This window comes from Sus scrofa, unplaced genomic scaffold (genome assembly GCF_000003025.6).
Source record: "Sus scrofa isolate TJ Tabasco breed Duroc unplaced genomic scaffold, Sscrofa11.1 Contig2407, whole genome shotgun sequence".
NCBI classification, from domain to species: domain Eukaryota; kingdom Metazoa; phylum Chordata; class Mammalia; order Artiodactyla; family Suidae; genus Sus; species Sus scrofa.
In genome coordinates, this window is record NW_018085084.1 from 742 (window position 1) to 72,830 (window position 72,089).

The 72,089-nt window shown below is 41.5% G+C and overlaps 1 protein-coding gene across 1 annotated transcript; it reads left to right on the forward strand.

Moving 5' to 3' along the window:
* Positions 1 to 2,054: 2,054 nt before the first annotated feature.
* LOC110258568 (multidrug resistance-associated protein 4-like) lies at positions 2,055 to 57,013 on the forward strand. The gene is made up of 6 exons (XM_021081816.1): positions 2,055 to 2,228; positions 22,585 to 22,674; positions 38,350 to 38,522; positions 38,949 to 39,054; positions 46,490 to 46,624; positions 56,270 to 57,013. Exons 1-6 carry the CDS (start codon positions 2,211 to 2,213, stop codon positions 56,279 to 56,281), a joined length of 534 nt encoding a protein of 177 aa, XP_020937475.1. The 5' UTR covers positions 2,055 to 2,210; the 3' UTR covers positions 56,282 to 57,013.
* The last annotated feature ends 15,076 nt before the right edge of the window (positions 57,014 to 72,089 follow it).

Here is a 72,089-nt window from a genome sequence, read left to right on the forward strand (position 1 = left end):
GAGTGGCCCATCTGTATTACATCAATTAGAGTTAAACTTAACAATACAAAGTAGCTATAAAGATAATAAAGTTAGCTAGGACCCACTTTTTACATTTAATCTGTATGAAGACAAAATTCTTTAATTTTTTGGAAATGCCATGATTGGTTTTATAGACCTGGAGATTATTTTATAGACTGAATAACTTCACAGTATCACCACCCTGGGTGATGTCGTGGAGGATATATCAAGCTGTGGCCGATCAGACTGAAGGATTTAGGTCTCTATTCTCCTGTTTAAAGCCATGAGTTTTTTAAATTTACGGGATTAATTTACAAATGATTGAAATATGTCCTGACCCCCCACGGATTCAGATCCTAAATAGAGATGAATTTCTCTCTGGGAAGATCCCACCAGGGAATTATGCAGTTGGGCGACTCATTGATAAGACAGGCCAGTTTCTCTACACACGTTGAATGCACACAGCTAAAAGCCAGTATTACAGTATAGGTTTTATTCCTCACCAGCATTTACCTTGCATTATATCGATTCTTTAATCTTATTATTAATGCACTTAATTCTCTCTGCTTGGGTTTTAATAACTAACTGATATTTGACATGTATCTTCCAAGATACAATTGTTAACTATTAATTGGTTTATAAAATGCCTTTGAACTGCTCTGATGAAGGTCTCCTATAAATAGGAATTCTTTGTGTATTCTTTTTCTTTTTTTTTTTTTTTTTTTTGTCTTTTTTTTTCTTGCCGCTCCCAGGCATATGGAGGATCTCCCAGGCTTAGGGGGTCAGAATCGGAGCTTTAGCCCACCCAGCCCTTACACCCAGAGCCACAGCAATGCGGCGCTATCCGAGCTGCGTCTGCAACCTACACCACAGCTCAAGGCAATGCCGGATCCTTAACCCACTGAGCAAGGGCAGGGACCGAACCCGCAACCTCATGGTTCTAGTCGGATTTGTTAACCACTGCGCCACAACGGAACTCCTGTGTAGTTGTTCTTGACCTTATTATGTGTTTTGTGTCTACTGGCTACTGACTTTTAAGGGACTGAAACCTTTGCTTTATAATTTCAAGATTTTTCCTTTCAAGATAGAATATCATAAAGATATTTAATATCAGGAAGTGATTTATTTTCGCTACCAAAGAATAATCCCTCTTAAATAATAGATGCCTGAGAAGGTATTATTTACGTACAAAACTTCTGACTTGTTGATCTCTGTAAAATTGCCCACATAATTCTCAAGGTCAAAGTGCCCAGACAGTAGGACTAAAGCTAATTCAATGAATTGTATCTAATGGAATGATTATTTATATCTAAAAGGTATAGACTTATTGTAAAATCTAGAAAAATGCCAAGACTGGACTTAAATATATAAAAAAGATAGGAATCTGAAAAATAAATAAAAGTTGACTTCCTATGAACCACCTAGGAGACTGCTGGCATTTCACTGGCACTAGATTGATTTTACTATTTTGTTATTTTTAATTTTTTTTGTCTTTTTGTCTTTTCAGGGCTGCACCCTCAGTATATGGAGGTTCCCAGGCTAGGGGTCTAATCGGAGCTGTAGCCACTGGCCTACGCCATAGCCATAGCAACGCCAGATCTGAGCCTCGTCTGTGACCTACACCACCGCTCGTTGCAATGCCGGATCCTTAACCCACTGAGCGAGGCCAGGGATCAAATCCGCAACCTCATGGTTCCTAGTCAGATTTGTTTCCACTGCGCCACGACAGGAACTCCTGATTTTGTTATTTTTAACTCTTTGGAGACTAGTTGTTCTCAACCAAGGACATTTGTCAATGTTTGACATTTTGGTTGCCACAGTTGTGGGGTGCTTCTGGTATCTAATGGGTAGAGTCCAGGGATCCTGCTGAACATCCTGCAGGACACAGGACTGGCCTCCAGTGCCCCCCCTACCCCGCAAAAAAAAGGAATTATCTGACCCATAATGTCAACAGTGCCATGGCTGAGAATCCTATAGACAGATCTCTATATAGAACTTTTAAACTTTATCTTCAGTAATCAAAGTTTTGCTGCCTACTGTTAATTGTTAATCCCTCCTGGATCTCTTTACAGGTTGGCATTGTGGGAAGAACAGGAGCTGGAAAAAGTTCTCTCGTCTCGGCCCTTTTCAGATTGTCGGAACCCAATGGTATAATTCGGATTGATGGGATCTGGACACACAACATTGGACTTCACGATTTAAGGAAGAAAATGACAGTCGTACCTCAGGTGTGCATCACAGAGCATTCTCTCGTGGTCTTTTCATAAGGCACCTAAGTTTAATTGCTTTTAATTTGATTGTTGTTTTTTCAAATTGCATGAAGCTGTTGATCTTTTCCCTCCCAATAGAGCACGTTTTTAGCAGCAGATATTTTCAACAGTTATTTCATCCAATATAAAGTTTTGTTTGTTCATTCATTTGTATGTGATTTGTTTGATAACTTACCCAGATGGATATCTGGACTCTTCCACTGATAGCCGTATCATTCTGAGGAAAAAAAATATAAATGGTTCGTTTAGCACTGGAGAGGTTCCTACAGGGAAACACGAATTTTAAGTGTCTTAATGATGAATCTTTGCTATAGGAACTAAAGCCACCCTTTCAAAAGTGATCATCTCCCAGGAGGCTTTCTGTGCTCCTGTGGGGCTCTGAGAATTAGAGAGTGTGTGGGTGCTTTGGGGAGACATTGAGAATTCAGCCATTCATCAGCGAGTAGAACCAGGGAGGCCGTAGAGAAGAGTGAGGAGGAGCACGGGACTCGGATCCCATCTCTGTGCTCCTCAGGCTTCTCCCCCTCACAGGGCAGCTCGCAGTGCCACCCCCTGGAGCTGTTGTGAGGACTGAACAGGTCCGTGCGTGTGGAGAGCTTCCTGCAGACCCCATGCCTGGTTGCTGTGACGGTGGAGCCTTGACGTGACCTTCCTGGGCTCTGGTTCTGTTTTCTTTTCTTCTGCTTCTTTAAAAAATATGATGTGCAGGGAGTGTTTGGAGATTGGATTATATGCACAGCAGACACTCCTATCATTCCTTTTGGTTCATCCACCCAAATAATTCAGAGAATACTGATTGAGCAATTACTAGTCTCTCATAAAATAGTCAAGGGCAACATAGGCTCTATGCCCACATCTTCCATCCTGCCCTCTGCTTTAACAGACTTGCTGTTTTTCTTTAATTTTTTTATTTTGAGGATATATCTATATCTATAGATATAGATATTGTTGTTCTTCTAACCTCTTGAGATGAGAAACACAGGAAAGAGTCAAGACAAAAGGCTCAGACAGATGTGCTTCCTGGAGTGCAGGTACAGTGAGCTCTGAAATGCCTGTTTAGTAGGAAGCATGTAGAACGTGGCACCAAAGGAAGGAGAACGTGGACGTGTGTCCTGTGACAGCACAGCTACTGCCACCCTCCCCTGACCTCTGAAATACCTAGAAGTGGTATGAGTACTTTTGAAAACAGGATATTTCTTTTAGACCACAGTGAGACGCCACCTCACACCCCTTATGATGTCCACTATCAAGAAAATAAAATGAGTGTTGGTGAGCATGTCAGCAAATTGGAATCCTGGGAGTTTCCGTCATGGTGTAGAGGAAACAAATCGGGCTAGTATCCATGAGGATGCGGGTTTGATCCATCCCTGTCCTCGCCTAGTGGGTCGGGGATCTGGTATGGCTGTGAGCTGTGGTTTAGGTTGCAGACGGATCTCAGATCCCAAGTTGCTGTGGCTGTGGTGTAGGCTGGCAGCTGTAGCTCAGATTCAGCCCCAAGCCTCGGAACCTCCATATGCTGTGAGTGTGGCCCTTTAAAAAAAAAAGAAGAAGAAAAGAAAAAAAAGGAATTGGAATTCTTTTGCCTTGCTGGTAGGAATTAAAATGGTGCAGCCACTGTAGAAAACAAGATGGAGTTTCCTCAAAAAAGTTAAAAATAGAATTATTCTATAATCCAGCAGTTCTGCTTTGGGGTATAGATTCAAAAGAATTGAGGAGTTCCCGTCGTGGCGCAGGGGTTAACGAATCCGACTAGGAAGCGGGTTCGGAACTAGGAACTAGGTTGCGGGTTCGGTCCCTGCCCTTGCTCAGTGGGTTAAGGATCCGGCGTTGCCGTGAGCTGTGGTGTAGGTTGCAGACGCAGCTCAGATCCCGCATTGCTGTGGCTCTGGTGTAGGCTGGTGGCTACAGCTCCGATTCGACCCCTAGCCTGGGAACCTCCATATGCCGCAGGAGCGGCCCAAGAAATAGCAAAAAGACAAAAAAAAAAAAAAAAAAAATTGAAAGCAGGGTTTTTAAGAGATACCTGCATATGCAGGTTCATAGCAGCATTATTCAGTGTAGCAAAAAGGTGAAGACAGAATGTGGTGCAGGAGTTCCCTAGTAGGATTTCCTGTTGTGGCTCAGTGGTTAACAAAGCCGAAAGGCATCTGTGAGCATGGGTTTGATCCCTGGCCTCGCTCGGTTAAGGATCTGGTGTTGCTGTGGCTGTGGTGTAGGCCAGCGGCTACAGCTCCAATTCGAACTCTAGCCTGGGCACCTCCAAATGCCACGGGTGTGGCCCAAAAAAGGACAAAAAAAAAAAAAAATAGAGTTCCCTGGTGCCTAGCGATTAAGGATTCAGCACAGCCACTGCTGCAGCTTGCGTTTGACCCCTGGCCTGGGAATTTCTTTCTTTCTTTCTTTCCTTCTTTTTTTCTTTCTTTCTTTCTTTCTTTCTTTTCTTTTCTTTTCTTTCTTTCTTTTCTTTCTTTCTTTTTTCTGCCACAGCAACGCGGGATCCAAGCCGCGTCTGCAACCTACACCACAGCTCACGGCAACACTGGATCGTTAACCCACTGAGCAAGGGCAGGGATCGAACCGCAACCTCATGGTTCCTAATCGGATTCGTTAACCACTGCGCCACGACGGGAACACCTGGCCTGGGAATTTCTGCATGCTATGGGTACAGCCAGAAAAAAAAAGTAGAAGAAAAAAAAATAAATATGGTGCATGTACAAACAATGAAATAGTTATCATCCCTATAAAGGATGGAATTCTGACACATGTTCTAATACAGAGAAACCTTGAGGGTGTTATGCTAAGTGAAATAACCAGTCACATGAGACAGATACTGCATGATTCTACTAATGACAGGTACCTAGAGTAGTCAGTTCAGGGAGACAGGAAGTAGGATGGTGGCTGCTAGGAGGTGGGGGAAGGAGAGTAGGGCGTTCTTGTTAAATGGTACAGAGTTTGAGTTTCGCAAGTTGAAAGGAGTTCTGTGGCTGGATGCTGGTGTTGGCTGTACAGCAGTGAGAATGTGTTTAATACTACTGATCTGTACATCTAAAAATGGTTAAGGTAGTAAATTTTCTGTGTATTTTAATCACAGTAAAACATTTTTAAAGATATCGCTTATGGGAGAAATAGAAATAAATTTTAGCACATAAAGTCTCTCTGTTAAAAGATTCCCTCTGTTATTTGATTTCACAACTTAGTGATTAACGAAAACAGATGAGTTTGCATTCTCAGGTTTTATGTTTTGATTGTACCCACTTCTGACATGGGCCAGCTGAAACTAGGTAGCAGAAATGATGAGTGTGCCTGAAAGTCCTTTTATGTCCTTGGATGAAAGGATTGAGAAATGTGCCCCTGTGTTTTTAATGCTTCTTAATAAGAAAAGTTTTATGCTTGTGTACAGAAAAGAATTCTGTAAACAAAGAAATAATGTTGGTTCTGTTCCTAATGTTTGGAAGCACATCTGAGCAAAGGCTCTACAGACCTTGGCATGAGCAGGTTTCGGTTCTATTGGTTTCTACCCTACTTTGGAGCATGCTCTACACACACACTCTGCATGCTTATGAAACCCTGCTAAGCTTTGTATCCACACAGATAAGGCTCACCAAGCATTGTAAACACAGAACCTTTATTATTCCACTTTTATTTTGGGAGCTGCTGCCTCACAGATTTGTTGTGAGGATGCCGCTGGGTGAGAAAGCGTTTGTTGTTGGGGATGCTCAGTCAGCAGCAACTATTATTATCCTTAAGGATCAAGGCACTGACCTTTTAGGTATTTTTCTTAAGTAAAGAAAGTAACAGAGGATGGGATTAAGATGGCGGAATAGAAGGACTGGATCGCAACTTCTCCCCTAAAAACAACAAAATTCACAACTAAAGACTGAGCACACTTCACCAAAATGGACCGGAAACCTTAAAAAAGATACCCTACTCCAGAAAAAAAAAGAGGAGGCCACATCAAGAGGTAGGAGGGGTGATTTCGTGATATAAACAACCCCATACCTCCTGGGTGGGAAGCTCCACAGACTGGAAACTAACTGGTTCACAGAGACTCATCTACAGGAGTGAGAGTTCTGAGCCACACATCAAACTCTCACATGTGGGGATCTGGCACTGGAGAAAGAGCCCCAGAGCATCTGGCATTGAAGGCCAGTGGGGCTTGTGCTGTGCGCAAGAGCTCCACCAGACTGGGGGAAACGGAGACCCCATTCTTAAAAGGCGCACACAGACTTTCACGTGCACTGAGTCCCAGGCCAAGCAACATCTCCATAGGAATCTGGGTCAAACCTGACCGCAGTTCTTGGAGGACATCCTGGGAAAACAGGGGTGAATGTGTCTTGTTGTGAGGGAAGGACATTGAAAGCAAAGCTTTCGGGAATATTCAGCAGCAGTGCCTTTCTCTGGAGGTGGCCATTTTGGGAAAATCTGGCCCCACCCGTCAGCCAGCTGCTGAGAAGCCCCAGGGCAAACAACAACCCAGGTGGGATCACAGCCCTGTCCCTCAGTAAATAGGCTACCTAAAGACCCTCAGGCACACAGCTGCCTCTAATCCAGCCAGAGACTAAGCCCCACCACCAGAGGGATTAGAATCGGCTCCTCCTACCAGGGGGCAGGCATCAGCCCCTCCCATCAGGAAGCCTACACCAAGCCTCCATACTGACTTCAGCCACAGGGGGCAGACATCAGAAGTAAGAGAGGCTACAACTCTATTATCTGTAAGAAGGTCACCACACCAAAAACCTATAAAAACGAAAAGACAGAGAACTGTAACTCAGATGAGGGAGAAAGAAAAAACCCCAGAAAAACAGCTAAGCCCTGAGGAGATTCTCAGCCTCCAGGAAAAAAACTTTAGACTGTTGATGCTGAAGATGATGCAAGACATTGGAAATAAACTGGAGGCAAAGATGGATAACTTACAGGAAACACTGACCAAAGAGATACAAGATATAAAACTGAAACAAGAAGAGATGCAAAATACAATAACTGAAATAAAAAATTCACTAGAAGCAGCTAACAGCAGAATACAGGAGGCAGAAGAACGAATAAGCGAGGTGGAGGACAGATTAGTGGAAATTATGGATGCAGAAGAGAAAAGAGAAAAAAGATTGAAAACAAATGAAGAGAGTCTCAGAGAACTCTGGGACAACGTGAAACGCACCAACATCCATATTATAGGGGTGCCAGAAGGAGAAGAGAGAGAGAAAGAGACAGAAAAAATATCCCAAGAGATAATAGCCAAAAACTTCCCTAACATGGGAAAGGAACCACTCACTCAAATCCAGGAAGCACAACGAGTACCATACAAAATAAACCTAAGGAGGAACACCCCGAGACACATAATAATCAAACTGACCAAACTTAAAGACAAAGAGAAAATCTTGAAAGCAGCTAGGGAAAAGAAACAAACAACATACAAAGGAACCCTGATAAGGCTATCAGCATATTTTTCAACAGAAACTCTGCAGGCCAGAAGGGAGTGGCATGATATACTCAACATGATGAAAGGAAAAAACCTCCAACCAAGATTACTCTACCCAGCAAGGCTCTCGTTCAGATTTGAAGGAGAAATCAAAACCTTCACAGATAAGCAAAAGCTGAGAGAATTCAGCACCACTAAACCAGCCTTACAACAAATACTAAAGGAACTTCTCTAGGCAGAAAAGAACAGAAGAAGAAGGAAAGGAAAAAGAGCAGCAAAAACAAATCCAAAGTAATTAATAAAATGTCAATAAGAACATACATATCAATAATTACCTTAAATGTGAATGGACTAAATGCCCCAACCAAAAGACATAGACTGGCTGAATGGATACAAAAACAAGACCCATATGTATGCTGTCTTCAAGAGACCCACTTCACTTCTAGGGACACATACAAATTGAAAGTGAGAGGATGGCTGAAAATATTTCATGCAAACGGGGATCAAAAGAAAGTTGGAATAGTAATACTCATATCAGACAAAATAGACTTTAAGATGAAGAATATTTTAAGGGACAAAGAAGGACATTACATAATGATCAAAGGATCAATCCAAGAAGATAATATAACAATTTTAAATATCTACGCACCCAACACAGGTTCACCACAATATATAAGGCAACTGCTAACATCCTTAAAAGGACAAATCGACAATAACACAATCATAGTGGGGGACTTTAACACCCCACTTACAGCAATGGACAGATCATCCAGACAGAGAATCAATAAGGAAACACAGGCCCTGAATGAAGCATTAAACCCGATGGACTTAATAGATATTTATAGGACATTTCATCCAAAAGCAGCAGAATACACATTCTTCTCAAGTGCAGAATATTCTTCTCATGGAATATTCTCTAAGATTGATCATATCCTGGGCTGCAAATCCTACCTCAGTAACTTTAAGAAAATTGAAATTATATCAAGCATCTTTTCCGACCACAATGCTGTATGACTGGACATCAACAACAAGAAGAAAACTGCAAAAAACACAAACACGTGGAGACTCAACAACATGCTACTAAACAACCAATGGATCACTGAAGAAATCAAAGAGCAAATTAAAAAATACCTAGCAGCAAATGACAATGAAGATACAACAAAAGCAGTTCTAAGAGGGCAGTTTATAGCAATACAAGCCCACATCAGGAAACAAGAAAAAGCCCAAATAAACAAGCTAACTTTACATCTAAAGCAGCTTGAGAGAGAACAGACAAGACCTAAAGTTAGTAGAAGGAAAGAAACCATCAAGATCAGAGCAGAAATCAATGAAATAGAAGCAAAGAAAACCATAGAAAAGATCAATGAAACGAAAAGCTGGTTCTTTGAAAAGATCAACAAAATTGATAAACCTTTAGCCAGACTTCTCAAGCAAAAAAGAGAGAGGACTCAAATCAATAAAATTAGAAATGAAAAAGGAGAAGTAACAACGGACACCACAGAAACACAAAGTATCATAAGAGACTACTATATGCAACTATATGCCAATAAAATGGAAAACCTAGAAGAAATGGACAAATTCTTAGAAAAGTACAAGCTTCCAAGACTAAACCAAGATGAAATGGAAGAGATGAATGGACCCATCACAAGTACTGAAATTGAAACTGTGATTTAAAAACTTCCAACAAATAAAAGTCCAGGACCAGATGGCTTCACAGGCAAATTCTATCAAACATTTAGAGAAGAGCTAACACCTCTCCTTCGGAAACTATTTCAAAAAATTGCAGAGGAAGGGATGCTCCCAAACACATTCTATGAGACCACTGTCACCCTGGTACCAAAACCAGACAAAGAATCCACCAAAAAAGAAAACTACAGGCCAATATCACTGATGAACATCGAAGCAAAAATCCTCAATAAAATACTAGCAAACCACATCAAACAATACATTAAAAGGATTATATATCATGATCCCTGGATTTAGCCCAGGGATGCAAGGGTTCTTCAATATCCGCAAATCCATCAGTGTGATACACCACATGAACAAACTGAAGAATAAAAACCATATGATCCTCTCAATAGACACGGAAAAAGCCTTTGAAAAAATCCAACACCCATTTCTGATAAAAACCCTTCAGAAAGTGGGCATAGAGGGAACCTACCTCAACATGATAAAGGCCATATTCGACAAACCCACAGCGAACATCATTCTCAGTGGTGAAAAGCTGAAAGAATTCCCACTGAGATCAGGAACAAGACAAGGACGTCTGCTCTCGCCACTCCTCTTCAACATAGTTCTGAAAGTCCTAGCCACAGCAATCAGAGAAGTAAAAGAAATAAAAGGAATCCAAATTGGAAAGGAAGAAGTAAAACTATCCCTATTTGCAGATGACATGGTACTCTACCTAGAGAATCCTAAAGACTCTACCAGAAAACTGTTAGAGCTCATCCACGAATTTGGCAAAGTCGCAGGATACAAAATCAATACACAGAAATGGACAGCATTTCTATACACTAACAATGAAAGAGCAGAAAAAGAAATTAGGGAAGCAATCCCATTTACCATTGCATCCAAAAGAATAAAATACCTAGGAGTAAACCTACCTAAAGAGACAAAAGACCTGTACTCTGAAAACTATAAGCCACTGATGAAAGAAATCAAAGATGACACAAATAGATGGAAAAATATACCATGTTCGTGGATTGGAAGAGTTCATATTATCAAAATGACTATACTACCCAAGGCAATCTACAGATTCAGTGCAATCCCTATCAAATTACCAAGGACATTTTTCACAGAACTTGAACAAAATATTCTAAAGTTTGTTTGGAAGCACAAAAGACCCAGAATAGCCAAAGCCATCCTGAAAAAGAAAAATGGAGCTGGAAGAATCAGGCTTTCTGACTTCAAACTATACTACAAAGCAACAGTCGTCAAAACTGCATGGTACTGGCACAAAGACAGAAATATAAATCAGTGGAACAGGATAGAAAGCCCAGAATTAAACCCACGCACCTACAGCCAACTCATCTATGACAAAGGAGGCAAGAATATACAATGGAGAAAGGACAGCTTGTCCAATAAGTGGTGCTGGGAAAACTGGACAGCCACATGGAAAAGAATGAAATGAGAACACTCCCTAACACCATACACAAAAATAAACTCCAAATGGATTAGAGACCTAGATATAAGACCAGACACTATCAAACTCTTAGAGGAAAACATAGGCCAAACACTCTCTGACATAAGCGACAGCAACATCTTCTCAGATCCACCTATCAGAGTATTGACAATAAAAAGAAAAATAAACAAATGAGATCTACTCAAACTGAAAAGTTTCTGCACAGCAAAGGAAACCCTAAACAACACAAAAAGACAACCCACAGAATGGGAGAAAACCTTTGCAAGTGAATCAACTGACAAGGGATTAATCTCCAAAATTTATACACACCTCCTGCAGCTCCATACCAAAAAAACAAACAACCCCATCCAAAAATGGGCAGAAGATCTAAACGGACGGTTCTCCAAAGAAGACATACAGATGGCCGAGAAACACATGAAAAGATGTTCAGCGTCACTCATTGTTAGAGAAATGCAAATCAAAACCACGATGAGGTACCACCTTACACCAGCCAGAATGGCCATCATCCAAAAGTCTACCAACAATAAGTGCTGGAGAGGGTGTAGAGAAAAAGGAACCCTAGTACACTGTTGGTGGGATTGTAAATTGGTGCACCCACTGTGCAAAGCAGTATGGAGACTCCTCAGAAAACTAAACATAGATCTCCCATTTGATCCAGCAATCCCACCCCTGGGCATCTATCCAGAGAAAACCACGACTCGCAAAGACACATGTACTCCGATGTTCATCGCAGCACTCTTTACAATAGCCAAGACATGGAAACAACCTCAATGTCCATCGACAGAGGAGTGGATCCAGAAGAAGTGGTACATATACACAATGGAATATTACTCAGCCATTAAAAAGAACGAAATACTGGCATTTTTAGCAACATGGATGGACCTAGAAATTATCATGCTAAGTGAGGTCAGCCATACAATGAGACACTGACATCAAATGCTTTCAGTGACATATGGAATCTGAAAAAAGGACAGACGGAACTTCTTTGCAGAACAGATGCTGACTCACAGACATTGAAAAACTTATGGTCTCCAGAAGAGACAGTTTGGGGGTGGGGGGATGTGCTTGGGCTGTGGGATGGAAATCCTGTGAAATCAGATTGTTATGATCATTATGCAACTACAGATGTGATAAATTCATTTGAGTAATAAAAAAAAAGGAAGTAACATTCTGGAATGACTTGGCTCATTAATTTCTGTTTGTTTTTGTAGTCCGTGATTTTTTTAATATTTATTCCTTATAATATAAACCAAATTATTTCTACAAATTTAAAGAGTAAAGGACACAGACAAAAACACACATAATCAGTAGAAGTTTTGGGGAAAAGCATAGCAGATAAATGTCTAATCTTTTTCTTTTCTGGCTCCCCTCCCTCCAGGCTCTTTCCTGATCACCACTCTGTGCTCACTCAGACTTCCCAGTCTCCCATGAAGACCTCTGGCATTTTTCTCAGCCCTCCCCCCATGCTCCACATTTTCTTCGTATGAGGCTCTAGAGGGCCTTTGTCTCTCATTTCTGTTGCTTTAGTGCTTGTTGAGGCCCTGACAAGTTACAAGCATGAATAATAATTCCTAACATTTGTGGAATCCTCAACATGTTTTAGCTTCTTTTCCTACCATCTTTCACTTAATCCTCCCAATTCTGTTATCCTTACCTGACAGGTGAAAAAGCTGAGGTACTGTGAGCTACCCCACTACCAACTAAGGGGAAGGGCCAGGATTCAAATTTTGTGTGTCTCTGTTTTTTCTTAGTTTGAAGTATAGTTGATTTATATGTTTCAGGTGCACAGTAAAATGATTCAATTATACATATATCCATATACATGTTTTTCAATTGATTTTCCATTATAGCTTATTGCAAGATTTTGAATATAGTTCCCTGTGCTATACAGTAGGTCCTTGTTTATCTATTCTGTATATAGTAGTCCATATATTTTAATCTCAAATTCCTAATTTATCCCTCCCCCACATCCCCCTTTTGTAAACATTAGTTTCTTTTCCATGTCTATGAGTCCATCTGTTTTGTAATTAAGTTCATTTGTATCATTATTTTAGACTCCACATATAAATGATATCATATGATAATTATTCTCTGACTTACTTCATTGTATGATACACTCTAGGACCATTCCGTGTTGCTGCAAATGGCATTATTTCATTCTTTTTTATGGCTGAGTAATATTCCCTTACATTCCATATATATATATATATATATATATATATATATATATATATATATATATATATATACACCACATCACCTCAATCCATTCTATCAAATGGCATTTAGGTAGCTTCCATGTCTCTGCTGTTTTAAGTAGTGCTGCTGTAAACATTGGGGTACATGTGTCTTTTTGAATTAGCATTTTCAGTTTTTCTACATATATGCCCAGAAGTGGAACTGCTATACTACTTGGTAACTCTTTTTTTCAGTTTTTAAAGAAACCTCCATACTGTTTTCCATAGTGGTTGTACTAGTTAACAGTGTAGGCAGGTCCCCTTTTCTCCAAAATCTGCCTAGTATTTGTTTTTTGTAGACTTATAAATAATGACCCTTCTGACTGGTATGAGGTGATACCTCATTATAGTTTTCATTTGCATTTTGCTAATAATCGGTGCTGTTGAGTATCTTTTCATGTGCCTGCTGGCCATCTGTATGTCTTCTTTGGAGAAATGTCTTTATCTGTTTAGGTCTTCTGCCCATTTTTTGATTGGGTTGTTTGATTTCTTTTGCTGTTGTTGTTTTGTTTTGCTTTTTAGGGTTGCACCTGTGGTATGTGGAAATTCCCAGGTTAGGGGTTGAATCGGAGCTGCCGGCCTACACCATGGCCACAGCAACGCCAGATCCAAGCTCTGCCTTTGACCTACACCAGTTCATGGCAATTCTGGGTTCTTAACAAGCCCAGGACTGAACCTGCATCCCCATGGATACTAGTTGTTTTTGCTACTGCTGAGCCACAACGGGAACTCCCTGTTTTGTTTTGTTTTGTTTTGAAATTGAGCTGTTCCATACATAGAAATCTGTTGCTTGTTCTGTATACTAATAACAACATAGCAGAAGGAGAAATTAAGGAAAAAATTCCATTTATCATCACATCAGAAAAAAAAAACCCCAAGGAGGCAAAAGACCTATACCCCAAAATCTATAGGATATTGATGAAAGAAATTGAAGATATCACAAACAGATGGAAACATATGCCATGTTCTTGAATTGGAAGAATCAATATTGTTAAAATGACTAAAGCAACCTACAGATTCAGTGCAGTCTCTGTCACATTACCAATGGCATTTTTCACACACCTAGAACAAAACATTTTATTCTTTTTTTTTTTTGGTCTTTTCGCTATTTCTTTGGGCACACCACAGCTCACGGCAACGCCGGATCGTTAACCCACTGAGCAAGGGCAGGGACCGAACCCGCAACCTCATGGTTCCTAGTCGGATTCATTAACCACTGCGTAGAACAAAACATTTTAAAATGTGTATGGGAAAAGAAAAAGATCTCTAATAGCCAAAACAATCTTGAGAAAGAAGTACAGAGCTGGAGGAATCATGTTCCCTGACTTCAGACCATACTACAAAGCTACAATAATGAAAACAGTACAGTATTGGCAAAAACATCAGATACATAATCAGTGACACAGGATAGAAAGCCCAGAAATAAACCCATGCACTTATGGTCAGTTTGTCTTAAGACGAAGGATGGAAGGATATACAGTGGAGAAGACAGTCTCATTAATAAGTGGTGCTGGGACATCTGGAACAGCTCTATGTAAGAGGATGAAATGAGAACATTCTCTAACACCATATACACAAATAAATTCAAAATGAATTAAAGACCTAAATGTAAGAGGAGATACCATAAAACTCCTAGAGGAAAATATAGGAAGAACACTCTTTGACATGAATCACAGCAATATTTTCTTGGATCCATCTCCTAGACTAATGGTGAAAAAAAAGCAAAAATAAATCAATGGGGCCTAATTAAGCTTCAACGCTTTTTCACGGCAAAGGAAAATATAAACAAAGCAAAAAGAACTCTTAGGAAATGGGAGAAAATATATGCAAATTATGCAACTGACAAAGGGTCAATTTCCAAATAGAGACAGGATTCAAATTTAATTTAAGGAGAATTCCAACTCCATAGCCTGAGCAGATAACCACTCTGCTAGTGACCTCAAAATCCTCTTGATTGCAGTCCATGGTGGAACTGCTTCATATCATGATTTTATGTGAGCGTGGGGCACACACATAAGACACACACAGGAACAAAACCTTCACAAAATAATATTACTCTTGCTCTGTGCTCTGATCTTTTCTATCAGTTCTAGTTCATATTAGAGACAATGATGGTCGTGTGGCACATTTATTTCCTGATCCTTTGGTTGCACCTGCATTTTGACAAACACTGTCCCTCCCTATCCCCCTGTTGGGCTGGTCCTGGTCCATGTGAGCCTCATACCAGGGGCTTAATTGTTCCAGATTCTCCCGGCAGCCCTGCAAGGTTAGCGCCATCTTCCAGAGAGGGGACTGATGCTTGGGAAGGGTAAGAGCTCACTGTGAGTCTACTAGCTGATAAGTAGTAGAATCAGACCTTAGAACTGTCCTTTTTTTAAAAAAAAAACTAAATGTTTGTTGAAGTGAATGATATTCTCATCAGATATTTTTTCCACTTTTTCCTATCACCCCACTCAAAAGGATTCCCCAAACCATAACAAAAGTGAACAACTACAAAGCAAAGCTGGAAGGTATTTCTCCTAGTGTTGTACCCCTAATTTGAAGGACAATATCAGTTTAGAAATAGGCTTATTCACTTATATGCCACGGGCTAATAAGTGTCAAGATATTCAATTATCTTACCCTCTCCAGCACAGAGCCATTTTTCTTCACAATGTCAAGCTGGCTATGGAGGTGGAGAAAATCTATTGTTTTGGTTACCTGAAGTTACCTATTTAAGTGCAGAAAGCTTATATCCTTCTTCCCCCAAACAAATAGGAAGCAGTGTTGCTTGTGTCTGAACACCCTGATGGAGGGACCCTAGGAAGCTGAGAGCAGACCCTGAGCAGGGTCTGCTTCTTGAGTGCTGTTTCTTGAGTTGTCTGCTTAGGTGAGCTGGGCCCACATCAGCCTCCCTGACTCCCTGCTCCCTGTGATCCTGGGAGCAGTGGGAGCTTCTGGGGTGCTCTCTCCCCGTCCCAGGCTCATCCCTGTCACTGCTGACCCCATCATGAGCAGATCAGAACTAAGAAGATGTGGTCTTAGCAAGGACCTGCACAGGAACCAGAGACAGAGGAGTGGGGACTTAGTCAGTCCTGGAGTCCTGGGGGACCTTTCAAAAACAGTTATGGAGGCATAGACAGTGCTTCTCCATTTGTGTTCTGACTTTCAGGAAGAAGCAATAATTGAAAGCATTTCAAATACTTTCCATTGACAATGGTCAGCCACAGTGTATGTGTTCTTTGTGTTCCAGACTGAAGTGTGTTCCCCAGAAAGAACAGCAACTGTGATGATATTAAGGGAACAGAAGCAAAGTTGCTTCTCTGAAAGAATCTGGAAAACAGATTTCAAAACTTCATTGGATGTTTCTTCATACCTAGGGATCTTTATCCTTTTGGCACAAAGATAATATTTTCAGTTGAAGAGGGATCCCATGTAAACTGAGTATTTATGCTTGTAACTCAAAGTTTGGCACTGAACAGCGTCTGTCATCTTTATCATGATTAAACAGATTCATTTTTGATATTTAAGAGGTTTTTTTTAAAAAACAAAACAAAACAAAACAAAAGGTGAATATTTTTTAAACAGCCCACGCTGCTCATTTGATATTTCCATTCCTGCGTTTTCTTCAGTAGTTCGAAGAAACTGAACCAGAGCTGTCTTTTTAAGACTCCTCCCTGATTACCTAGGTTTCTTTCCCTTTTTTTCTTATTAATAACAAAACTCAAAGAGGAGGTGGATGTAGTGTTACTAGTAAAGAAAGACAACTGGATTCTAGCCTAACGCAGGCGGCACTTTGTTTCTGACACTGAAATCTTTGTAAAATCCCATGAAACTGTTCCTTGGAGTCGCTGCAAGAGGACTTTATGGGACTTAAGTTCTCTTTGCTTTGTTGGTAAACAGTGTTCTTCTGATTATGAATGGTGATTAGTTGATTCAGAGGCTACAGGATTTAAAAAGAAAAGAAGGAAGCCAAGATGTACAGTGACTTCAGTGACTTCTGCTGTAGCTGCCAACCTACACCAGAGCCACAGCAACACAGGATCCGAGCCACGTCTGCAGTGAAACAGGGGCACTGGCTGCCCCTTAAGTCAGGTCCTCAGATTAGAAATGAGAAGGTAGCCCTTAGGAAACAGCAGCAATAGCTACTCTTGAGGATGTATTTTAGTGGAGGGCGGTTTTCTGGTTTGGGACTGAAACAATTTGGGCAAACTGTTGTGCTTAATCCGTGTAATTTGTCACCAGTTGTATGGTTTTTGCCTTGATCCCAGGTCTTTAAACCTGGGTAGGGTTTCTTTTTAAGATAATGAGGGTCTTGTCTTCCAGCAGCGCAGACACAAGGGCCAGTAAGACTGCAGTTCTCAGTCTTGCAGCTGTGTTGAGGGATTATCCACTTACTACACTAAGTGCTCTGATTCAGAGTGGCCGTTTTTGGGTAACACAGCTAATATGAACTTGTGTTCTCTTAGTTAAAGTACAAAAAATTACTACTGAATGTGGCAGAAAGAATTAAATTTGGTTTTGGTTTGTTTTTAGTAATTTCATTGAAGTATAGGTGACTCCCAATGTTTGTTAGTTTCAGGTGTACAGCAAAATGAATCAGCCATACACACACACACATATACATATATCCATTCTTTTCCAGATTCTATCCCCATATAAGCTATCACAGGGTATTTAATAGTTTTCCTTGAGATACCGAGTAGGTCCTGGTTACCAATCGACTTAGTATATAGTAGTGTGTGTATGCCAGTCTCAACCTCCCAATCCATACAAAGGATTAAATTTTAAAGGCATAAATTTTAAACCATGATGAATACAATTTGCGGGTGGGGAGCTGCACCCGAAGTTCCCAGGCCAGGGATCAAACCTTCACAGCAGTGGCAGCCTGCCGTGGCAATGCTGGATCCTTAACCTGCTGTACCACAAGGGACGTTCCAAAACAATTTGGAAACGAATGTCCCACTTACTGTTTTACATTGAACAAGTGTATTGGTTTCCCTGACTCTGCTGTGCCAGCTAACTCTTAGTAAATGCAGTTTAATTGTGCACCTTCAGAAAAAAAAAGATGTGGGCCGATAAATTTTGTGGGTATTTACGTGAAGGTTGTGTGTCCTACTATAAATGTCTACAATGAGTGTTTTGCCTGCAGATGTTGATAAAATTAATTTATTAACTTCATTGCTTAGAGGTAATTAAATATTATCTGTCGGAAATGATCATTAGTTTGACCCTTACCTGCCCTTGCAGTGTATGTCTGTGAGCATTTTGATTACTTTGGAAGATAACAGTGGTTTCTTATTGGCAAGGGATGAACGTAAAAACCAAAGCGAACACTGTGCCTAAAAGGCATTGACATTTTCAAACAGACATTGTTCACGAGTTGCTGCTTTAAAGAAAAATGCAACTTCAGTCAGTGTTTTAATCAATCCTTCTTTTCCTTCAACTTTTTGTTGAAATTTTACTGATTTTGAAACATTTGGCACTAACAGAGAAATATTTATTAAACTATGTTCTTTCATCTAATACTGCTAAGTAAATACTAGTAATGCCCAGTATGTTCTTTTAAACTGTTACTACAGATTTAAATGTGGGCCCTTATTGCTGTCGGAGATCTTAACCTTATTATTATTTTTTTTCTTTTTACGACAACCAGCAATGGTTTGGTGCTAATGGGCAGAACCTCCTTAAGGCCTGCCGTGTGTCTGAGGGCTCTGACCACAGCTCAGCCTGAAGCAGCTGCAGGTGTCTGGCAGGGGCTCAGGAGGAAGGACTCCTCTTTCTGCAAAGAATCTCACTCTAGTCTCCAGTCTTTGCAGAGCCTCATCCCCTTCAAGGAGTTTCCTGAAGAGAAGAAGGTGAGGGAGGTGACAGTAGAGACAGGCCCCGATTATGAAGCAGGTGATTGAACTTTAAATGGGGTCCCTGTGTCTGTTCTCCTGAACCAGCAAAATTGCTGTCAGTAACCTGCTAATACTGTGAGCCTTTTCTTTGTGAATTGAAGGAAGAGATTAAAAACAAAGTTATTAAAAAGATTTTTTTTTTTTTTTTTTAGCCTAGGTAACGCCTGTCTAGAGTATATGTTGAAAACCTGGTGGATGCTTCAAACCTTAGAGCCCTTACAAGACGTGAACTTGCTCTGTGAGAGGAACCTGGAGGGAAAAACTGTTCAGGTCACACAAGCTGTGATGGGCAAAGAGACATTCTTGTCCTTATTATGAGCACAGAGACCCTTCTCCCTTCTCCCAGTTGGGCTCAAAGCTGGTTCATTAACCATCATCATCTCCTCAAACACGAGTCCTTGAAGGGTCCCGCATCTGGGCCCCGGAGTAGAATCCGGCCCCTGGTTTAGAGCCTTGAGGGAAGGTGGGGAGAGTCAGAGGGGAGGGGGGAATAGTGGGCACCAGCCTCCCCTCGCCTGCTCACGTCGTTTGTGTAAACCTCGTGGAAAAGCCGAAGGAAGCGCCATTGCCTGGCCTGTGGAAACAGAGTTGCTCATTCCAGAGAGTGAGAAGTTTTTCCAAAATGTAAAGTAGGTGATGGTGATTTCCCTGACAGGGAACTCTTACCATTGCCTAAGTGGTTGTTTAGTCTTTGAACCTAAATTTGAGAGTTTTAAGGGGACCTTGCATTTGGGTCTCAGGATTTTTCAGCTCAGTTCAGTATTCCTTTTGTAATGTCATGTGACCAGTGATTTTCAGTGCTTTGGAGGTATGTTGGCCGCTTAAACAGCTTTGTGCAAAGAGAGCTCCCTTCATAATTTTTTGAAAAATTTTATTTATATGTAGTTAATTGACAAGGTTGGGATAATTTCTGCTGTACAACTAAGTGACCCAGTCATGTGTATACACATATCCATTTCTCTCAGATTCTTTCCCCACATAGATTATCACCGGACACCGGGTAGAGTTCTCTGTGCTGTACAGCAGGTCCCCAGTGGCCAGTCCTTCCATACACCTCAGTGTGCATATGCCAATCCCAAACCCCCGGTCCATCCCTCGCTTCCCCCCACCTGTCCCCTTTGGCAACTGTATGTTTTTCAATGTCTGTGTATCTGTTTCCGTCCTGTAAATAAGTTCATTTGTGTCCTTTCTTTTTAGATTCCACATGTAGGTGATATCAGATGATGCTGGTCTTTCACTGTCTAATTTCACTTAGTATGATAATCTCTAGTTCCATCCATGTTGCTGCTGATGGCATTGTTTCATGCTTTCTATGGCTAAGTAATAGTCCACTGTGTATCTATATACCACATCTTTTTTTTTTTTTTTGTCTTTTTGCTATTTCTTGGGCCACTCACGAGGCATATGGAGGTTCCCAGGCTAGGGGTCAAATTGGAGCTGTAGCCGCCTGCCTACGCCAGAACCACAGCAACGTAGGATCCAAGCCGCATCTGCAACCAACACCACAGCTCACGGCAATGTCGGATTGTTAACCCACTGAGCAAGGCCAAGGATGGAACCTGCAACCTCATGGTTCCTAGTTGGATTCGTTAACCACTGTGCCACAACAGGAACTCCATATATACCACATCTTCTTTATCCATTCTCTGTCACTTGACATGGAGGTTGCTTGCCAGTCTTAGCTGTTATAAGTAGTGTTGCAGGGAACACTGGGGTGCATGTATGTTTTCGAATTATAATTTTTTCTGGATAGATGCCCATAAGTGGGATGGCAAGATCATATGGTAGTTCTATATTTAATTTTTTGAGATACCTCCATACTGTTTTCCATAGTGGTTGCACCAATTTACATCCCCACCAACAGTGTAGGAGGATTCCCTTTTCTCTACACCCTCTCCAACATTTATTATTTGTAGACTTTTTGGCGATGGGCATTCTGGATGGTATAAGATGGTACCTCATAGTAGTTTTGATTTGCATTTCTTTAATAATTAGAGACGTTGAGCATCTTTTCATGGGTTTTTTGGCTATCCGTATGTGTTCTTTGGAGAAATGTCAAGTTAGTTCTTCTGCCCATTTTTTTTTCTTTTATGCTGTTTGTTTTTTTGCTATTGAACTGCAGGAGGTGGTTGTATATTTTGGAGATTGATCCCTGTCAGTTGCTTCTTAGGCAACTATTTTCTCCCATTCTGTAGGTTGTCTTTTTGGTCTGTTTATGGTTTCCTTTGCTGTGCAAAAGCTTTTAATTAGGTCCCATTTGTTTATTTTTGTTTTTATTTTCTTTAGGAGGTATATCTGAGAAGATATTGCTGCAGTTTACATCAGAGAGTGACCTATGTTTTCCTCTAAGAGTTATCCAGTATCTGGTCTTACATTTCGGAAAGTCTTTTTAATTTTGGATTTTGCTTAGAGTTGTGTCTTTTTTTGGTGGCACAGCGTGTGTCTTCTGCACCCATTTCTCTCTCACCAGACTTCAAAGTAAGACAATAGGAAAAGAAGGTACGGGAGGCTCTCCGAGTGTCCTCCTTCTTCTTGGCTACGGAAGGAAATGTCTTCATCTTTGTTCTCGGGCTTTTGTGAGTGAGGAGGAACAAACAGTCCAGCCCAAGTCCAGGCGGGAGGATTTAAGGCTGGCGATTCCTTGCAACAGTTCCTGGGCCCTTGTGGAACAGTCAGGTCTCCTTTGTTTCCACATCCATGCATCCCATTCTCCTGCCCCTTCACTGAAAAGAGCCAGTTGGGCTCTTCTCTGCTGCCTGTGTTCTTGTGGTTTAGGTTACTAGAGCTTTCCAGAAGAAAACGTAAATGGCCTATGTGAGTTTATGTGCAAGTTCCTGTCTTGAAACCCAGAAGGAAGCTTGTGTTTCCAGAATGATTTACTTGTGTCTCTTTCAGAAGCAGATGAATAGGAACAATAGGTTTTTTTTGTGGTGCTCGTCACAGTGGGTTTCAGGTCACCCTGGCCCTGCAGTTAATAGTGAGGTTTTGTGAGGCTCATTCTCCTGATGCACCGCAATGTGTCCACTCCACAGGTGAGACTTCAGTTTGCCATTCAAAGGAGTCCGGCTTTTAGCACCACGCCAAAGGCTGTTCCTTTCTCTTCTTCAGTTTTTTTCTTAAGATCACACATTTCAGGAGTTCCCGTCGTGGCACAGTGGTTAACGAATCCGACTAGGAACCATGAGGTTGCGGGTTCCATCCCTGGCCTTGCTCAGTGGGTTAACAATCCGGCGTTGCCGTGAGCTGTGGTGTAGGTTGCAGACGTGGCTTGGATCCTGTGTTGCTGTGGCTGTGGTGTAGGCCGGCGGCTACAGCTCCGATTTGACCCCTAGCCTGGGAACCTCCATTGGCACAGGAGCGGCCCAAGAAATAGCAAAAAAGACCAGGGGAAAAAAAAAAAAGATCACACATTTCAGCACTTTATTTTTTTAGTGTTCAGTTGTCTGCAAGATATTTTAGAGCATACTTTGTACAGTGGAAAAATAATCGAGAGATACTGTTTTGTAAATAAACATTTGCAACCTTATTTTTAATGATTATGGTAAATTTTGGTTTTCTATGTTTTAATTCTGTTCTATAATCAGTCTAGCATGATAAAAAGTTAATTTAATAACATTCACAATTTTGGGGTATTTAGGAACCTGTTTTATTCACTGGAACAATGAGGAAAAATCTGGATCCCTTTCGTGATCATACAGATGAGGAACTGTGGAATGCCTTAGACGAGGTAATTTATTAAATGTAATTAACTTGTTAGTATAAGTGTGTGTACATTGGTAGCATTGCAGGTAATTAAGGGGAGCTTATGAGTTTAACTGACTTTGTTTACCTCCCAGGAGACCATTGATGACAAGGGTACATCTATAAATGAAAATATGTGTATTGATGGTGATGAAAACTAAGATGATGCCTTATGTTTTCATTTAGCTTTACTCCTAGAACCCAATGTAACCAGAGACATTATCTTGTCCTTAGCAAAGCACCAAACTAGAAGATATAATTATGGGTTCAAATTCTACCAAGTGACCCAATAAATTAATTACCTTAAATACCCTGCAATATTCACTTTATTCCTCAGGTCTTAGGGAGCATCTACTAAGTGGAGACAATAGTAGTTTTTTCACTATTACCTCAAAGATAAATGAGATCATACCAATAAAAAGCTGTTAAGTTTTGTAAGTGTTTCTAAAGGTAAGTTATGTAGTTGGGAGGTGATGTTAACTGTTTTTTGACAATCATGTCATTTTGATGCTGCAGCATGAATGCGGATAACAGAACCTGGGTCTTTTGCTCAGTTTTTATATGCAAAGGTTTATTTCTAGATAATTTTCTGTTTAATTGTGTGTGTTTCCCTTTACATGAATTTTTGAATTTCCTTACCTTTGCATGAAAAGGATTTTGACTTCTTAAAAAAATTTTTAGTTATATATATATCCATTCTTTTTCTCATATAGGTTATTTCAGAATATTGAGTAGACCTTTCTGTGGTTTATATATTTTGATACAGATTATTTTGTGTATTCACCCAAGTTTTGTAAATTGATTCTATGATGGCTGAAGCTCTGTCTAGACTTGTGAACTGTAGACTGGGTTGTGTTTTCCCAGAGGACCTAGCTCAGTTTTTTGCTTTTAAAAAGAAGCACTTAATAAAAAGGTTCTAGGAGTTCCCGTTGTGGCTCAACTGAAATGAATCTGACTAGCATCCATGAGGACATGTGTTTATTCCCCGGCCTCACTCAGTGTGTTAATGATCTGGCTTTGTCGTGAGCTGTGGTATAGATCACAGACGTGTCTTGGATCCTGCACTACTGTGGCTGTGGTGTAGGCTGGCAGCTACAACTCGTATTTGAACCCATCCTGGGAACCTACATATGCCACAGGTGCAGCCCTAAAAAGACTAATAGTAATAATAATAATAGTAGTGGTAGTAGTAGTAATAGTAGTACTAATAATAAATTAAAAAATAAGAAGTTACTAAATATTTAGCGATCTCATTATTTCAGAGAAATGTGGCTTGCTTCTTCTTCTTTTTTTTTTTTTTTTTGCTTTTTAGGGCCACACCCATGGCATATGGAGATTGGCAGGCTAGGGGTCTAATTAGAGCTGTAGCCACCGGGATACACCTCTGCTCATGGCAATGCCAGATCCTTAACCCACTGAGCAAGGCCAGGGATCAAACCTGCAACGTCATGGTTCCTAGTTGGATTCATTTCCACTGCGCCACAATGGGAACTCCCAAGTGTGGCTTATTTCTTAAAACATGTTTTTAAAATACAAATCCATGTGACTGTTCACATTCTTATTTTGATCTGGTGCATTTGGCATTTAGTGTCACCCTTCTAGGGATAGTTCTGAAGTCTGTGGATGGATTTGGAGGCCTGACAATTTCCTGCCAGTGATTCTGGTTCCTTAGGGAATGTCAGCACTCATTCTTTACACACTCACTCTGCATTCAAGCAACTGGTGGGCTTTTATTCTCCTAAATCAAGCCGATTACTCCACCTTCTCTGACTTGAAAAGCATTGCACCTCTCATATTTCATTTAAGTTTATTAATCTTTCTACATTTAAATTCTGGAAGAGAAAGGTAGGGAGAGAAGTTAACCATCACATATAAAGAAAAATAGGATGATCCACTGATTTGAAATCACAAGGTAGATTTAATGGTGAAATTGTGATATCTTAAAAAACTCTAGAGACATGATTAAGATGGTTGAAAAGAAGGACTGGAGCTCAACTTTGCTCCTAAAAACAACAAAATTAGAACCAAATGCTGAACAGCCTTCAACCAACTGGACTGGAAATTTTCAAAAAGATATCCTGCTTCAGAAGACAAAGAGGAGGCCACATCAAGTGGTTGAAGGGGTGATTATGTGATATAAGCACCCCTAAACCTCCCGGGTGGGAAGTCCACAGTTTGGAAAGTATCTGTATCACAGAGACTCACCTACAGGAGTGAGAGTTCTGAGCCCCACATCAAGTGCCCATGCCTGGGGATCTGGCATTGGGAGAAAGAGCCCCTGAAACATCTGGCATTGAAGACCACTAGGGCTTATGCACAAGAGCTCCACATGACTGGGGCAAACAGAGACCACATTCTTGAAAGGCACACACAGGCTTTCATGTGCCCTGGGTCCCAGGGCAAATCAGAGGCTCAAAGGAATCTGGGCCAGACCTGACTGCAGCCTTGGAAAATTCCCTGGGAAAACAGGGGTGAATGTGGCTTGTTGTGGGGGAAGGACATTGGAAACAAAGCTCCTGGGAATATTGATCAGCATGCCTTTCTCTGGAGGTGGCCATTTTGGGAAAATCTGGCCCCACCCATCGGGCACTGAGGTGCCCCAGGCCAAACAACAGTCCAGGCTGGATCACAGCCCTGCCCATCAATAAATAGGCTGCCTAAAGACCCCCAGGCATACAGTTGCCTCTAATCTCATCCAGAGACAAAGCCCCACCCACCAGAGGGATAGGAATCACCTCCACCTACCAATGGGCAGGCACCAGTCCCTCCCATCAGGAAGCCTGCAGCAAGCCCCCATACCAATTTCAGCCACAAGGGGGCATACACCAGAAGTAAGAGAGGCTACAATTTTATTTTCTGTTAAAACGTCACCACACCCAAAGCCTGTAAAAATGAAAAGACAGAGAACTATAACTGAGATAAGAGAGAAAGAAAAATCCTAGAAAAACAGCTAAGTGATCTGGAGATTCTCAGCCTCCAAGAAAAAGACTTTAGACTGATGATGCTGAAGATGATGCAAGACATTCAAAATAAACCAGAGGCAAAGATAGATAATTTAGAGCAAACATTGAGCAATGAAATACAAGATTTAAAACTTAAGCAAGAAGAGATGCAAAATACAATAACTGAAATGAAAAATTCACTAGAAGCAACCAACAGCAGAATACAGGAGGCAGAAGAATGAATAAGCAAGGTGGAGGACAGACCAGTGGAAATCACTGATGTGGAATAGAAAGGAGAAAAACAATTGAAAAGAAATGAGAGTCTCAGAGAACTCTGGGACAACATTAAATGCATCAACATCCATATGATGGGGTGCCAGAAGAAGAGTGAGAGAAAGGAACAGAAAAAATATTTGAAGAGATAATAAATTAAAACTTTCCTAACATGGGAAGGGAACCACTCAGTCAAATCTAAGAGGTGCAACGAATACCGTATAAAATAAACCCAAGGAGGAATACACCGAGACACATATTAATCAAACTGACCAAAATTAAAGACAAAGAGAAAATCTTGAAAGCAGCTAGGGAAAAGAAACAAGTAACATACAAGGGAACTCAGATAAGGTTATTGGCAGATTTTTCAGCAGAAACTCTGCAGGCCAGAAGAGAGTGGCATGATATACTTAAGGTGATGAAAGGGAAAAACCTACAACCAAGATTACTTTACCCAACAAGGCTCTCATTTGGATTTGAAGGAGAAATCAAAAGCTTCACAGATAAGCAAAAGCTAAGAGAATTCAGCACCACTAAACCAGCTTTACAACAAATACTAAAGGAACTTCTCTAGGCAGAAAAGAAAAGGCTGTGACCAGAAACAAAAATGCCACAAATGACAAGGCTTTCCAGTAAAGGCATATATACAGTAAAGATAGGAAATTATCCATTGACAATTATACTACCAATATCAGAAATTGTCAGAAGAGGAGCCTACAAATGCAGGACACTGGGGATGCACTTGTAATTAAGAGACCAACAACTTAAAACAATTGCCTATTTATATTGAGTCCTATACCAAAACTTCAGGGCAGCTGCAAACCAAAAATCTGCAATTGATACACAAACAAATAAGAAAAATCAATTCAAATACAATGCTAAAGATAGTCATCAAACCAGAAGAGGAGAGAACAAGAGAAGAAGGGAAGAAAAAGAGCAACAAAAACAAATCCAAAGCAATTCATAAAATGGCAATAAGAACATACATACCAATAATTACCTTAAATGTAAATGGACTAAATGCCCCAAGCATAAGACATGGACTGGCTGAATGGACACAAAAACAAGACCCATATGTATGCTGTCTTCAAGAGACCCATTTCACTTCTAGGGACACATACAAATTGAAAGTGAGAGGATGGAGTTCCCGTCGTGGCGCAGTGGTTAACGAATCTGACTAGGAACCATGAGGTTGAGGGTTTGGTCCCTGCCCTTGCTCAGTGGGTTAATGATCCGGCATTGCCGTGAGCTGTAGTGTAGGTTGCAGACGTGGCTTGGATCCCGCATTGCTGTGGCTCTGGCGTAGGCCAGTGGCTGCAGCTCCAATTCGACCCCTATCCTGGGAACCTCCATATGCTGCAAAAGCGGCCCAAAGAAATAGCAAAAAAAAAAAAAAAAAAAAAAAAAAAAAGACAAAAAAAGAAAGTGAGAGGATGGCTGAAAATATTTCATGCAAACAGGAATCAAAAGAAAGCTGAGTAGCAATACTCATATCAGACAAAATAGACCTTAAAATGAAGAATATTTTGGAGACAAGGAAGGACATTACCTAATGATCAAAGGATCAATCCAAGAAGCAGATATAACAGTTGTAAATATATATGCACCCTACATAGGATCACCTCACTAGATAAAGCAACTGCTAACAACCTTAAAAGGAGAAATCGACAGTAACACAATCATACTGGGGGACTTTAACACCCCACTTACAGCAATGGACAGATCATCTAGACAGAAAACCATCATGGAAACAGAGGCCCTAAATGAAGCATTAGACCATTTGGACTTAGTAGATATTTATAAGACATTCCATCCAAAAGCAGGAGAATACACATTTTTCTCAAGTGCATACAGAACATTCTGTAGGATTGATCACATTCTGTGCCAAAAATCAAGCCTTGGTAACTTTAAGAAAACTGAAATCCTATCAAGCATCTTTTTCTACCACAATGCTATATGACTGGAAATCAACAACAAAAAAAAGTGCAAAAAACACAGGCACATGCAGACTAAACAACCAATGGATCAGTGAAGATATCAGAGAGGAAATTAAAAAATACCTAGAAGCAAATGAGAACAAAGATACAACACTCTCAAACCTATGGGAAGCAGAAAAAGCAGTTATAAGAGGGAAGTTTATGGCAATACAAGCCAACCTCAGGAAACAAGAAAAAGCTCAAATAAACAACCTAAAATTGGAGTTCCCATTGTGGCACAGTGGTTAACGAACTTGACTAGGAACCATGAGGTTGCAGGTTTGATCCCTGGCCTTGCTCAGTGGGTTAAGGATCCAGCGTTGCCATGAGCTGTGGTGTAGGTTGCAGACTGGCTTGGATCCTGAGTTGCTGTGGCTCTGGCGTAGGCTGGCGGCTACAGCTCTGATTAGACACCTAGCCTGGGAACCTCCATGTGCCACAGGAGCAGCCCTAGAAAAGGCAAAAAGACCAAAAAACCCCAAAAACAAAAAACAAAAAACCTAACATTACATCTAAAGCAGCTAGAGACAGAACAGACAAGACTAAAAGTTAGCAGAAGAAACCATAAAGATCAGAGCAGAAATTAATGAATTAGAAATGAAGAAAAGCATAGAAAAGATCAATGAAACTAAAAGTTCTTAGAAAAGATCAACAAAATTGATAAACCTTTAGCCAGACTTATCATGAAAAAAAGAGGACTCAAATCAATAAAATTAGAAATGAAAAGGGAACAAAAAGTCCTAAAGTCAGCAGAAGGAAGGAAATTATAAAGATCAAAGAAGAAATCAATAAAATAGAGACTCAAAAAGCAATGGAGAAAATTAATAAAACCAAGAGCTGGTTCTTTGAAAAGGTGAACAAAATTGACAAACCCCTGGCCAGACTCACTAAAAAGAGGAGAGAAAGAACCCAAATCACCAAAATTATAAATGAAAAAGGAGAAATCACAACGGATACAGCAGAAATACAAAAAACCATAAGAGAATACTATGAACAACTATACGGCAACAAGTTTGACAATCTGGAAGAAATGGACAATTTTCTAGAATCTTACAGCCTGCCAAAACTGAATCAAGCAGAAACAGACCAACTGAACAGACCGATCACTAGAAATGAAATTGAAGAGGTCATAAAATCACTCCCTACAAATAAAAGTCCAGGACCAGATGGCTTCACAGGTGAATTCTATCAAACATATAAAGAGGAATTGGTGCCCATCCTCCTTAAACTCTTTCAAAAGGTTGAAGAAGAAGGAATACTCCCAAAGACATTCTATGAGGCCACCATCACCCTCATTCCAAAACCAGGCAGAGATACCACCAAAAAAGAAAACTATCGCCCAATATCATTGATGAATATAGATGCAAAAATTCTCAACAAAATCTTAGCCAACCGAATCCAACAACATACCAAAAAAATTATACACCATGACCAGGTAGGGTTCATCCCAGGTTCACAAGGATGGTTCAACATACGCAAATCAATCAGCATCATACACCACATTAACAAAAAAAAAGTCAAAAATCATATGATCATCTCAATAGACACAGAAAAAGTATTTGACAAAGTCCAACATCTATTCATGATCAAGACCCTTGCCAAAGTGGGTATAGAGGGAACATTCCTGAATATAATCAAAGCCATTTATGAGAAACCTACAGCAAATATAATACTCAATGGGGAAAAACTGAAAGCCTTCTCACTCAAATCTGGAACAAGACAGGGATGCCCACTCTCACCACTGCTCTTCAACATAGTTTTGGAAGTCCTGGCCACAGCAATTAGACAAACCAAAGAAATAAAAGGCATCCATATAGGAAGAGAAGAGATAAAACTGTTACTGTATGCAGATGACATGATACTATACATAGAAAACCCTAAGGACTCAACCCCAAAACTACTTGAACTGATTAATAAATTCAGCAAAGTAGCAGGCTATAAGATTAACATTCAGAAGTCAGTTGCATTTCTGTATACCAGCAATGAAACATTAGAAAAGGAATACAAAAATACGATACCTTTTAAAATTGCACCTCACAAAATCAAATACCTCGGAATACACCTGACCAAGGAGGTAAAGGACCTATATGCCGAGAACTATGAAACTTTAATCAAAGAAATCAAAGAAGATGTAAAGAAATGGAAAGATATTCCATGTTCCTGGATTGGGAAAATCAATATTGTGAAAATGGCCATACTACCCAAAGCAATCTACATATTCAATGCAATCCCTATCAAATTACCCATGACATTTTTCATAGAACTAGAACAAACAATCCAAACATTTATATGGAACACAAAAGACCCAGAATCGCCAAAGCAATCCTGAGAAGCAAAAACCAAGCAGGAGGCATAAGTCTCCCAGACTTCAAGAAATACTACAAAGCCACAGTCATCAAAACTGTGTGGTACTGGTATCAAAACAGACAGACAGACCCATGGAACAGAATAGAGAACCCGGAAATAAGCCCTGACACCTATGGTCAATTAATCTTTGACAAGGGAGGCAAGAACATAAAATGGGAAAAAGAAAGTCTATTCAGCAAGCATTGCTGGGAAACCTGGACAGCTGCATGCAAAGCAATGAAACTAGAACACACCCTCACACCATGCACAAAAATAAACTCAAAATGGCTGAAAGACCTAAATATACGACAGGACACCATCAAACTCCTAGAAGAAAACATAGGCAGAACACTCTCTGACATCAACATCTTGAATATTTTCTCAGGTCAGTCTCCCAAAGCAATAGAAATTAGAGCAAAAATAAACCCATGGGACCTCATCAAACTGAAAAGCTTTTGCACAGCAAAGGAAACCAAAAAGAAAACAAAAAGACAACTTACAGAATGGGAGAAAACAGTTTCAAATGATGCAACTGACAAGGGCTTAATCTCTAGAATATATAAACAACTTATACAACCCAACAGCAAAAAAGCCAATCAATCAATGGAAAAATGGGCAAAAGACCTGAATAGACATTTCTCCAAAGAAGATATACAGATGGCCAACAAACACATGAAAAAATGCTCAACATCGCTGACTATAAGAGAAATGCAAATCAAAACTACCATGAGATATCACCTCACACCAGTCAGAATGGCCATCATTAATAAATCCACAAATAACAAGTGCTGGATGGGGTGTGGAGAAAAGGGAACTCTCCTGCACTGTTGGTGGGAATGTAAACTGGTACAGCCACTATGGAGAACAGTCTGGAGATACCTTAGAAATCTATCCATAGAACTTCCATATGACCCCGCAATCCCACTCTTGGGCATCTATCCGGACAAAACTCTACTTAAAAGAGGCACATGCACCCGCATGTTCATTGCAGCACTATTCACAATAGCCAGGACATGGAAACAACCCAAATGTCCATCGACAGCTGATTGGATTTGGAAGATGTGGTATATATACACAATGGAATACTATTCAGCCATAAAAAGTAATGACATCATGCCATTTGCAGCAACATGGATGGAACTAGAGAATCTCATACTGAGTGAAATGAGCCAGAGAGACAAAGACAAATACCATATGATATCACTTATAACTGGAATCTAATATTCAGCACAAATGAACATCTCCTCAGAAAAGAAAATCATGGACTTGGAGAAGAGACTTGTGGCTGCCTGATGGGAGGGGGAGGGAGTGGGAGGGATCAGGAGCTTGGGCTTATCAGACACAACTTAGAATAGATTTACAAGGAGATCCTGCTGAATAGCATTGAGAACTTTGTCTAGATACTCATGTTGCAACAGAAGAAAGGGTGGGGGAAAAATGTAATTGTAATGTATACATGTAAGGATAACCTGACCCCCTTGCTGTACAGTGGGAAAAAAAAAAGAAATGAAAAGGGAGAGGTAACCATGGACATCACAGAAATACAAAGGATCATAAGAGACTACTACATGCCACTATATGCCAATAAAATGGGAAACCTAGAAGAAATGGACAAATTCTTAGAAAAGTATCATCGTCCATGACTAAACCAAGATGAAATAGAAAAGATGAACAGACCAATCACAAGTACTGAAATTGAGATTTAAAAACTTCCAACAAACCAAAGTCCAGATGGCTTCACAAGCGAGTTCAATGTAACATTTAGAGAAGAGCTAACACCTATCCTTTTGAAACTATTGCAAAAACTCACAGAGGCAGGAACACTCCCAAACTCATTCTGTGAGGCCACCATTACCCTGATACCAAAACCACACAAAGATACCATAAAAAAAGAAAATTACAGGCCAATTTCACTGATGAACATAGATGCAAAAATCCTCAACAAAATACTAGAAAACCTAATTCAACAATACATAGAAAGGATTGCACAAAATGATCAAGTGGGATTTATCCCAGGGATGCAAGGATTCTTCAGTATCTGCAAATAAATCAGTGTTATACACCACATTAACAAACTGAGAATAAAAACCATGTGATCCTGTGGTGTTCCCGTCGTGGCTCAGTGGTTACCAAATCCAACTAGGAACCATGCAGTTGTGGATACTATCCCTGGCCTTCCTCAGTGGGTGAAGGATCCAGCGTTGCTGTGAGCTGTGGTGTAGGTCACAGACATGGCTCAGATCCCAGCATTGCTGTGGCTCTGGCGTAGGCTGGCGGCTATAGCTCTGATTAGACCTCTAGCCTGAGCACCTCCATATGCCTCGGGTGTGGCCCTAGAAAAGGCAAAAAGACACACACACACACATAATATGATCCTCTCAATAGATGCAGAAATCTTTAACAAAATCCAATACCCATTTCTGATAAAAACCTTTTAGAAAGTGGGCATAGAGGGTACCTACCTCAACATAATAAAGGCCATATATGACAAACCCACAGCTAACATCATTCTCAATGGTGAAAAGCTGAAAGAATTCCTACTAAGACCAGGAACAAGACAAGGATGTCCACTCTCGCCACTACTATTCAACATAGTTTTGGAAGTCCTAGCCACTGCAATCAGAGAAGTAAAAGAAATAAAAGGAATCCAAATTGGAAAGGAAGAAGTAAAACTATGACTATTTGCAGATGATATGTTACTAAGAGAATCCTAAAGACTCTACCAAAAAATTAGAGCTCATAATTGAATTTGGCAAAGTCACAGGATATAAAATTAATACACAGAAATGGACTGCATTTCCATATACTAACAACAAAAGATTAGAAAGAGAAATTAGGGAAATAATCCCACTTACCATCCCATCAAAAAGAATAAAATACTTAGGAATAAAGCTACCTAAAAGCAACAAAGGATCTCTACTCTGAAAACTATAAGATGCTTATGAAAGACATCAAAGATGACAAAAACAGATGGAAAGACATACCATGCTCTTGGATTGGAAGAGTCAATATCATCAAAATGACTCTACTACCCAAGGCAATCTACAGATTCAATGCAATCCCTATCAAAGTACCAAGGACATTTTTCACAGAACTTGAACAAAATATTTTAAAGTTTGTTTGGAAGCACAAAAGACCCAGAAGAGCCAAAGCCATCCTGAAAAAGAAAAATGGAGCTGGAGGAATCAGGCACCCTTCCTTCAGATTATACTTCACAGCTGTAGTCATCAAAACTGTATGGTACTGGCACAAAGACAAAAATATAGATCAGTGGAACAGGATAGAAAGCCCAGAATTAAACCCATGCACCTACAGTCAACTAATCTATGACAAAGGAGGCAAGAATATACAAGGGAGAAAAGACAGCACCTTCGGAGACGGGATTAAGATGGTGGAATAGAAGGACTGGAGCTCAACTTCTCTCCTAAAAACAACAAAATTCACAACTAAAGACTGAGCACACTTCACCAAAATGGACGGGAAACCTTAAAAAAGGTACCCTACTCCAGGAAAAAAAGAGGAGGCCACATCAAGAGGTAGGAGGGGCGATTTCACGATATAAACAACCCCATACCTCCTGGGTGGAAAGCTCCACAGACTGGAAACTAACTGGTTCACAGAGACTCACCTACAGGAGTGAGAGTTCTGAGCCACACATCAAACTCTCACATGTGGGGATCTGGCACTGGGAGAAAGAGCCCCAGAGCATCTGGCATTGAAGGCCAGTGGGGCTTGTGCGCAAGAGCTCCACCAGACTAGGGGAAACGGAGACCCCATTCTTAAAAGGCGCACACAGACTTTCACATGCACTGAGTCCCAGGGCAAAGCAACATCTCCATAGGAATCTGGGTCAAACCTGACCGCAGTTCTTGGAGAACATCCTGGGAAAACAGGGGTGAATGTGTCTTGTTGTGAGGGAAGGACATTGAAAGCAAAGCTCTCGGGAATATTCAGCAGCAGTGCCTTTCTCTGGAGGTGGCCATTTTGGGAAAATCTGGCCCCACCCATCAGCCAGCTGCTGAGAAGCCCCAGGGCAAACAACAACCCAGGTGGGATCACAGCCCTGTCCCTCAGTAAATAGGCTACCTAAAGACCCCTCAGGCACACAGCTGCCTCTAATCCCAGCCAGAGACTAAGCCCCACCCACCAGAGGGATTAGAATCGGCTCCTCCTACCAGGGGGCAGGCATCAGCCCCTCCCATCAGGAAGCCTACACCAAGCCTCCATACTGACTTCAGCCACAGGGGGCAGACATCAGAAGTAAGAGAGGCTACAACTCTATTATCTGTAAGAAGGTCACCACACCAAAAACCTATAAAAACGAAAAGACAGAGAACTGTAACTCAGATGAGGGAGAAAGAAAAAACCCCAGAAAAACAGCTAAGCCCTGAGGAGATTCTCAGCCTCCAGGAAAAAAACTTTAGACTGTTGATGCTGAAGATGATGCAAGACATTGGAAATAAACTGGAGGCAAAGATGGATAACTTACAGGAAACACTGACCAAAGAGATACAAGATATAAAACTGAAACAAGAAGAGATGCAAAATACAATAACTGAAATAAAAAATTCACTAGAAGCAGCTAACAGCAGAATACAGGAGGCAGAAGAACGAATAAGCGAGGTGGAGGACAGATTAGTGGAAATTATGGATGCAGAACAGAAAAGAGAAAAAAGATTGAAAACAAATGAAGAGAGTCTCAGAGAACTCTGGGACAACGTGAAACGCACCTACATCCATATTATAGGGGTGCCAGAAGGAGAAGAGAGAGAGAAAGAGACAGAAAAAATATCCCAAGAGATAATAGCCAAAAACTTCCCTAACATGGGGAAGGAACCACTCACTCAAATCTAGGAAGCACAACGAGTACCATACAAAGTAAACCCAAGGAGGAACACCCTGAGACACATACTAATCAAACTGACCAAAATTAAAGACAAAGAGAAAATCTTGAAAGCAGCTAGGGAAAAGAAACAAATAACATACAAGGAACCCGATAAGGCTATCAGCAGATTTTTCAGCAGAAACTCTGCAGGCCAGAAGGGAGTGGCATGATATCCTCAACGTGATGAAAGGAAAAAACCTCCAACCAAGATTACTCTACCCAGCAAGGCTCTCATTCAGATTTGAAGGAGAAATCAAAACCTTCTCAGATAAGCAAAAGCTGAGAGAATTCAGCACCACTAAACCAGCCTTACAACAAATACTAAAGGAACTTCTCTAGGCAGAAAAGAACAAGAGAAGAAGGAAAGGAAAAAGAGCAGCAAAAACAAATCCAAAGTAATTAATAAAATGGCAATAAGAACATACATATCAATAATTACCTTAAATGTGAATGGACTAAACGCCCCAACCAAAAGACATAGACTGGCTGAATGGATACAAAAACAAGACCCATATGTATGCTGTCTTCAAGAGACCCACTTCACTTCTAGGGACACATACAAATTGAAAGTGAGAGGATGGCTGAAAATATTTCATGCAAACGGGGATCAAAAGAAAGCTGGAGTAGCAATACTCATATCAGAAAAGACAGCCCTTCAATAAGTGATGCTGGGAAAACTGGACAGCCACATGTAAAAGAATGAAATTAGAACACTCCCTATCACCATACACAAAAATAAACTCAAAATGGATTAAAGACCTAAATATAAGACCAGATACTATAGAACTCTCAGGGGAAAACATAGGCCAAACATTCTCCAACATAAACCACAGCAATATCTTCTCAGATCCACCTCCTAGAGTAATGACAATAAAAACAAAAATAAACAAATGGGATCTAATTTAAAAGTTTCTGCACAGCAAAGGAAACCTCAAACCAAACAAAAAGACAACCCACAGAATGGGAGAAAATCTTTGCAAATGACAAGGGATTAATCTCCAAAATTTATAAATGCCTCCTACCGCTCAATACCAAAAAAAAAAAAAAAAAAAAACAACCCCATCAAAAAATGGGCGGAAGATCTAAACTAACAGTTCTCCAAAGAAGACAAACAGATTGCCAAAACACATGAAAAGATGTTCAATATCACCTATTATTAGAGAAATACAAATCAAAACCCCTATGAGGTACCTCCTTACACCAGCCAGGATGGCCACCATCAAAAAGTCTACAAATAATAAGTGCTGGAGAAGGTGTGGAGAAAAAGGAACCCTAGTACACTGTTGGTGGGATCGTAAATTGGTGCAACCACGTGGAAAACAGTATGGAGATTCCTAAGAAAACTAAGAATAGAATTTGATCCAGCAATCCCACTCCAGGGCACTATCCAGAAAAAAACCATGACTCAAAAAGGCACACGTAGTCCAATGTTCATTGCAGCACGATATACAATAGCCAAGACATGGAAACAACCTAAATGTCCATCCACAGAAGAGTGGATGAAGAATATGTGGCATATATACACATGGAATGTTACTCAGCCATTAAAAGGAAAGGAAAATAACGGCATTTGCAGCAACATGGATGCACCTAGAAATTACCATGCTCAGTGAAGTCAGCCAGATGAGTGAGACTCCAACATCAAATGCTATCAATTACATGTGGAAAATAAAAAAAGGATACAATGATCTTCCTTGCAGAACAGATACTGAGTCACAGACTTTGAAAAACTTATGGTTTCCCAATGAGACAGGGTGGGGGTGGGGGATGGGCTGGGAGTTTGGGAAGGAAATGCTCTAAAATGGGGTTGTGATGATCACTGTACAACTATAAATGTAATAAAATTCATTGAGTAATTAAGAATAAATAATGTGATGAATAAATAAAATTTAAAAAGAGAGAAGGTACAATATCTTTTACAATCCTATCTTGATAGATAGATCCATTATCTATTTTTTACAAATACACAGAGATTTTTTTCCCCTCATGTGACTCTGAAGGCTGCAGATGCTTTAGAGAATGGTTGTAAAATATTTCATAGGCTCGGAATTTGAGGATGGAAGTGTATGTACACACAGACACACAAACATATAAAAAAACTGAAAATACTGGTAAATCACTTTTCTTTTTTTGGGGGGGGTGCCCCTCCCAGATCATGTGGCATTTCCCAGGCCAGGGCTTAAATCTGAACTATAGCTGCCAGCTTACACCACAGCCACAGCAATGCCAGATCCTAGCCACCTCTGCAACCTACACCACAGCTCAGGCAACGTCTTATCTTTAACCCACTGGGCAGGGCCAGGGATTGAACCCGAATCCTAATGGATACTAGTCGGATTCATTACCTGCTGAGCCACAGCGGGAACTCCTAGTAAATCATTTTTCTGTTTGTCTCCCAGCTTGAGATTTCTCTTCTCAGATTCTTAGGTAGTAAAATTACTCTAGAGTTTTATAATATAGTTTTCCGCGGACAGAGAGGTTATGTTAATTAGGAGACAAATCCTGTTAAAAACTGTCTTGGAGTTCCCGTTGTGGCTCAGCAGGTTACAAACTGGACATTGTCTCTGTGAGGATGGAGGTTCCATCCCTGGCCTCACTCAGTTGGTTAAGGATCTGGCATTGACACAAGCTGCAGCAAAGGTCACAGATGCAGCTCAGCTATGATGTTGCTGTGGCTGTGGTGTAGACCCCCAGCTGTACTTCTGATTCGGCCCCAGCCTAAGAACTTCTATTTCCTGTAGGTGCTATACTAAAAAGGAAAAAAAAAAAAACTACCATAGAAATTGGCCTAAACTTATAATTAACTCATCTGTTGCAGCCAAAATTACATTTAGTATCCTCTGAATTCTAATAATGATGAGGTCGTGGAAGTGGTAGAGGATAATACTGCCTTTTTAAACTGCATTTGAAACTTTATGATAATAAAAATAAACATGGGTTTATTTCACAAAGTGTGTGGTTTCTATGTATGCTTCTGGAATTGACCCTATCACTTTAGTGATGTCTTTTCAAATGAGAAATCACTCCATCATTGTGTTTCTCTAGGATTTCTTTCTGTCCTATATTGACTCTAGCATCTTTCTCAGTGATCGCTCACTGGCAGGAGCTCCCCCCATCACCTGGCTGCACATGTAAGATACGTAGGAAGTCCTGAGGCCCTCAGAGCGTGAATGTCTAAGAGGCTTGTCTACTTCAGTAGCAGTTTGTTGAGGAAAATGTCATTCTTTCTGTATCCACAGGTTCAGCTTAAAGAAGCCATTGAAGGTCTCCCTGGGAAACTGAATACTGAATTAGCAGAATCTGGATCGAACTTGAGTGCTGGACAGAGACAACTGGTGTCCTTTGCCAGGGCTATTCTCAGGAAAAATCAGATATTGATTATTGACAAAGCCACATCCAATGTAGATCCAAGGTAGGAGCTGGGATCCATGAAACCTGGAATCCAAACATTAAATGTAGTAAATGGGAAATATTTTGTGATGCTGAGAAATGTTTCTAATTCTCTCCACCCAAAAGGTAGCTCTTGTTATCATTTATCCTAGAAAACAGAAGAAGACACCAAAATGTGTTATGTATTATTCATGTTGTTATGAAGTATCCTAGGAGAGCTAGATTTCTAAATTTCGCTCCTGAGCATTTCAAGTAATTTCAAGGGAAGACTATTTCCCACTGTTTGATGAAAAATAATAAATTTCTAAGGAAAGTTTTAATAGTTTTTCAGGAACAAGATTGTCTTACAGTATTAATTTTTTAAACACAGTATGAAAATATCATATGATTTTTAAACTCTGTCTGCTTTTCATATCTTTACTGAACTAAATCACCTTCTTTCATTCAGAACCGATGAGGTAATTAAGAAGAAAGTCCGTGAGAAATTTGCCCAGTGCACTGTGTTAACCATCACAAACAGGTTGAGCACCGTTATTGACAGCGAACAGGTGATGGTAAGAGCCTCGTCTGTGGAATTTCAGTTGTTTCCGTTTATGTTCAATTTTTTAACTCATCCTTCCTTGTAAACCTTGATAGAAACCTCCAAATAATTTAATTTTCTCTTAATTTCTCCTCTGATTCCTGACATTAACTCAGGTACTTAACTCTGCTTTCTGAAGGTGCTTTTGAATAATTTCATATTAAAAATTTATTTGCATTGTCATTTTTGAAAGATGGTTAACCATGAAAATATTCAAAATCCATGTTTGGCTTCATATTTCAGATGGTGGGACATAGTCACTGTCACTGTGTCACAGCTGTTTCAGCTTTTTTGGATTTCCTTGATCCAGAAAATTAGCCTCTCATTGAGACTGCCCCGAGGAGGTTGGCTAGGGTTCCAGAATTTCTCAGCTGTTGCTGTCAGAGGGGAGTCCATGAGAAGAAATGGCCTAGTGAGAAAAACAAAGTAGTTCAACAGAAGGGATTTAATATAGGAAATTTGTTACATAGGACTTTGAGGGATAGAAAAATGAAAGGAAACACTGGGATAAGAATTTTAGGAACCAACTCCCATGTCCTAGGACAGACGTCCAGACCTAAGAACCGAGAGGAGAGGCTCTAAAGAGTCGGCGCTCAATCCTCCAAGTCACCGTCCAGCTGCTGGTCATGTCTGTGAGGGAGCCCGAGGAGGCAGGTTCTCCATGTGCTGAGAGAGCTGGGAGCTGGGAGCAGTCATCACTGCTGGGGTGATGCTGCAGGAGGAGCAGAGACCAGGTAGACCATTAGCTCTGAGTCCCACCCTCAGTCTCCCTCTAGTGCCCCCTAGTGGCAGAACCTCCCAAAGGGGAGCAGGTCACAGAGCCTCTGAAATGAGATTTGAGAGACCCAGCCTCTGCATCACAGGTGAGAGGGTAGAAAGAAGGGAGATGGGGAGCTGAGAGCCTGTAGAGAAACACCCAGCAAGTGTCTTACACAGCAGATCTGGACTCTGCACACACAGCAGGCTCCAGGCTTGGTCTGTGGGTGTCTGTCTAGTGTCTTTCTTCCTGTTGTGATTGGCGCTTTGTTCTTTAGTGATTTAACATTTCCTTCCTTAGCTCTATTTCCTTCCTTCCTCCCTTTATTCCTTTACTCTTTCTTTTTTAATCTTCTCTCTTTCTTTGTTCTTTCCCTCTGTTTTTGCTGAGTTTCAATATATGTTAGGGTGTGGCTTTATAAAATGATAAGGAAATCATCCCTGAAAGGAAAAACCTTTGGCTGCATATAATCCCACAGGAATGCAAAGTATTTTAAGGTTAACCCCTAGCCTGTGACAATGAGTTGATTTCAGTGATCTTATTAATGCTAAGTAACCACTGTCAGGAGACACCACAGGATCCAGTGATGCTTGCAGGAGACTCCGATGATGGCTACCATTTTTTAGCAATAAATTATTTTTACGTTAAAGTCTACACATTGTTTTTTTAAGAAACAATGCTAGTGCACACTTGATAGGCTACGGTAGAGTGTAAACATAACTTCTCTGTGCCCTGGGACACCAGAGAATCATGTGACTCACTTTATTACGATGGTCCCTTCATTGTGGTGTTCTGGAACTGAACCTGCAATGTCTCCGAGCGATGCCTGTACCTGTTTCCTTTCCAGAAAGCAGGTGATTGTCTGTTCTGAAAGGTTTAAGGACATAAAGACAAGTCCATCAGCTGCAAAGCTTAATGCTTCAGAGGGCAGGCAGCCAGCCTCTGGGTTGGGAGAGTGGCTGGGGAGTGATGGACACTGATGAAGGGCATAACCATCAGTGCTGTCACCTTAAAGTCCAGTCACTGCAAGTGCTTAAGCTGTAATTATTACATTTTGCTGCACTGGTGACTATTCTGCATGAAGATGGGTGATGTGCTTTTGTTTACTGTAAGTCAGTCAAACAGAAGTCTGGCTGGTAAACAACTGTGACCTGGTAGGTAGCTTTATGTGTTGGCTCTCCAAAGGGATTCATTCAGTTTTGCTTCATGACACACCATGAGTGGGTGAGACTTAGAATTCTGTTCTACAAAGATGTTCTCTCAATTTCAACTTTATTAAACATGGTGTAGTCATAATGACACATAATTTAATCTTCCTTATTTACCCCGTTATCACTAAACAGGAGAACAAGACAAATTAGAAATCCTCTCTTTCCTAAGAGTTACCACTGTACCTACATTGAAGGCTGCTTCTTGTGGTTTTTAGGACCACCTGGTCGCTTGTGGCCTGTTCTCTCTTCAGCCGGTGGCACAGCTTTCCTCCGATCCCTGCACACTCCTGTCTTCATAAGCACCCCCCACACCCCCAGATTCTCCCTGGTAGTGTGAGCACAGGAAGCAGGTAAAAATCTGCTGTTGCTCCAACTCTGGTGTTGCCTGTGTTCAGCATTTTCACCACCAGCAGTTCGAGGATTCTTTGGAAACGAAGGACCCGAACCAGGGCCAGGAAGCTCTTCTGTCCACAGGCAGTCTTGTGGTTTTATGTCCTTTTCCTTCTTCCTCAATGCAAGCCTCTTCTTGGAAGTTTTTCCCAGTGAAATGAAAACCAGAAACTGTTGTAACATAACCACCTGAAAAGCACAACAATGGCCCACACCTAACTAGAGTGTTACTGAAATTCTATATTTCACCTTCATGGAATGTTTCTTTCATAAGCCTACATGGCCGCAGTTAAAACATTTCAAGGAGAAAAGCTCTTTCAAAGACATACTAAAAGGAGGAGTTCCCATCATGGCGTAGTGGTTAAGGAATCTGACTAGTAACCATGAGGATGTGGGTTCGATCCCTGGCCTTGCCCAGTAGGTTAAGGATCCGGTGTTGCCATGAGCTGTGGGGTAGTTCACAGACTCAGCTCTGATTCAGCGTTGCCGTGGCTCTGGCGTAGGCCAGTGGCTACAGCTCTGATTCGACTCCTAGCCTGGGAACCTTCATATGCCAATGGAAGAGGCCCTAGAAAAGGCAAAAAGACAACCCCCTCCCCCCCCAAAAAAAAACATACCAAGAGATGTCATTCCAGTTTCCAGAGGGAAGATAGAAGCACAATCTGGGAGAGGAAATCCCTTATGGGGGGGGGGGCTTCCATGTAAAAGCAGCAGCTCTAAGAGAGCAGCGTGGAGTCACCATGGCCTTGCCGGCCTCATTCCCCAGCTGAGAAGAGGGGTTTCGTTGTTCAGGACCTCAGAACAGTCTTACGTTAATACTTGCTACATTGTCCAGTCACTGAGAAAGTCACAGGCACCCACTTTACCAGTGACGGACCCACCATCCAAGGTTGGATAACTGCCCCCATGTCACCTGGCAGCCAGAGATAGAGGCCTGACATGAATAACTTCCCCTCCCCCTCTCTACTTGTCACTAAGTGGGGTCTCCCTTCCTGGGTGTCCTCATATTGAAAGCTGTTCCCAGCATCTCTTTCCTATCGTTGGCTTTTCCTCCACCCTGTCCTGCCCCCACCTCTCCCTGCAGCCACCCCATTGTCACTGCTGGCATCCTGCCAGTGACATGGAGCAAACTAGTTTGCAGTGGGTCCCTTAGATGTTTATGTCTGGGACAGTTACCTGGAATATCTGCAGATACACAGGCCTGATAAACACTCTTCACTGAGCTTCTGTAACTGCCTGACTCATCTCATATACTGTATTTTCCTTAACCTTCCAGAGGGTGGTGAGCAATTCAAGGTTGGCGTTCCTGGAGAGAGCCTGGGGTTTGAGGGGTTGTTATCGCACCCCCTTGAATGTGTGGTTAGTTTATAGTTTAACTTGGGTTACAAGAAGAGTGGGGACACAGCGGGAGATTACAGGAGCCTTTTCTTATAGATATAAAAGGATATTAAACTAAAAATTCAAGTTTATACTAATTTTTCTGTACATAAAGAAAGTTTAGAGTTACTTTCTGTTTATTTCTTCTGAAATATCTAGAATCTTTGATCAAACCGGTAAATGTAAAGGCCACGTGGGTAAAATTCTATTCTAGGCCTTTTATCAGTCTGGGCCCCATCGCAGCTCCTGGAGCCCCTGACCTGAGCCTTGGGGCGCTGCCCTCCTGCTCCTTGCAGCTCCCCCTCCCCTCGGACTGCACCTTCTCTTCTCTCTCTTTTCCAGTATTTGACTACCAGTGAGTTTCAAGCCTCCATCCTCAACCCTGGTTTTTCTCTCCCTCATTTTCCTCTCTCTCTCCCTCTGGCCCGTGGCCATCAACCTGTGGTCCTCCCCGTCCACATCCCTCGTCCTGGAACCCCTGCATCCCACTGCCTGAACTGTCTCCCAGGCCAGCTGGACTGGTTTCCTCCTTGGTCTCACTCTACAGTCTTGCCAGGCGGCACCATTGGGAGGTCAGCCAGTCATGCCCTGAACTTCATTTCCTTTGTATTTGCCTTTCAGGCGGCCTGTACTCTGTGCCTCTTACCTGTCATGTACAATGTCAGGGCCCCTAGATGCAACAGAGAACAAGGAAAACCACACAACCCTGCCCTTAAAAAGCTTCAAGGCTCACCTCCAGCCCTCCTGGCTCATGTGGTTCCCTGTGTCTGGAAAGACCACTGTCCACCCACCCGTCCTGTGTCTGCAAGTCCACGTCTGTCCATTCGTCAAGGCCCAGTTCCCTGCCCTCTGTCCTCCTTGAAGGTTGTCCTCTGAACCTGTGACCCGAAGTCACCTCTTCTACTATGAACCTGCTCCTTGTCATGCTTTTTTTCTTGCATCATAAACACTTGAGGGTTTTCTCCTCTCTCTCCTTTCAGTACAGGCTCTCTGAAGGCAGGTGCTGTGTCTGCTGCTTCCACAACTTCTGGCATAATGCCATCAATGCAGTTAAATATGCAGTAAATGTGTGCTGAATCAATACAGAATTAGTGAAAATTTCCTTGCTTTCCTCAGATGTGTTTTAGCCACATGGTATTTACTGTTTTTTAAAAATTGAAGTACAGTTGATTTACAGTATTGTGTTAGTTTCAGGTATACAACAAAGTGATTAAGTTATATATATATTTTCAGAATATTTTCCATTATAGGTTATTATAGGATATTGGATATAGCTCCCTGTGTTATATAGGAAATCCTTTTTGCTAATTTTTATGTGTAGTAGTTTGTGTCTGTTGATCCTATCGTCCTGGTTTATAACCCTCTTCCTTTCCCTTTTGGTAACCTCAGTTTGGTTTCTGTGTCTGTGAGTCTGTTTCTATTTTGATTATAGATTCATTTGTACTTTATTATTTTTTTTAGATTCCATATGTAAGTGATGCCATATTTGTCTTTCTCTGTCAGACTTACTTTATTTAATATGATATTCTCTAAGTTCATCTACATTGGTGCCAAAGGCACTATTTTATCCTTTTTTATGGGTGAGAAATATCCGTTGTATATATGTATGCCCTTCTTCTTAAACCGGTCATTCGTTGATGGGCGCTTGGGTTGTTTCCAACTCTTGGCTTTTGTAAACAGCGTTGCTATGAACTTTGGTGTGCGTGTATCTTTTTGAAATAGGGTGTTCATGTTTTCTGGATGTATGTCCTCGAGTGAGATAGCTAGATCATATGGTAGCTCTATTTTCAACTTTTTTTTTTCTTTCTTAGGGCCACACCCACAGCATATGGAGGTTCCCAGGCTAGGGGTCTATTCAGAGCTGTAGCCACCGGCATACGCCACAGCCACAGCAAAGCCAGATCCAAGCCATGTCTGCGACCTACACTACAGCTCATGGCAATGCCAGATCCTTAACCTACTGAGCTAGACCAGGGATTGAACCTGCACCCTCGTGGGTACTAGTCAGATTCTTTTCTGCTGAGCCAGGATGGAAACTCCTATTTTCAACTTTTTAAGGAAAATATTCCTTTTCATATTGTTTTCCAAAATGACAGCACTAGTTTACATTCCCACGAACAGTGTAGGAGGGTTCCCTTTTCTCCATACCTTCCCCAGCATTTATCACTTGTAGACTTTGGTGATGGCCATTCTGACAGTGTGAGGTGCCACCTCATTATTGTTTCGATCAGCATATCTCTAATGGGTAGCAGTGTTGAGCATCTTTTCATGTGCCTGTTGGCCATCTTTATGTCTTCTCTGGAGAAATGTCTGTTTAGGACTTCTGCCCATTTTTCGATTGGGTTGTTTTGTTTTGTTTGATAGTCAGCTGTATGAGTTGTCTGTACATTTTGGATAGTAACCCCATGTTGGTCACATCATTGGAAATATTTTATCACGTCCCTTAGGTTGTCTTTTCATTTTATTGGCCATTTCCTTTGCTACGCAGAAGTTTTTAAGCTTGATTATGTCATATTTGTTTATTTTTACTTTTATTTCTTTTGCCTTGGGAGACTGAGCTAAGAAAATATGTCAACTATTTATGTCCAAGAATATTTTGCCTTTGTTTTCTTCTAGGAATTTTATGGTATCATGTGTTATAGTTAAGTCTTTACACCATCTGAGTTAATTTTTGTATATGATGTGAAGGTGTGTTCTAATTTCCTTGATTTCCATGTAGCTGTTCAGCTCTCCCAGTGCCACTTGCTGAAGAGACTGTCTTTTCTCCATTATCTAGTCTTGCCTGCTCTCTCATAGATTAATTGACCAAAGAGGTGTGGAGACCTGTGTTTTAAAATTGCATCTTTTGGGAGTTCCTATCATGGCTCAGTGGTTAATGAATCCGCCTAGAAGCCATGAGATTGAGGGTTCGATCCCTGGCCTTGCTTGGTGGGTTAAGGACCCGGCATTGCCATGAGCTGTGCTGTAGGCCAGCAGCTGCAGCTCCAATGAGACCCCTAGCCTGGGAACCTCCATATGCCATGGGTGTGGCCCTAAAAAAAGGCCAAAAAAATGCATTTTTTTCCTTCTTTTTCAACATTAGGAGGAGTAGTTATATTCTGTCATACTGTGATTAAGTTAAATTACACATTCAGGGGATCCAAATTGGTATTCTAGGTTAGAGGACATTTAAATTATTATTTGGTTATGACAAATTCAGTTATTCTTGAATTTTTTTGAGCAAGCTGCCTTAGCAGTGCTTCCCAGTGATAAGCAAAAGATTAACAGGACGGTGGCCTTTAAGAGATCTAATAAATGCCTCTAGTTAAATACCGTGGGGCAGAATTAACTGCAGTCCTTAGCTATGGAAAAACAACCTGTGTCCTGTTCAGAGTTTCAGCACCTTCTCTTAAAATACATTTAGTCTAAGAATGACCTAAATGAAGAACTCAGTACCCCTTAACATCAGAACTATGTCTATAGCTGTATCATTTGGGCCAACTGTTTCAGACTTTCTTCTCTCCAGCACCCTTAAGCAAAGCCACTAGTTAGTGGAAAGCAGAGTAAGAGCCCCTTCCTCTTTCTTTTAAGTTTCAATTAGTGAACACATCCATGTGCAATAAAATATTGTCTGAGTTATACTATGTTACTGGGAAACATTGTCTGATAATAGGTTTCTTTCTCCTGATTATCAGGTTTTGGATTCAGGAAGACAAATAGAATACAGTTCGCCATATAAGTTGTTGCAAAATAAGAACAGCCTATTTTACAAGATGGTGCAACACCTGGGGGAGGCCGAGGCCACTGCCCTCACTGAGACAGCAACACAGGTGAGCTCCAAGCAGAGAATTGTAATTAAAGTTCATTTCCCTGGTTCACTCTTCAGGATCTCCATGAGGGGTCTGGTAACAAGCGCTCTGTGCCCTTTGCAATTATGAGCCTCCAGAGATGAAGCTTCATGGTGGGCCTTAACAACAAGGTGCAGGTTGAAGGCAGGTCTGCCGAGAATATGCAGAAGAGGTGGGGGTGGGGCAGGATGTGTGTGTGCTCATGTGTGCACGCACATGTGCATAAGAGAGAGATTGTAGGTTAGACTTTCCACAGGTTTGGACTCTGTGGGTTCAGATTCCCACACAGCACAGATCACTCTCATTCTGCAGACCCTTTGCATTTTATCCTGATTGGTCCTCAGCCCATTTGCGATGCAAGTGCTGTCAGGGAACATCCGGGAAATTTGAGAGTTTGAGGGGAAAATCTGGACTATTTTGGGTCTAAAGATCTACCAGGGAAAGGTGTAGGTTGTTTTTGTTTCTAATTTGTAAAGAAAACTCCAACATGATACTATGTCCCCCTAATTCTTTGCTGTTTAGAATTAGGTTGCCTCCCTAAGCTTCCTCTACCTTCTAGAAGGTACAGTTGTCATTAGGACAGATCAGGAATTCACACAGCCTTAACACTGTAGTCTGAATGGGGCTTGGGGGTTTAACAAAGCCTTTGCACAGAGCTGGGGGGTGTGGGAGCTCTAAGCGCTGTAGGCGATGTGAGGAAGGTGCTCCACAAGTAACACTCAGGCCACGTGGTGTCGCTCCAACAGAGGGGAGGTGGTGGTATCTTGTCCTACAGATGTGTTAACTCAGGTCTGGCTTCAGAGACTTAGCCATTGCCATGCAGCTGCCTGTAGTTCTCTCTGAAGCCAGGTGAGAGTGGGGTTGATGGAAGGTGTCTTTGCCCCTTGAGATGCGTGGCTCAGGTAGGAGGAGGTTCCAACTGGATGTGACGGGGCTTCTCATCCAAACGTTATCTCTGGGCTTTAAATGATGGGAGCATTTTTCCTTCTCCATACTTTTCTGCATTTCCCAGATTTTCACTTGTAAGCAGAATAAAATTACTTGTGTAATATTTAAAATATCTCTTAAAGATATGGCCCAGTGTCCACAGTACTTTTGTATGAATGACTTATCTAAAATGTACCTGAGTTCTCTCTGTCCTGGTTTCACCTCATTCCTCCCCCTTAGAAATGAAGACATGATGAGCAGTGCCTTCCACTGTTCATAGGCTAGGAGATTGCCCAGGGTCACAGAGCTGGCTGAGGAGTTGACAGAGTTCACTGGTTCAAGCCTCGGGTTAGGGACAGTGGAGACTTTCCACAAATACTCACACTGTATGCACATGCAGAGAAGCTGCACTTGGAGCCCGATATTCATTTGTGCCTGAAATGGACAGAGTGCTTTCGTCTCCCAGTCTAAGCTTCCTGTCTGAGACCTGATAATCCTTTAGGAGATTCCCTGTATAACCCAACACAGAACAGCCTGGAATCTCCCAAACCCTTTTATTCATTCACCCTTAGTTATTTCACCTCAAAGAGATGTGCCCCTACCTCTGTGTCCAAGTCTTTGTTTAAAAAGTGTGTTATCATTATCTATTATCAAGACCTTGAGCAATGAGAAATAGATCACAGGATTTTAGATAGGGCCAAAGAACAGAAGATAATAGGATTCAACACCCTGATTTTACAAGTGAGGAAACTAAAGCCCGTAAGGAGGAAGACGGCCCTATAGATACAACTGGTATGAGATTTATTTGCAGCAGACAGAGAATTGGTAATCTTTTCATTCAATTAATTTTTTAAGTCAAGTGTAACCTACAAACAAAGCAGACATAGGTCACAGAATTAGAAATCTCGTGATTCCTGGTCTAGTGATCTTGTACCTACTTTTACAATATTAATGGTAATTTACTTTGGTGTAATTCTTTATAATGTGTTTTACTTAGTTCTCACATGTGTGATTTCACTTAATCCTCATGCCAGTCCTTTTTTAACCCATCTCATCCACTGGGTCAAGATTAGGTCAAAGGCTCCCCCAGGGTCACAGAACTGGTCCAGGGAGCACAGAGCAGACCTGCTGGGGGTGGTGGGTGCCGCCCTAGGTACCATGTTCTGTGCTGAGTCTGAGAAGCTGCTCCTTTGACCTGGTAACCAAGGAGGGTGTCACCCAAGTTCACAGGGTGGCAGAGCATCACTCCTGGATTTCAGCCCTACCAGTGGCTCGGGTCACCTCTACAGAAAGACACAAGGAGATACACATCCCGATTCTCATCCCAGTTGAATATCTTCCTGCCATTATTTCTGTATATGCTCTGCCCTCTTAGGAGAACAAGTATCAGATTGTCAGCTCTGTAAATGTGCAAGCTTCTGATGTCACTCCTGTCACACTGGGAGGAGTAGCCTAAGTCAGCAAGCTTTTCACTCTAACAGAACAGAATTCATTCATTTGAAAAGAAAACTCAGCATCTGGGAAAAGGTGCTTCCAAGTCATGTTTACTGACCACGTAGTTGCTTCTCTGAAAATGTTAGTGTAGGTGACCCGAGTCATTGACACATTTCGATGATCAGGAAATAGTCAGGAAAGTGCTTTTTGATTCTGTGCTGAAGGGTGCATTAGTTTGCTGGGGCTGCCATACAAAGTACCACAGAACAGGTGACTTAACGAGACTCATGTCCTCACTGTCTGGAGGCTGGAGGCTGAGGTCAGGGTGTCAGCAGGGTCAGTGTCCCCTGAGGCCTCTTTCCTGGGCTTGTAGGTGCTGTCTTCTCCCTGTGTCTTCACATGCTCCCCTCTGAGTGCCTGTGTCCTAAACTTTTCTTCTTATGAGGACACCTGTCAGATTAGATCAGGGCCCAACTATGTGACTTCATTGTAACTAATCCCTTCTGTAAGGTCCCTGTCCCCAAATATTTTCATCTTCTGAGGGACCAGGGTGGGGGGTTTAGGACTTGAGCATGTACCATTGGAGGGGACACAGTTCAGCCCATAACAAAGGATGATTCCTTCTGCGGTAACGGTAACGCAGACCTGATAGAGGATTTTTGAAGTTTCTTTGTTCCCAGTGGGTAGCAGAGGTGTCATTGTATCTATTCATGGTACCACCAGCTATAACCCCAAAGTTAAGATATGCTAACATCCTAGATCTAGGAGCCTGGGGCAGTGTGAATAGTGGGGGAGCCACTCAGCAGCCACGTGGCCTCATGTCCCCAAGGTCTCTGAGCCTCAGGGTCCTCCCCTGTGTGTAGAGCAGGGGTTACAGCCCTGTGGGCTTCTTCCCTCTGTCATTACAGGGATCAGATGAGAGGGCATGTGCTTCAGTGCTTTGTGAATATAGAGCCTTTTACAGCGTAAAAGTGGGATCATTTCTTTAAAGGCTGTAGATTGAGCCCTTACCTCCCAATAATAATAAAACGTACCCACAGTTCTTCTAAGTAGCTTTAGAAAATCTAAATAATGAAAGTGTAATTTTAATCATCAGTTTTTAAAAAATGATATATCTAATGCTACCAAATTCAAAAACTTTATTTTTAAAAATAGATTTCTATGGATAAAGAATAAATCACTCTGCCATTCCAGTCACCACACAGCCCCTCCCCCGGAGTGGAGCCCCGGCAGCACCTTTGTTCTGCTGACATGTTCTGTGCATCAGGAAGAATTTGGGCCTGTGTGGCCTTCCTGTTTCTAAGCACAAATGATAGCTGTGCCTTGCTGTTCTCATTTAATATTATATTCTAGATCTTCTCAGTGCATAGTTATCTCATTCTTTTGAAAGGCTACAGAGTATTTATTGCTTTCTCTGTTTCCTGTTCCTCATTTTCCCTTCTAATTAATTGTTGCAGTTTTATTGTTTTTTCCCCCAAAGAAAGAAGAAATTTGCTTTCAACATGTATTCTTCTTTATAATTTATCTCTTTCTGCTTTGTATATTTAATAATTCCTCCCTTCCTTTGATTTACTTTGTTGTTGCTTCCTACTTCTTAAATGCATTTGATTTCATTCCTTCTTGTTCTTTAATATAAATATTTTTAAGTCTGAGAACTTTTATCTGAATAGTGTTGTAGCTATAACCTATAGGTTCTGGTGTGTAGTGCTTTTATCATAGTTGTGTTTTTATCTATAGATTCTGCAATTTTGGTTTTCACTTCCTCTTTAGCCCAAGAATTATTTGAGAAGGAGATCTTTCCAATTTCCTAGTTAGAGGATTTTTTAAATATTTGTTTTCTATTTTATACATCATTTCACTCATTTCATTGCCTTGTGATTAAACAAAAATGTTCTTTGTCGTATATCTACCCCAAAACAATATATATTAATATTTTTTGGTGATGTAGTATATTGGCTAAATTTTGTGGATGTTCTTTGGGTATTTAACAGATGGACATTATCTATTTAAGATACAGAGTTTAACTTTTAATTAGAGTGATTTTTATTAATTACATTATTTAGGTTTTCGCTATCCTTATTTCTTTTGGTCCATTTGGTATGAGTTAGACTGAGAGAGGGGAATTAGTCTTCTGTTATAGCAAGTTTCACATTGTAGTTCTTGTCATTTTTGCTTTGATAATTTTAATGTTATGATTTTTCAGTCCGAGATATTCATGACTTGGGTTTGCACTATGAATTATGTATTTGTACTACTTTAGAGTTCCTTTCTTCAATTTATTTAATGTCTCTGGCCCTGAATCCAGAGTGATTCAAAACTGAAATTGAGTCCCCTGTTTTTATTTGCTTGATATATCTTTGACCGGCTTTTAATATCAGTTGTAGATGTGTCTCCTTTGGTGACAGGTAGTTAGATTTAGCTCTGAGATTTAATCTTGGCCTTGTAGGTATATTTTGTCTTAGTGCTGTTGTGCTATGATTTCAGTTTTTAGGTTTTCTTAAAACTTTTAAATTTATAGCTTGTAATATTTGGGTTTTTTTTGCACTTTATGTGTATTGCTTCAATTTCTTCTAGAAATATTTTATTTCCTTATTATTGACTCCACATTATAAACATCATTATTTTCCTTTTCTACGTTCTACTAAATGTTTAGTTTTTCTTTCACTGTTTACTTTCAAATCTTTAAAAATACTTAGACCTCTATTATTTTACCCACTTCTATTAAAGGACACTTTTTACACCTCTAGTTTGCTAAAGTTTGTCCTCTAGTTTAGCCTTTTTAAAACTTTGTGTGGTATGGAAGTCATGAGTGGGGCTATGAAATCTGTTTAGTCAGGGGTGACCAGCAAGTTTTAAGAAATGCAATAGAAAAGAAGGGAATGGACGAAAAACAGCAATGTGTGTTTCCTAGAAGTAGTAGATATTTCATGAATTCCTTTCAGGGTTCACAAATATAGATAGAGCTGGTGACTCTGTACTGGGACTCAATGTAAAATTAAACATATTTACTATTGAGCATGGCAGCCCCCAAAAAAGTTTGAAAACAAGGCTCTATGTCATCTTAAAGGGGAGGGGGGTCCCTTGGAGTTAGAATCCCTGACTTACTGTAAATATAGGTAACCCTTGAACAGCACAGGTTTGAACTGCAGGGGTCCATTTGTACGCAGAGTTTCTTCAGTGACTATGTGCTGTAATATTACCTGATCCACAGTTGTTTGACTACATGGATATGGAGTGACTGTAAAGTTATACACAAATTTTTGACCATTTAGAGGGTCAGAGCCACTCAGCCCCACCTCGATCAAGGGTCAGTTGTATGAAACATATTTCTGTCACATCTCTGATTTCAAATAACTTGATCTTCCCTCCTGGATGCACAAAGGATTCTTTCTTTATTTTGAAGGTCATTGGTTTTTCCTAAGACATCACGTACTCCTGGTCTCTACATTCAAGTGTTTTATTTTGAGAAGTTTACTTGAGTTATGTCTTTGAGTTTGTTTAATTTGATGGGAGTCTCCTCTTTATAAATATCTGTAATATATATGTTGCCTGTCCTGTCTGTTTTATCTCCTTAATTCTTTTAAAATTTTTATCAATTTACAGTGATGTGGCTTTCTTTCTCCATCCTGTCCTCCAATGTCTCTATTATTTCTTTAGCTGTAGCTAATCTTCTTTGTGTGGCCTTCAGAACTGTCATTTCTTTGATGTTTTCATTTTTCTCTTCCATTTCACTTTGGCATCTATCAACTCGTGTTTCATCATCTTCTGTTGCTGTACCATGTCTTCCTGTGCTCTGATGTCTATTGTCCACAGGTTGATTGTTCTCCATTTTCTTTGACTGTATTGCATTATATTTTTGCATAATTTTCATTTGTTAAGTGAGTATTTTTTCATCCCTCACATGCTCATTTTGTTCATTTTCCTCATTTTTTTGTTTGTGTATGTTACAGATACTGTACTGCTTTTTTTGTTATTGTTTTTCCTACTACTTGCCTTTGCATTGAGTTTTTTCTAGACCGTATATTTGTGGGTAGTTGTGGCTAAGGCATCATTTCAGGCTGAATGGAATTTGCTCTCTGTAATACATAAGCTCCTCATGGCACAGAGAGATGGAAGAGGGTGTGTGTTTGTCTTTGTCCATCAGCAAGTGGAGAGAAATTGAGAACACGTATTCATTTAGCCTGTATTCTTGCCTAGCCTGCAGTGATGGGCGGTTCATACCGCTTGCATTTCAGAATCTCTTCTCCTAGGACATCACCGGTGTATGTGCTTCAGGCAAAGATAATGATTCTACAAGATTCCTAATTGGCACCTTAGAATCTGCCCCTTAGTTGGAGAACCATGCTCTCCCGTGATTGCTGAGATCTGTTCCCCTTAAGCACCCTCTCTCTGCCTTGCCACAGCGCATTAGATCCAGTTGCATACGGCAGCCTGTCCAGATATTTCGTCATTTGGGATTTAAAATAACTCCTGATTTCATCAATGATTGGGCTCAATTTTTATCTGCCAATTATCCTTTTTAGGGTGATTTCTGTAAGGATGAGGGGAGAGAAAATGCATTATTCCATTAAGTTACAAGTAGAAATCCTCTCTTACTATTCAGTACTTTTTAACTTGATAATATATGTGCCAGTATATACACAAAAGTTAGACTGCTTTAAAGATGAGGAGGTTGAGGGTTCCTGGGATTGAACCAGGGCCATGCTGTTCAATGAGGATGAACTGACTGAGTCTTGAGCCAGAATTCTCAATGTCTTGAGCCAAGTGCTGGACTTCACTCATGCAGGGGAGTTTTTCTTGCTCTCTTGCTTTTAGTAAGCTCTAATTCCATGACAGTGGCTTTATCTACTAGCTCGATTTTAAGAGTTAGACTTAGTTTCAACCTGCATTGGAAGAACTATAATGAACCAAGCCCAAGAGAAGGTGGGGAGAGGGCCAAGAAACCCACCACCCACTGGTCTTATATTCTGCTTGTTCTGAATTTGAACTTTTTTTTTTTTTGACATTTTCTCTTTTAATCTTCACAACCATTCTGAGCTGGCAGTATTATCCCTCAGATGGAGAAACTGAGGCAGAGGAACCTAAGTAATTTCTCAAAATCACAGGTTAGAAAGAGTTAGGCATCTTTTAACCCTCCCAGTTTATCATGTTCACTGAGTTCAATATGTCCAGCTAAGACTCTGGGCTTCTTTAAAGGTAAAATCAGAAGATTCACAAAGGGCCTCCCAGAAGTTTTGTTTTCATCATTCAAGGCAAGGAATGCTGCTACTTTCCATGGACTAAGGGGCCACGTCTCTGAGCAGCATCATGATCACACCCAGCACTTAGCTTGGTGTGTTTTCAGCCTGTGGATTGTAGTCATCCCTTGGTTCCTATGAGGTAGGTCATTGCCTCATTTCACAAATGAGGCCCCCACTGTGGAGAGAGCTTAAGTGATGTTTCCAGGATCAGCAGTGACCCCAGGAGAGGGAGATGAGCCCAGGTTTCCTTACCCCGGCCTCGGGCATCCATGAGGATCTGCTAACAAGCTTTCAGTCATCTCAACCCCCTTCACAACCTGCCCTGTGAAAGAGATGCCTTCTCTCACTTGTGCTGTCAGCCAGAGTGTGGTCTACACCATAGTAACACATGAGAAAGAGAAACATCAAATCAAGGATTTTATACACAAGATGCTCATCTTCAGTCTCGGTTTCAAATATTTCACACCATGAAACAAAGGCCATTTGGGTTAAAGGTTGCTAGAATTAAAATTGTCTTTATAGCAAATCACATTGAGAAAGAGTTATGGGGAATGGAACCAGGTGATTTTTGGAGGATTGTGAAGCAGAAAAAAGTGAATGTAATTCCATTTGTTCGTTTGGTTGTTTTTAGTTTTACCTAGAGAGTATCTAAATATATAACCAGACAGATATGGCTAGTTTAAAAAATGGAGGCAGGAGATTCAATGCAATTAGGCTCCCTGCCTTATTTTTAATTTCTTGCATTAAATGAAAGTAACTTCTGATTTCACCCAGTGGGTTCCAGCATTCTTGAAGAATTTCCTATTTTTCTCCTTAACTTAAGGGGCATTTGAATATATAGCATTTCATATTCAGTGCTCTTTGGGGGTAGCAGTTATGCAGAAGCATCAAGAGAAAAGAAAGTACACCTGATAGGAAGTAGGTGTCTTGACGCTTTTCTATTTCATGTGTAAAACCATCATTTCCCATGATGCTTTGTGGACAGGACCCACAAATGTACTTGGGGCCAGGTTTTATAAGATAGATCTGCAGTCTCATGACTGAGCGACCCAGCAGGTGACACGAGCCAGCCTAGATGGATGGCTGTTGTCGAGTCGCAAACAAAACTTTTCTCATTCTTCTTTGGGGAAAAAAGATTACATTTGAAGTCCTTTTTTAGCCAAACACATTCAGAGGTAAGAGCTCCCAAGTCTTGACATTATTTCAGTTTGTTCTGCGCATCTGTCCAGGGATGGAGGTAAGATACAGCTCCAAAAAAACTGATGATGGTGAAACAGAGAAACTTGACAGTGTTTCATTTCCTTTATGTTCTGGTTATGCATTTATCAGAAAACCTGTATGTCTTCCAGTTCAGCTAGAAACTGGTAGAATCAAGAACTCAAAGGCCTGGCAAAGTACTGTTGTATCATTGGTCTCATCTTCCATTTTAGAGAAGTTGCTTAGTTGAATCTTTGTTAAGCTTTTGATTCTCTTTTCATTCTTGTCACCCACTCTCCACAGATCCCATGTCTATAGGCCCTGTAACTGCTTTGCTGCACAAATTAGACACCAGGAAATTTCATACATATACACCAGTGTTTCAGTGCTTGCCCAAATTCGTAAAATATAGGGATTACAACCTGATATCAACATCAAAAACTGTTGTTGTGCTCATCTTATGTGTGAAAATGAGAAACTCTCATACAGATTGCCCAGCCTCTTTGTCACTCTGTTCTTAATTTATGCCCAGGTTTTGAGTCAGTAAAATGACTTTGCTTTTTACTTTAATGTAGTGATAAAGCATCTCTGTGAATCAGAATGATCAGAACTAAAGTAGATGTGCAGGTTGATTGGCTTTAAGCCCAAGCCCCACGGAGGGTTTTAATGGGGCTACTTCCTCCCTAGAACCAATACATCCCTGGGTTTTAAATTGTGCCTCCACTCGTGCTGTGACTTGCTTCACACGAAGAGGTGGACGTGGAAATGGGTTAGGGACAAGTACTTGAAAACCCTGAAACATGTTGTTTCTGTATTTTTTCCCCCTCAGGTGCACATGTGAAGGAAATAGCCAGAAATCACTCACAACGGCCACGTGGTTCTGAACGTTTCCAGTGGACGGGCCTCTGCCTGAACGGTTTGGGGGCAGCACTGTGATCCTGCCGTGAGGTCAAGTCTACTGCAGAGGCATTTCTCCAAGTTTTTGCACTGCATAAACTGTATTGTGCTGTTTTTATACCAGCAACGAATATTTATTCATACAGGATGTTAGTTTATTTTCATTTTTTTCCTCTCCACCTTCACCCAGTGATTTCAAGCTCTTAAAAAAATGATTTGTTATTTTTATTTATATGTTACACTATTTTTTTCTTATCCAAATCAGAGGTTCAGGCCACCAATAAAAGCTGTCTCTCAGGTTTGTGCCTCGAGAGACTCCAGAGCCAAAGCTCATTTTCTAAGGTATAAGAGAAAGTTGTCACAGAGGATTTCACTGCTCCTTCCCACCGCCCCAATTGCATCCTACTTTCCGGTTGTATCAGGAATTCTGTTCACCTGAAGACTTTAAAGTTGTCATTTTCACTCACTACTTCCTTTAACTAAACTAGGATCCATTATTCCACCCAAATACTTCATATGGAAAACTAAAAATATACTTTAGTTTGTGACATTATAGAAGAGAGGTGTCCCCCCCCTCCAAAAGTTAAAATGACATATGATTAAAATACAGAAACACAATCTTTACATGTTCTAAAAGAGAAGGAAGAGAAAATACGCTTCTCATAAAAGAGGGATTTGATGATGAAGGACACACATGTGACTGTCTTCTACATGGAAGGATTTATTTTTTTGCCTTTCTTACTGTGATAAAGTATATACAACAAAATAAGCATACAATTCAGTGGCTTTAATGGCATTCACAGTGTTGTGCAACAATCAATGTCTAGTTAATTTTGATAATTATTTTCGTACTATTCAGTGTTTTTTCTTTTTTCTTCTTTTTTTTGGTCTTTTTTTAAGGCCAAACCCACAGCATATTGAAATTCCTAGGCTAAGGGTTGAGTTGAAGCTGCAGCCACCAGCCTACGCCACAGCCACAGCTACGCCAGATCCAAGCCACGTCTGCGACCTACACCCCAGCTCATGCAGTGTCAGGTGCATAGCCCACTGGGTGAGGCCAAGGATTGAACCTGCATCCTTGTGGATCCAAGACACTATCATTAACCACAAAGGGCACCATGAAGGGAACCCCCCAGTGTGTTATTTTTACAGAGTCATTTTTGGTAAGTTTTATTTCTCTAGGAGTGGGTCTCTTTCCTGTGGATCTTGAGCTTGATTGGTATAATGTTAACCATAACATCTCATACATTTAATCTCTGTAGCATCTATAATTGTGTTCATTTTGGCTTATTAATTTTCTTTGGGCCTTTTTTCTTTTTAAGAATAATCTTACATGACTTTTGCCTATTAATTTTCAGAGTCAGTTTTTTTGCTTAACTGATGATCTTTGTCTTTTAAAATTTCTATTTAGTCATGATATTCTTTTTTGCAACTTTTCATTTCCTTTGAGATTTTTTTCAAAATACTTAAATTGGAAACAATAACAATTATTTTTGTAATGTAAGTAGACCCAGTTTAGCTTTAACCTACAGGTTAGGTACTTATCAATAACCATAGTGTTATGTATTTTCTAATTTGTGATTTAATTTATTGATTACATATTTTATCCATGAGTTATTCTTCAGTGTAAGGTTTTCTAAATTTCAAATACTAATTCATTTTTCTATTAGCTCGAACCACGTGGAATATTCAACTTTTGTTTAACCTATAAAATGGCAGTTATCTATGGTTCAACATAACAGTTTTCTTTTGTTATTAATATATAAGTTAATTTCATTTGGTCAGAGAACATTAGATTATGGATTTTGAACCAAAGCTAACCATATTCATACCCAAAGTCCTGTTTCTATACTTTTGTATTCTCTTTGGGGATTTTTAAAGTTGTAAGTATATAAATAACCAGTCATTTTCAAATAAAAATCCTGAGCCCTGGAATCTTTTTTTTTTTTTTGATACATGTGGCAGGTTGGTTCTGTGGAGTACAGACTCACATGGAGTCTAACGTTGGGATGTGTATTAGGGGTGCATTGGGATCAACACTCATGGAATCAGGAGGAAAGAAACAGGACAGGGCAGAGGGAAAAATCAAGCTGGGATGCTGCCCAGATGACCTGAGCTGACCCCGTGGGGGCTCTGGATGAAGGTGGCCCCTCAGGGTTTCCTGACATGACCATGGCCTGGTCTTTATGCATCCACATGATGGGTCATTGCATGTATGTGGCCCCCAGAAGGGCTGCTGGTTTAAGGCTGCCCAGTGGCAGCACTTCTGGCAGCTGGGCAAGTCCTTGAAGGGAGATCTGGATGTCACGTGTCCACGTCCCCCCGGTGTGTGTCACAGCTCCAGAGGTAGACGGTTGGGGTGTGTGTACTGTGGAGGGACGCTCTTGGTGGCTGACATTTAAGTCAAGATGACTAAGTGACTGTTCTCATGCCCTGTGGTCTGAACGTAGAGGAGCAGGTCCACGTAGGGGAGGAACCCTCATTCTCTGGGGTCAGCCCAGTGTTCAGCTCTTCAGGAAGCATCAGTCATCTCCTAGGGAACTCGTGTTGCTGTAAAGCCCTCAACTCCTCTCATTTGTTACACTGGCCATACTTGGTTTAGTGTCCTGATGTCACCATCTTGAGATACTTAAATTTTAAACAAGAAACCCTGTTCTTTTCCATTTTGCACTGGGTCCTGTAAATTATATAGCCTGCCCTGATTATGAGTGTTCAGGGTCGTTTGTTTTCTTACTAATCATGAGTTCTAAAACCTGGAACTGTACCCTATTCACTTAGTAATTACGCTTTCCACACAGGGTCTGTCACAGGAGGTGCTCAGTAAAGGTTTGCTGAATGAATAATGACTGAGAACAAACCTTCCATCTAAACTTCATAATTTTGAAATATTAAGAGGAAGCCTGGGATAATAGAAAGCCCTGGGTTGGGAGTCAGTCACACAGATCAGCTTGTCCATTCTTTCTCTGCCACTTGCTAGCAACGTGGGTGCCCAAAGAATATACTGTCCAAAGTGGGAGACTTGAGAGTGAGAGGAGAGTGATAACCAGCTAAGGGGCTGGCATAACACACTGGCACCTTCCTTGACAGAACGGGCTGTGGTCACCCTGTAGCCTGGTACCTGGAGTTACATGCTTGGGTAAGTGTCTCAACCTGTGAATCTCAGCCTCTTCACATGGAAAATGGATGTAATTCCCACCCTTGCACAGCTGCTTTCATTGGGATGATGGATGGACCAAGATTATCCACAGACGCAAAGGATGGAATCAGTGACCTTGGTGACTCCTCATCACCAGGAGAGGAGAGCAGGATTGGTGTGGATGAAGGTGGCTGTGTGGACTGTGGAAGGTGTGTTTGAGGAGGTCCTGACCTGATGGCCTAAACCGAACTGTTTATCCTTCACATAGAGTTAAAATCCACCAAGCACGCGGGGAGCAGCACGAGGTCTGGAGCCAGGCTTCCAGGGTCAAACGCTGGCTCCTCTGGGCACTGCCTGGGTTTGGACACAAGTTCTGCTCCTGCTAATCGTGTGCTCCTGAGGTTGGGAAGCCCACTGTGCTTTAGTGTCTTTGTCTGAGAGCTGATATGGGAAGGGTACGTTCCTCAGAGGGCTGTGACAAGATTCAGCATGACAGTGACACTCACACTAAGGTCTGTGAGCTAGCGCTGGTCCACAAACTGTTTGTGAGTAGGTCTGAAATATGAATGGGAATTTAAAGCGAGCTAGAAACGTGTGTCCACCTGACACTGCAGTGACATCCACACTCAGGACAGGGGGGGATCTTACAGCCCAGAGACCAGGCGGAGGGTTGAGGTGTATGTGGCTGAGCTGCACACTAGCCGTGCACAGTGGGATCACTGATGAGGGTACAATGGGCTGAAAATGTAAAATTAAATCAAACCAATTCTTAATCCCAGATAGTTGAGAACCCCTGCTTAGAATAAAACTGGCTATGTGATTAGCCCTCTTCCATACCCTCTGTATTAACTGTTACCATGATATTTATGTTTAAAACTAGACAATATAGGAGTTCCCACTGTGGTGCAGCGGAAATGAATCTGACTAGGAACCAAGAGGTTGCGGGTTTGATCCCTGACCTCACTCAGTGGGTTAAGGATCCGGTGTTGCCGAGAGCTGTGGTGTAGGTTACAGACACAGCTGGATCTGGCATTGCTGTGGCTGTAGTGTTGTCTGGCAGCTATAGCTTCAGTTTGACCACTAGCCTGGGAACCTCCATATGCTGCAGGTTTGGCCCTAAAAAGACAAAAACAAAACAAACAAAACAAAAACCCAGAATATAGATTAAGTGAGATTTTGCTTTTTTTTTTTTTTTTTTTTTTGGTCTTTTTGCCTTTTCTAGGGCTACTCCCGCAGCATATGGAGGTTCCCAGGCTAGGGGTCTAATCAGAGCATTTGCTACTGGCCTGCACCAGGGCCACAGCAACAGAGGATCCGAGCCACGTCTGTGACCTACACCACAGCTCACGGCAACGCTGGATCCTTAACCCACCGAGGGAGGCCAGGGATCAAACCCGCAACCTCATGGTTCCTAGTCAGATTCGTTAACAACTGCGCCACAATGGGAACTCTGAGTTTTTGCTTTTTAAACCTAACGTTCTAAGAAAAATAACCTCATTTTTTCCCCAAAAAACTAAAACAGTAATATGTGTTGAAAAACTGGGGAAAAAAATATATGTATTTGAATTTAAAACTGAAAAATAGTAGAAGCAGTTACCTACCCCAGCCCTGTGAGGCCTCCACTTATGCTCCAGGCCCATCTGACTTGCCTTGGGGTCAACATTGGGATTGTAGGATTTTCTTAAGAACCAAGATTGAGACTTTGATACACTAAAAATGTTTTTCAGAAAGCTTACATTTTGGACGGTTCTGACTAAATTGACTTTTTCACTCAGCAACTGTGCTCATAAAACCAGCCAAATACTCATCTCAAGAATGACCGCTTTGGGTGTTCCAAAACAAGCTTTGGTCCAAATCTAGTCATGTTTAATTTTGGAAGACAGTACATAAAAAGATTTTTAAAATTAAATTTTGCAGACTACCCGGACAAAAAGTGAGTCTCTGAGATGGAGTTTATATCATCTTAGAAGTGCTGGAAGTAAGAAAGGAACAGTCAACCTCGGATTGAGGATTTTTAAACCTTACGCTTTACAACAATGCATTTTTTAAAAAAAAATCCATAAGTGTTCTGATTTTGATAAAATACAAGCTAAATAAAAAAAAAAAAAGGAAAGTTTTTTTTTGAAGTAGAACAGCAACTGACAAATGTAGGAAGATCGACAGGAAATACCTTATGGCAGCCATCACTGTCATAAATAATTCAGACAAAATTCATCATTGGCTGATAAATCAATGTAGGGTGAATGGGGCATTGGGGGAGATAGGACATTTTCATAGACTCAAAGTATCTTTCCAGATTAATTCTTTAGGGAAGAATTTTATTTTTATTTTTATTTTATTTTTGTTTTTTTTTTTAGGGCTGCACACACACCATATGGAGATTCCTAGGCTAGGGGTCGAATTGGAGCTGTAGCCTCCAGCCTACACCACAGCCACAGCAACGCCAAATCCGAGCTGCATCTGAGACCACCATAGCTCACGGCAATGCCAGAGCCCTAACCCACTGATTGAGACCAGGGATTGAACCTGCATCCTCGTGCATGTTCATCAGATTCGCTTCCACTGAGCCATGACAGGAACTCTGAGAATTCTATTTTTAAGTGGAAAAATTTGGCAGACACCAGGCTAAGCAAGTGACCAGAGTCAATACCAATAATGGACCTACCGACACCCTTGGCTCTTGATGTGTGAGGTCATGACAATAATATAATGTCTAGAGTATTCATGCTCCATACAAAGAAAAAAGGATTATGGACTAAAACAGATCAGCAGACAACCCAAACTGAGGACATGCCACAAAACCACAAGCATGTACTCTTTAAAAATGTCAATGACCGAGAGTTCCCGTCATGGCTCAGTGGTGAACGAACCCAACTAGTATCCATATGGATGTGGGTTCGAGCCCTGGCCTCGCTCAGTGGGTTAAGGATCTTGCATTGCCTTGAGCTGTGGTGTAGGTTGCAGATGCAGCTCGGATCCAGCGTTGCCGTGGCTGTGGCGGTGTCCTAGGCCGGCAGCTGTAGCTCTGATTTGACTGCTAGCCTGGGAAACTCCATGTGCTGTGGATGCGGCCCTAAAAAGACAAAAAGAGAAAAAAAATGTCAATGACAACAAGTATTAGCTCATCTGACAAGTTTCAGGTTTGTATCCTCTGCACAGGCTCCAGTCCTGCGTGGGGCGACGGCACAGAGACAGGCACAGCCTCGCCTGGAGCGGGTGGAGTGAGGCGCTGACTGCTAATAAAAGCAGTTTTCACGCAGGTGGATAAGGCAGTAGGGGATTTTTTAAGGATATAATAATGCCAAATGCAGCATCACCTATGCACGGAATTCCAAGAACAGTGCCATTCCCCGAATTGTTTCGGAGGGAGGGGCCCCTGTGGATCCCCTGTGTTCTGAACAGAGGTTCTTTGAACAGCAGAGCTGCAGGGAGCAGTGGATGCCTGGGGCCTCCAGGGACAGTTGAAACACAAACCCCTGCTCCCTGACGCTCCGCCCAACGATGTGTCCTGGTGTAAGTTCATTGTCTCGGAAGGCTCTCTTTTTCCCTGGGGTATATTTTTCTACCTGGAGTTGGGCCAGTACATTTATTCCAGTATGCCTCTTCTTGATAGGAAGATAAACGAACTCCAGTTCATTTTCTTAAAGACCTGGTTTAACTGATGTGACTCTGCCACTAGTGGACTTGAGAAAACTGGGTCTTCACTGGTTTGATGCTACTTGGACGTGTAGTAACCCAGCCAACACCCAAGCGCACAGGGGAGGGTTGATGATTCTAGAATTCCTTTCCTCTGAGTAGGAAGCCAATTTCAGGAACGTTCACCTGGGCGATTTGAGACAATGCTGAGAAATAGTGATGTCTGCGTTCACCTAACAGATGAACATCTCTGGCCACTTTCGAGTTCTACTGAAATTCGCAGATTTCTTTAACTAAATACGCATAGTTTTCCTTCCTTCTTGTTTTACAGCAAATACAGTGACAGCAAGGACAGCACATTGTGTTAGGGAGTTCACAGGCTTAAAACTGACAGTGCTTAGCTCTTGGCAAGGATCCAGCACCCTCAGCTCGTTCACACGTGCTGTCCACCCCTCCCTCCCTCGCAAACGGGCTCTCCCAGCCCAGGACTCCTCACACCTGAGGTGCTGCCTGGCGCTGTCGCCCTTGGGAGGCTGGACTCAGGCCACAGGCCCAGGCAGGTTCTCGAAATGGGCTGGGAGGATGGGCAGGAGGTTCTGGGATCCTGGGCACCTGAGTGGTCTAGACAGTGCTTCTGGATCTTTAAGGGGCAAATGATCCACCTGGGATCTTGTTAAAATGCAGACACTTTTAACTTGCTGTGGGCAGAGGGCAGGCTGAGAGCCTGTATTTCTAACAAGCGTCCAGGTGATGCTGACGCTGCTGGTTTGTGGACCACTCTTTGCCAAGCGAGCACCTGGAGAAAGGGGTGCTGGAGAGGTGTGTCCCCTTGGCTCTCAGAGGCTTCTCCCCATGGGGACCAGTGGGGTCAGTGGGGGGCTGTACTGGGGTCCTCCAGAGTGTGAGGCTCAGGGTGGAGGCCTCTTGCCCTGGTCTAAGGGTGGTCTGGTCCTGTCTTTGCCCTCATCCCCGTGGCATCCATGGGCTGTGTCCCCACACTGCGGGCCCTGGTCCTCCCCACCCAGCTCTGCCACCGCAGCCCTTTGATCTCCCACCCACTCTCCCCATGTCCAGTTTCTCTTGGCTCCTTTCCCTTCCCACTCCCACCTCTGTTTTTCTCTTACTCCATGAAACAAATGTAAAGGTAACATTTCAAAAATATTGAAAATCAATGCTGATGAAAATGGTGTTTTGTTTTTTTGTTTGTAAGCTATGGGTAAAAAAAAAAAAAAAAAAAAAAAAAAAAAAAAAAAAAAAAATATGAAATCAATGCTGATGAAATGGTTTTGTTTTCTTGGATGTAAGCAGGCAGTGAGACAATCACAGTTACAGCCCCTCCAGTGCCCAGCTATTTTGTGAACAGAATCCTATCCTCCATCAGCTGAAATCAGGATATTCAAACATAAGTGCTTGCTGGCTTAGAGCAGACTGGATGTTTCTCCCACGTTTTTATTTTGACAAGGCTAAGAAAGCTGCTATCTCACCATCTGATGGAATCAAACAGGCTGCTAAAAATAACCCCTCAAGTTCCCATTACAAACAGGAAACACCTCTCCCTGTTTGCCTGTTACTGCGATGAAGCTTAATCCTTCCGCTTGTGTTATAGTATTTGCACTGGTTTTGAATTCTTTTCTTCTTTCCAAGGCTGTTTTTCACTATTTGCCCGAGTTATGTGAACAGGTGTCTTTGTACCTCCTATGCTAGTGTGAGGCTTCTGTCTGCTGTGAGGCCACTCTGGAAGGCAGGTGTTTAAGGGAGAAATGGTCCTTTCTTGCTAAACTACTCACACCTGTTCTGCTACCCACCTGTGTGGAACTAAAATGCCACTCCAGAGGGGCCTCCCCTAAGTGGACGCACGCTCAGCAAGGCAGAGGACCTGTGGCTGGAGAAGAGGTAGGAATTCGCTTTCTTTTTTTTCTTTTCTGGTTCCTATGACAAGCAGCCCAGCACTGTGTCCTATGGCTTGGAGCTAGGGTGTTGCGGAAACCGCAAAAACTGTGGCAACGGGAGACAAACAGCACTCGGAGATATGGAAAAGCAAGGTTTATTCAGCACCGGTGCGGGCTCAGAGGAGTCACCTCCAGAGTCTGAGCACCAGGTCTTTGTTCTCAGTAACTTTTATACACTACAAGGTCTTGATTTTCCCATGTAAGCATCCTGGACCTCCCCCATCCCCAAGCAGACAGTGGTCCTCCCTAAGAAACTGAGCAAGCAAGGTTACAGAAGCAGAACTGATAAGCAATGCTGGGTACCTAACCAGCAGGGCTGCTGGCTTGGACAGAGAGCACACAGTTGTTACATTATTACAAGAAGGGTGGCATAGTGATAAGCGCAGCTGGAAAGGCTTGCAGCTGCCTTCTTAGCCAAGGGGGGGTTGTCTTTAGTTAAAACTCCATTTCATTCCCCCCTCTTGATGTTCAGGGTGCATCTGCACCCTTTACAAATCATCATCAGTCATAACCCTTTGGTAGCCTCTAATAAGTAGCAGGTGGGAGGCTGTTTTTTTTTTCAACCATGGTTTTTATAAAACCTCTTATAATATTTATCAGGAGAGGTAGAAGGCAGGGAACAAGTAGGCACCCTGTGAGTATAACCATGACTATTCCGACCATTGTCTTAATTTCTCCCAACCAAGAGAACCATTTACCAAAGAGACTGTCTGCATCCCATCCTTTCCAAGTTTGTACAGGTACATGGGCTAGTTTAGTCATGTGGTCAGCAATTTTTTTTACCATCTTTCCGGTGTCATCTATTTGTAGACAGCAATTATTTAAGTTAAATTTTTCACAAACCCCCTCCTTCAGAAGCAAGTAAATAATCCAAGGCCAAACGATTTTGGTAGATTGCACTGCGCATTTTAGTTTGTTGTTGGGCCAATATAGTCAAGGCCCTTGCAGTGTCATTTGTTATAAGTTCCAAAACCGCCTGTAGTCTGATGATGCGGTTCAGCATATAGATAGGGGTGTGATATCCCCAAGAGCCATCCTCTGTCCAGGTGGCAGGTCTATAATATTGAATTATCCATCCTGGGAGCCATTCATCATCTTTCCAGTCTCCAATTTGGAGAGCCCTCTGGTCTCTCTGGGCACCTGTGCCCTATATATAGGAACTCCCAGTTGTTCTCCTAGTGACAGTGGGAGAGGAAGAAGGAAGGTCTGATTGTTCCAGTACACATGCCCCAGCCCAATTTGGGGGGAGTATGGAATAGGCCATTTTTTCACAAATCCAATATAATTCCTTTGGTGCCCGCCACTGGATATTAGTACTGATATCTTTCCATGTTTGTTGAGGTGGGAAAAGTTAGACAAGGGATTCGGCTTGGGCTCTGAGTGATTGGATAATTTGATAGGGATTGCATTGAATCCGTAGATTGCTTTGGGTAGGATGGCCATTTTTACAATATTGATTTTCCCAATCCAGGAACATGGAATATCTTTCCATTTCTTTACATCTTCTTTGATTTCTTTGATTAAAGTTTTATAGTTCTCGGCATATAGGTCCTTTACCTCCTTGGTCAGGTGTATTCCAAGGTATTTGATTTTGTGAGGTGCAATTTTAAAAGGTATCGTATTTTTGTATTCCTTTTCTAATGTTTCATTGCTGGTATACAGAAATGCAACTGACTTCTGAATGTTCATCTTATATCCTGCTACTTTGCTGAATTTATTAATCAGTTCAAGTAGTTTTGGGGTTGAGTCCTTAGGGTTTTCTAGGTATAGTATCATGTCGTCTGCATACAGTGACAGTTTGATCTCTTCTCTTCCTATATGGATGCCTTTGATTTCTTTGGTTTGTCTAATTGCTGTGGCTAAGACTTCCAAAACGATGTTGAAGAGCAGTGGTGAGAGTGGGCATCCCTGTCTTGTTCCAGATTTGAGTGAGAAGGCTTTCAGTTTTTCCCCATTGAGGATTATATTTGCTGTGGGTTTCTCATAAATGGCTTTGATTATATTCACGAATGTTCCCTCTATACCCACTTTGGCGAGGGTCTTGATCATGAATGGATGTTGGACTTTGTCAAATGCTTTTTCTGCGTCTATTGAGATGATCATATGATTTTTGACTTTTCTTTGGTTAATGTGGTGGATGACGTTGATTGATTTGTGTATGTTGAACCATCCTTGTGAACCTGGGATGAACCCAACCTGGTCATGGTGTATAATTTTTTTGGTATGTTGTTGGATTCGGTTGGCTAAGATTTTGTTGAGAATTTTTGCATCTATATTCATCAATGATATTGGGCGATAGTTTTCTTTTTTGGTGGTATCTCTGCCTGGTTTTGGAATGAGGGTGATGGTGGCCTCATAGAATGTCTTTGGGATTATTCCTTCTTCTTCAACCTTTTGAAAGAGTTTAAGGAGGATGGGCACCAATTCCTCTTTATATGTTTGATAAAATTCACCTGTGAAGCCATCTGGTCCTGGACTTTTATTTGTAGGGAGTGATTTTATGACCTCTTCAATTTCATTTCTAGTGATCGGTCTGTTCAGTTGGTCTGTTTCTGCTTGATTCAGTTTTGGCAGGCTGTAAGATTCTAGAAAATTGTCCATTTCTTCCAGATTGTCAAACTTGTTGCCGTATAGTTGTTCATAGTATTCTCTTATGGTTTTTTGTATTTCTGCTGTATCCGTTGTGATTTCTCCTTTTTCATTTCTAATTTTGGTTATTTGGGTTCTTTCTCTCTTCTTTTTAGTGAGTCTGGCCAGGGGTTTGTCAATTTTGTTCACCTTTTCAAAGAACCAGCTCTTGGTTTTATTAATTTTCTCTATTGTTTTTTGAGTCTCTATTTTATTGATTTCTTCTTTGATCTTTATAGTTTCCTTCCTTCTGCTGACTTTAGGGCTTCTTTGTTCTTCTTTTTCTAATTCGTTTAGGTGGAGGGTTAAGTTGTCAATTTGGGATCTTTCTTCTTTTTTGAGAAAGGCCTGTATTGCTATAAATTTCCCTCTAAGCACTGCTTTCACAGCATCCCATAGGTTTTGAGAGGTTGTGTCTTCATTATCATTTGTTTCAAGGTAGTTTTTAATTTCCTTCTTGATTTCCTCATTGACCCATTGGTTTTTTAGTAGCATGTTGTTTAGTCTCCATGGAGTAGGTTTTTTCTCTTTCCTTTTCCCATGGGTGGTTTCTAATTTCATGGCATTGTGGTCAGAGAAGATACTTGAGATAATTTCTATGTTCCTAAATTTATTGAGATTCGCTTTGTGTCCCAATATGTGGTCGATTCTTGAGAATGTTCCATGAGCATTTGAGAAGAATGTGTATTCTGCTTTTTTTGGGTGTAGTGTCCTGAAGATATCAATTAAGTCTGACTTTTCTATTGTTTCCTTTAGGATCTCTGTTGCTTTATTGGTTTTCTGTCTAGAGGATCTGTCCATTGATGTGAGGGGGGTATTTAGGTCTCCTACTATGATTGTATTCTCATCAATATCTTCCTTTATGTCTGTTAATATTTGTTGTATGTATCTGGGTGCTCCTATATTTGGGGCATATATGTTGACGATAGTAACATTCTCTCCTTGGATGGATCCCTTAATCATTAAGTAGTGTCCTTCTTTTTCTTTATGTCTTTTGTTTTAAAGTCTATTTTGTCTGATATGGGCGTTGTGACTCCTGCTTTTCTGTCATGTCTATTGGCGTGAAATATTTTCCCCACCCTTTCACTTTCAATGTATATGTATCTTTTGTCCTAAGGTGAGTTTCTTGTAGGCAGCATATTGAAGGTTTTTGCCTTATTATCCACTCAGCCACTCTATGTCTTTTGATTGGGGCATTCAGTCCATTGACATTTAAGGTGATAATTGATAGATGATTATTTATTGCCATTTGAACCTCGTGTTCCAGTTGATTCTATGGTTCTCCATTCTTCCTTTTTTTTTTTTTTTTTTTTTTTTTTTGGTTGGATGGTCTCCTGTTATTATCTGCTTGAGTGTATTTTTTTTTCATTTTTTGCAGATGCAATATTTGGTTTTGGCTTTGGTTGCCCTGTTTTTTAAGTATGCTAACCCCTTCCCATAATTATGTGTTTTAGCCTGATGTTCCTCCTGACATCCCTTGCCCACATTTTATGGTTTTGATGACTCTTTTTTATTTTTTCTTTTTAATTTTATTTTGTTTGAAGCATGTTCATGATTAAATCTGTATGCTGGCTTATTTGAGTGACTGCTCTCTGATTGCAGTTTCCTCAGTCCTAGTTCTTCCTCTTCTTCTTCTTTTTCTTTTCGTTTTTCTTCCCTTTCCTTCCTTTCTTTTTGGTTTAGAGAATCCCTTTCAATATTTCCTTTAACCTGGGTTTTGTGTTGCTGTATTCTTTAAGTTTTTGTTTGTTGGGAAAAATTTTTATTTCCCCTTCTATTTTAAATGATATTCTTGCTGGATAGAGTATTCTAGGTTACATATTTTTTCCTTTGAGCACTTTAAATATCTCTTGCCATTCCCTCCTGGCCTGTAGTGTTTCTGTAGAGAAATCGGCTGATATTCTTATGGGGGTTCCCTTGTAGGTAACATTCTGTTTTTCTCTTGCTGCCTTTAGGATCCTCTCTTTATCACTAACTTTTGCCATTTTTATTATGATGTGTCTTGGTGTGGGTCTGTTTGGGTTCAGTTTGTTTGGGGCCCTCTGTGCTTCTTGTATCTTGAACCCAGTATCCTTTAGATTTGGGAAGTTTCCATCGATAATTTCTTCAAATATATTTTCCATCCCCTTATCTTTTTCTACTCCTTCTGGAATTCCTATTATGCGTAGATTGGCCCGCTTTATATTATCCCATAGGTCTCTTATATTGCTTTCCAGTTTTTTGATTCGGTTTTCTGTCTGTTGACCGGATTGAGTGATTTCCATTATTCTATCTTCCATATCACTGATTCGTTCTTCTGCATTATTCATTCTGGTTTTTACTGCCCTTAGTTCAGTTTGCATCTCTGCAAATGAATGTTCTAGTTTTTCTTGGCTCCTCCTTATATTTTCTAGTTCCTTTCTGAGGGTATCTGCATTACTGTTCATATCGTCTCTTAATTCCTTCAGTATTTTCACTATTTCTCTTTTGAACTCCAGGTCTGTCAGACTGCAGAGATCCGTTTCATTGTTGACTGTTTTAGGTGAGTTCTGTTGGTTTGACTGGGGGTGGTTTCTCAGCTTCTTCATCTTGCTTGTTGTTTTCTTTCTCCTGAGGGAGTTGTACTCTCCGTGATCGGGCAGTGTTTGCCTTGTCACTGCCGTGGAATATTTCCTGAGGGCTGGCGTTGTTGGTCAATCTTTTTTGAGGCAGTGTGGCTTTTCTGGAGTGTTGATGGGGCTAACAGTGTTTCTTTGAAGCAAAGGAGGGCTTCCTAGGGCAGACAGGACTGGGAGGTCCACCCCACGATGGTAGCAGATTTCACTTGGTCATACAGAGCTTGCTCTGGTGTTTTTAGGCTGTGGGGTTCTTTCAGGGGGTTGGCGGTGTTGGGCAGCCGTTCCTCAGGAGTGCAACACCCCCTGGGGGCTGGAGCAGCTATCTGGGTCACTGAGAACCTAAGAGGCTCTTCCCTAGGGCAGCCCAACTCAGAAGGACAGCCTGCGAATGTAGGCGGATCTTTTCACAGTCTGGCTGAGCTTGTTGCAGCTTTTCTGGGCTGCAGGGGCTATTCCAGGGGGCTGGTGGTGCTGAGCAGTTACTTCATGGGAGTGGGGCACCCCTGGGGGCTTGGGCAGGTAGCAGGGCCACTGGAAACCCAATAGGTTCCTCCCCAGGGCAGCCTGACTCAGAAAGACCATCTGAGATCTTTTCCCGACTTGGCCAGGCTTGTTGCAGCTTTTCTGGGCTGCAGGGGGTCCTGCCTGGAGCTGGCAGTCCTATGCAGCTGGTCCACTAGGTCTCAGCACCCCCTGGGGGCTTGGGCGGGTAGCAGGGCCGTTGGAGACTCGAGAGGCTCTGCCCTGGGGCAGCCCAACTCAGAAAAACTGTCCAAGAATTAGGCCAATCTATTCACGGGCTGGCTAGGCTTGTTCTAGCTTTTCTGGGCTGCAGGCCTTTTCTCGGGGGCTGGTGGTATTTGGTGCTGCTCTGCGGAAGTGTAGTCCCTTCAAAGGGCAAGCAGGCCTGTGCAGGGACAACCACTGCAGTGGTAGGCTTCAGGCAATTGTTGAGGCCAGCCCTCCTGGATGGCAGGCAGCCCCAGGTTCGGCGAGAGCATAGGGGGTGGTGGGGGTAGGCGGAGGGAATGCACTGGGAAGCACAGCTTTCTGCTAGCTAGCAGGCCTGTAAGCTTGCTGTGGCGTGGGGGGTATTCTATGGGGACCCACCCCTTCTTCTCTCCCCTCCCCAGCATGGGCGCAGACCAGGCTCTTCTCCCAGGTTCCCTCTGATTGGGCTTTCCACTTCCCTGCCCCTAGAGTATTGTTCCCTTCCTCTGCGACAGCTTTGTTTTCTAGTCTCCCAGCAGTCTCTGCCCCGTCAAACGGTTTCTAGACCTCCCAAGCAGTTTCCGCTCTGCCCCGCCCCCCCAGCCCGGGGACTAACCTCCGGGGCTGAGGTCTCGGTGCCCAGCCCCCACCCAGGCGTCGCAACTTTTGGTGACTGGGCCCGTAGTTCAGATGGTCCGTTTGGTTCTTGATCGGCTTTTCCGTACTCCAACTTACTGCTACACTCTTCTCTGCATCTGGAGATTCTCGGTTGTTTGATCTTTCCCCGGTAGGTGACTTTCCAGGGTGCGGGATCCCTTTCTCCTCCGCAGTTCCCTTTCGGGAGCGTCTGTCCCGCTTGGATTCACCTTCTCTCATTCTCCTCTTTTCTCCCTTCTGCCCAGTAATGTCACGAACTTCTTGCCGTTATTGGAGTTTAGGTTCCTCTGCCAGCGATTGGTTGCTGTTCTGTGCAAGTCATTTATTCTGTAGATGTGCTTTTTTTGTTGTGTTTGTGGGAGAGGGCGAGCGTATCCCCCTACTCCTCGCCATCTTGTCCTCTCTCTCTCTGAGTGATTGGAGGATGACCACCATTGA

Coding starts and splice junctions, on each gene's coding strand:
- LOC110258568 (XM_021081816.1), top strand. Junction 22,675..38,349: donor TGTGGAATGCCTTAGACGAG/GTAATTTATTAA, acceptor CTGTATCCACAG/GTTCAGCTTAAAGAAGCCAT. Junction 38,523..38,948: donor ACATCCAATGTAGATCCAAG/GTAGGAGCTGGG, acceptor TCTTTCATTCAG/AACCGATGAGGTAATTAAGA.